The 72,089-nt window shown below is 31.4% G+C and overlaps 3 protein-coding genes across 4 annotated transcripts in view; 2 read left to right on the top strand and 1 right to left on the bottom strand.

Moving 5' to 3' along the window:
- Positions 1–14,447: 14,447 nt before the first annotated feature.
- On the top strand, positions 14,448–32,299 carry LOC107438852 (aurora kinase C). Its single transcript, XM_016051247.4, has 7 exons — positions 14,448–14,600; positions 15,953–16,011; positions 18,541–18,652; positions 21,135–21,214; positions 23,150–23,288; positions 28,464–28,844; positions 32,096–32,299. Exons 1-7 carry the CDS (start codon positions 14,565–14,567, stop codon positions 32,192–32,194), a joined length of 906 nt encoding a protein of 301 aa, XP_015906733.2. The 5' UTR covers positions 14,448–14,564; the 3' UTR covers positions 32,195–32,299.
- A 9,847-nt stretch (positions 32,300–42,146) lies between these two features.
- LOC147812075 (uncharacterized) lies at positions 42,147–47,312 on the bottom strand. The gene is made up of 4 exons (XM_087162320.1): positions 47,058–47,312; positions 43,613–46,226; positions 43,523–43,563; positions 42,147–43,448 (listed from the first exon to the last, which is right to left on the bottom strand). The coding sequence occupies exons 1-4, from the start codon at positions 47,310–47,312 to the stop codon at positions 42,147–42,149; spliced, it is 4,212 nt and encodes a 1,403-aa protein (XP_087018446.1).
- A 15,538-nt stretch (positions 47,313–62,850) lies between these two features.
- Positions 62,851–72,089, top strand: part of LOC107438843 (protein arginine N-methyltransferase 1) — a 16,486-nt gene continuing 7,247 nt past the window's right edge. Inside the window, exons 1-5 of one of the 2 annotated variants that reach the window (XM_016051231.4) lie at positions 62,851–62,983; positions 64,697–64,721; positions 67,358–67,609; positions 69,625–69,780; positions 71,356–71,419. In XM_016051231.4, coding sequence (XP_015906717.1) covers positions 64,704–64,721; positions 67,358–67,609; positions 69,625–69,780; positions 71,356–71,419 — 490 coding nt within the window. In that variant the 5' untranslated portion in view covers positions 62,851–62,983; positions 64,697–64,703. The remainder of the gene's footprint in view (positions 62,984–64,696; positions 64,722–67,357; positions 67,610–69,624; positions 69,781–71,355; positions 71,420–72,089) is intronic. The other variant, XM_087161818.1, reaches the window with a different exon arrangement.

Genomic DNA, 72,089 nt, shown 5'->3' on the forward strand with positions numbered 1-72,089 from the left:
AACTAAACATTTTTGTAATCGTTTTATAATCTTTTAATTTTAAATAGAATGCTTTGTTCTATTTTCCTGGCGTTTGGACTAATGTTGATTATGGTAGTAAAGATTTTTTGGAGATTTTTCACAGCTTCTTTGAAGGGCAGAAATATGAATAAATTTTCAATAGAATATTATGCATATTTCACTAAAGTATGTTTTGTGTTCAGGCATTTTTAGATTTGACAAATTTACGGGTTTGAAATGTATATAGTAATTTATGTAAAATTTTAAATTTAATTTTACAACTTACAAAAATAAGAATAGAAAAATAGTCAATACGATAAAAGAAAATTAATAAAATATCTACATCTATCTGCAAGTGACGTCGTGTGGTTACCTCAAGCCTGATTGGTAGTGGTTTTGTTTACATTAGCAACTGTTCTTTTCATTCTATTTCGAGTAAACTTACATCGTCAAGTATCAATTCTTTTAAGTGACACATTCTGTAATGCTTCACAAAGATTCTTTCATCACATATTTCGTTCTTCAACAAAGACAACAAACATAACAAAGACAGGCACGAACCCACGCAGAGCATAAACTAATTATGCATGAAATTGCCAGGTACATAAAACAAAAATATATCACGTGTTACAATAAAATACATTAACAAATAGTAAATCTAAGAAAGAATTATATTTAGACAAATTCAGTGTGCGATACGGCTCTGTATTTAATTAACTTCAGGTTAATTTACAATCTAACTTAAGTGGAAAAGCTTAACTCAACTTTGACACGCCATTTTGTTTATTGACGATCAGCTGATGCTGCTTCTTGTACACGTACCCTATTGATATTTCAGTGAAAAAAGCAAACGATTTAAAAAAAAAAAAATACTAAGGTCATTTCGTCTAACGTCAGCATTTTTTCGTTCGTTTAACGACGATTGGCTAAGTGTAACTCATAATTGAACGTAGCCATTTGCAAAAGAAACTTTAAAAAGATAAAAATTCTTTTTATCACCTTTGATGAGTGTTTTGTTTGAATTTAGAAAGTTTAGATCTTGCAATTAGATGTTCCAATTCCATGACTTTCAGAATTTTGTGCTTTCGATGTGACAATTTCGATAGCTAAAAATGATAACTCAACTTAGCTAGTTCCGTTTCATTCTGAATTAATAGTTAATGTTCGATGACGCAAGAAGGAAAGTTAAGACATATAAAAGAGGCGTTTCCTTATTTTGTTTTCTTGAAGATATTGAGATTGATGATTCGGTTTTTAACAACCAGAAGGTTCGGTTTTTATTAAGTCGAAGTCATTTTTAAAAAGTTCTTTCGTTTTTAAATACTTTTTGAATGTTTAATTTTTATTGCCATGTCAATGTTATTTCATTGTTATCGCATTTTTTAGTTTTCCTTTCATTTTTCTCATAATGCACCCTAATCAACAATTTTGGCAAGAGCTGTTTTATATAAGGTTTTTATTTTCTAATTTATATTGTTTGAGTTCGTAAAATAATTAATTTATTTGCACATTCCTTCAATATTTAAGGCTTTCTTTTTTAAATAAATTCATTAATTTTTAAGCTGTAAAGAAATTATAATATATAAAGTTTTTATAATTCAAAATCTTGATTTTTAAATAGCAGTTGTAATTTACGTCCTTTTAAAATTTATTATAATAGTTTGATTTATAATATCAGTAACTTTTATATTAATTTTAAATTATTTAATTTTCATGATAAATATTAGGTGACATAAATTATGCTTATTCTGAGATGGACCTTTTCAGTTTCCTACTATCAAAACACACATGTGGTTCACTAAAACAAGTAATTGATGGTATAAAAGTTAATAACAAAACTAAAAACAGTGCCGTTTATATAGTTTGATATTTACCGTGTTAGTGGCCGTAGCTTTAGTAACCTTGATAGCTTAAAAGTAACCCTGGGTGACGAAACTTCTTAGTTGGGAATGAAATTTAAATAATCGAGGAAGCTGGGGGTAGTTGAGCCCACTGTTCAAAACATTATCCACGTTGTTTAATTTTGTTTATACAAGACAGCTTAACAAGACAGCTTTTAATGTTCTGGTTTTTTTTTTAACATGTAATTTATAGAAAAATATTTAAGAAAGGCCCAACCTACCAAATACTATGAACTATGACAATAATAAAAAATACCCATAGGAAAATTTGTCTTAGACACGCCTAAGGTAATCCATGGTAACCATAGGAACTTAAATGGCGAGATACCTTAAGCCTATGATAGCTATAGAAATTCGTATGGTATTTTTAGGGCAAGACACCATACACCTATGGTTATCATAGATATTTGTATGGCGTTATATGCCGGGACACCATAGCTTTATGGTACGATTAAAGGTTAATACCAGAGATATATGGCATACTAATAGAACCACACTGCATCATTCATACGGGAGAATGGACATGGTTGGTGAAGGAAGTGAGAATAAGCGACCCATATCAATTTCGCGCTAGTTAAACTAATCCATCGAAAACAATGGTATCTTTATAATTTTTTAATATTTTAATCCTTGGATCTGTAAACATAAATTATTATTTAAAATTTGCATCTTTTTACAGGCGATTTATGAGAAAGTAAAGTCTAGAAGATTTTAATAATTACTATTTTTTAAAAAAAAAAAGTTTGGTATTCTTTTTAATTTCCATTCTGAACTATAATGTTTATTGATGTCTTAGTTTAGTACTTGTTAAACTTCAGCTATAAATACGTTTAGTAACATTTAAAATGATTAAAAATAACAAAGCTTAATTTTAGAGGTTAAACTCTATACGTTAATTCTTAAAATGTATTCAAGTTAGCGCAAAATGCTTTAAAACTTACGTCTGCCACCAGGGCAGTCTTTAATAGCAAACAGAACCACTGAACACAGAAAGATTTTGGGCCCTTATAACATGTCATGAACCGTGATGGCTCAGGGGATAAAGCTTTCGCCTTCCAATGAGGTGAACCGGGTTCGAACCCCAGCGATGACTGGTCGATACGAAGTCTCACCCGGCTTTCACCGATCACAGTGCTGACGTGAAATATCCTCAGTGGTAGGCGGATCATGGGTTAGAGTCTCTATGCCATCAGGCTAACCGTGTGAGGTTTTTGTAATCGTCCTCTTCGTGTAACGCAAATGCGAGTTAGTTCCATTATAAAGTCCTCCACGAGGGCAAAATTCTTCCAGTGCTTGATCCAGGAGTTCCCTTGTCTTCTGCATTGGGTTCAAAATTACAAGGATACGGAGTTGAACATTGGTAGTCATAAACCCAAAAATTGGGTCGGCTGTTCAACAACGGTTTTAAAATAGGATAAATTAAAACTCATAAGTTAGTGAATATTGAGAATAGATGATATAAAATCATTCAATGCTTTTTTTGATGAAATATTTTAGTACTAAAAGCCTGAATATTTTTGTTAAGTTAAAAATTAAAAGAAATTAAATTTAGTTAATTAAATTATAATAAAACTAGTTTGCTTTATGTATTTTTTAATAAGAATTGCATGAATACGTCAACAAAATCAAGGTTGCAATTAAATCAATAACTGTAGGCCGAATATTCGGTAATCGACCAAAATACTGTCCTCCAGATAACATCATTACCAGATTACGACTGAAATGCGACAGTCTTGGAAACTCATATGTGAAGTCAAATGTGACTTCTCAAATGAGTGTTGATGCGTAGGTTTAAACTTCGCCACGTTGAACGTCGACGCGTGATTCTAAAAAAGTTATTGTGTCCGCCTTTGGTGACGCCATCAAGAGACCACATTGAGACATTCAGCTGAGTCCGACTCATCATCTATTTTTGCTCCAAAGAGCTAACATAAGCACAATACTAGCATAACGTTAACTTGCGAACTTTTTTGCTCCGATATTGCTTAATAGGTCAGCTCTAATAGAATAGGAGCCTTAGCTGTAACAATGACATCACCATGTGACGAAAGCGTACATATACATGTCTCCCCTTGGTCACAGTTGGACGAAACTGTAACATATATAAGCCTCAACAGAGTCACTAATGGACGAAGATGTGACTTTTTCACGTCTCAACAGAGTCACGATTTGACGAAAATTGTGACATTTACGAGAATTGTGAAATTACGGCCATTTACTTATTAAATATGTCTCAATAGGGTCACCGGGTAATTAATCAAAGACATAAATATGTCATATTCTTGCCACACGGTGAAGTCACTGCGACAGTTATATGTCTCATTGTGGTATCATGTTGACGTCTGGGTGATGCAAAAATGTGACGTAAGACAAAGCCCACACATCGACGTCGCAGAAATCACACGTGAGTCTCCGTGTCTGTGGGGAGAGTAGTTTTCGGCAATGTCAACCTTCATCTACGAAAAGGTACCCCGACATAGAATGGAGTTAACATGTTTTATATACTAGTGAATTGGAATTGTATTTTTGTATTGGTAGACACACTACAGTACTCCCCTACCAGAATTATATCAGTGATAGAATTCGATGAACGGACACCACTAGTTGATTCATTGCTGTTTTGTGAGAAGCTGGGAGAGCTGTATTAAGATCACGGTCGTGGTTGCTCTTGTGTTGCCATTAGCAGTCGAGTGTATACAGGCCGACGTTGTGTGTGATCGAGACCGTGTAGCAACATCGCGAGAAGGTGCATAATGTCGGAGTCACAAGTACCAAAGTCAACTGCTCAATGCGGACTATCCATCGAATTAGGCGTGTTCAAATCGAAGTGTGAGTTTCTGTCAAGGTAGACGTGTTCACATCACGTCCGGGTCACCAATGTGGGGAGAGGTTTTTTTTTGACAATGTCAACCTTCATCTATGAAAAGGTACCCCGAGTTAACATGTCTTATATTCTAGTGAATTGGAATTGTATTTTTTTTAGTGGTTGACGCACTACAGTGACTGCCGCATTTTTGTTGCAATCTGGTAACGGTGCTATTGGATAGCGCTTTAAAAAAATTCCTTTTCCTCGGAACCCTTGTGAACCTTAGGGTTCCAAAGGAACACCTTTTAGTAATCAGCGCTGTTTTTCAAAGAAATAATAGAATTCACAGAAATTCCTTTAAAAAAATTAATGAAAAAAATCACATTTCTGGAAGTAAACGAAGAATTAGAAGAATACAGGGACCAAAGGTCTCTAATGGTCTTCCAATTGCTAACTTTCCGCCCGGTCGCTTCTTTATTCCTTCAAACAAGAAATGCCTCCAAAGGTAGGAGGTAAAATATTGTGACAACCGGTTGTTTTTCTCTCACCTCCCTACTCCCCCTTCTAGAGTGGAGAGAGGGGGGTGAATCTTGATTTATTGTGCCCCCCTATCCCTTTCACTTGATTTATGGGGGATGGGGTGGAGGGAGGCTCAACTTTGATTAAGTTTAGGGGTTGAAAAGTGTTATTGCTACTGTTCCGGAAAAGTGTTTGTTCACTGTTCCATCCTCAACTATAAAACACTTCTTTTTTTTTTTTTTTCCTCGAGCAAACTGGAGTGGAGTTGAGGGGGGAGAAACAATACGCTTTGGCATGCATCTAATTTTATTTTTTTACCTAAGCAGTCCCACGTTTGAGATTCCTATTAAGTAATATAGGAGAGAAGATTTAAAAAAAACCTAAATTCGAATTGATTGTCGGGAATTGGAGACTGCATCAAACCAAACGCAATCAGAAATATCGTTGGTTCAAAACTGAGCCACGATGTTCAGCAAATAGTGATTAAGGAAGTATCTCAAGAATATATATATATATATATATATATATATATATATATATATATATATATATATATATATATATATATATATATATATATATATATATATATATAAACACAAATTAACATGAAAAACATAAATAAAATAAAAAACTAAATGGTAGAGAAACAAGAATGGTAAAAGCAAATAGTCGTTGTCAAGACACATCTATTGCTATAAATGCGATATTTCTGAATAAAGAATAATTATCCTAAGATAAAAATTATTCTTTATATGTGTCGATATCGCAAAAAACCTTATGTTGTAAAAAATCATGAAATAAAAGAAAAAGGTAAAAGGAAATCAAACTTACCGGCGTGAATTAAAACGCGGTTTAGGTTTAAAAGTACAATAATAAAACAGTTAACAAAAATCGCGAAGATGTAAAATTATACATTGATACAATATATATATATATATATATATATATATATATATATATATATATATATATATATGCAACAAAATAAATAAATGCAAAAAAACACGAAGAAAATTAAGAAAAACATTAAGTTTCATTTATTGCGCATAAGCTGCAAGTGAACAGAACTCATTAGATAAGTTCAAAATGACGATAAAACAAAGGAAAATTACAGACATATGAAAAAAGGGGGGGAAGAAAAATAATAATTTAAAAAAATAACAAACAACTGGGAAAAGAAAGGGATAAATTTTTTTTAAAAAATCCGGAAAATAAAAGATATAATCTTTTCATCAGCCCACACGATTATATCCGCAGAAAAAGAGTGCTTTCTGATATTGTATCAATGTAGCCAAAGCAAAATATATTAATACAATAGTGTGAGGAGCACTCAAAATTACAGCAAATAAAATAGAACACGATAAGTAAAAATAACGCGCAAAAACAGAAAATAAAATAAAAGAAAACGAAAAAGAAAAAAACAGAATTAAACATAATCTATAAAGCGAGTAGCAAATTTAAATGTACTTACATGAACGGGAAATTTTTCAAGAATGATTTCGTAGCAAGATTGCCATATATATATATATATATATATATATATATATATATATATATATATATATATATATATATATATATATATATATATATATATATATATACACCGATACTTGATTCAGGAGTTCCCTTGTCTTCTGGATTGGGTTCACAACTACAAGGCTATGGAGTTGAACATTAGTTGTCGTAAACTGAAAGAATTGGGTCGGCTGTTCAACGGCGTTTATGAAATAAAGTAAAATAAAAATCACATAGGTGTCAGTAAAATTATTTTTACGATAAATAAGAAACATTCATTTAGAGCGCATTTCTATACAATATTTTTTTTTTAAATGAAAATAGTTCATCACACACCACAGAGGGAATATTGCGATGAATTCTAACTAACTTATAAAAACAGAAGCGAATAAAAATTAAACATTATGAAATTATTTAGAGTACAATTAATGCAAATCTTCTTACAAGAACATAATTATCTTTATTTACTTTTTATAGCAGTTAATTTCTGATTCCAAGGAATGTTCAGCAGCGTGCGAGTGACACAAACTTTCATCTTCTCGTGCTCGATTGAAAACAATATTTGTCTGTCAGCACACGGATCCGAAACAGAAACTGAAATTCGAGAAGAAAAATTCATAAAAGGAGATAATGCATCTGAATTTGGGGTAAGCTTCCACAATTATTGGTGCTTAGATTTAAATTCACACTTTAAAGTATGTATGAAAGCACGAATCGTTATCAACTTGAAATAAAGTACGCATTCACACAATTTTTGGAGTTTTTTATCGCCATATTACAAATAAGCTCAGCCTACGATTGCACCTCAATATTTAGAAATATATATTCTCTTTCGTGGGTGTAAAGGTGATGCGTTTATATTTTTATAAAATAAAAATATAAAGAATTTTGTTCGTCACTATATATATACGTAATTTAAACAGATATAGAGGGGAGGGATAGTCTAGTTGGCAGGACACTGAACTCTCGTTTGGGAGTTCGAATCCAGCCGGCCGAAGACTCCCCGTGTAGTAAATGGTGACTGGTGCGCTCTAAATCTGTCAGATCACAAAGTCCCCCATGTTCCCATAACAAATTATACCTCTGGTCTAATTAAAGGTTACTGAATTGAAGATTGATCGTTCTCTTTTTCGGGTCAACGTTACGATAAGTGGGTGAATGAATGGGTCCACTCTATTAACGAATGTGTCGTATATCTGTGCAAGAAATCGAATTCTTGGTCATAGATGGCGCCACTGGAAAATAAGAACAATCGCACCCCCTCTGCCTTAATGGCCGATGACAACAACAGATATATAAAAAGTCAGATAAGATAATGGTCATATTTTAAGATTTTTTATAAACTATTTGTCTTGATCCACGATGGCTCAGGGGATAGAGCGTTCGCCTTCCAATGAGGTGAACCGGGTTCGAATCCCCAGCGATAGCTGGACGAAACGAATCCGCATTCAGCTTGCACCAGCCACAGTGCTGACGTGAAATATCCTCAGCGGTAAACGGATCATGGGTTGGAGTCCCTTTACAGTCAGGCTAACCGTGGGTGGTTCTCGTGGTCTTCCTCTCCATGTAAAGCAAATGCGGTTCAGTTCCATCAAAAAGTCCTCCACGAAGGTAAATTTCTTTCAATACTTGATCCAGGAGTTTCATTGCCTTCTGGATTGGGTTTAAAATTACAAGGCTACGGAGTTGAACATTAATAGTCGTAAACCCAAAAAATTGGGCCGACTGTTCAACGACGGTTATAAAATAAAATAAAACTATTTGTCTTAAAAAAATTTTCTTTAGTTTACTGGTGCAAAAAAAAAATATTCAGCAGTTATCTTTTTGTATTATTTATTTCGTATTATCTATACATATTTAGAATTAAATAAGTGACATTGTGTACTTTTTAAAAAATCAAAAAAAAAAAAAAAAAAAAAACAGCCCACCTATGACGACACTATTTTTCTCCTTAATTCAAATAAGCTCAGTTGGAGAAGTGAACTGTCATATTCCATTCCCAGTTCAATATCTCAAAATGTTGATGATAAGAGAGGGAGAAACAATTGAGATTCAAAAAAATGGAGGATTTCATATTGTCACTTCGATTACTCCCACCTTTTTTAAAGAAACCGCTTCTCCGTGCAACACTCTGTCCTCATCGTCACCTAAAAAAGAATTTATCCAATGGAGGGAGAATTCTCTGTTATTTAAAATATTTTTACAAGTGGGCTGTCAACGATGCTTCGGAAAATTCTTAAATTTAGATTTTTTTGAGGTTAAACAGACCATGTAGCAAACTTTACCATAGCCACCGAAAAATAAGATCGTTGAGATCATCGAAGTCTTTTAATGACGTCACTTACAGTTGTTCTGATTTGCCGCCAATTTTAAATATTTGTCATGGAACAACAGATCAGAATCGTTTGACCGTTGATTATACGATTTTTTTCCATGGTATTATTTAACCGTTTTTAATAATGACCTATGACTTTATTGCACCTAGATTTAAAGGTTATTATAAAAATATCAGTTTACAAATTCTCAAAAACAAGAAACTGAAAGAATGACTATATTAAATTAAAATCAGAACAGCTAAACTCAGAACAGAATTAAACAACAAAACAGCTTTATTTGACAATTGATTATACGATTTTTTTTATTGTATTATTTAACCGTTTTGTAATCATGACCTACGCCTGTGCTGTATCCAGATTTAAAGGTTAATATCAAAATATCAGTTTACAAATTCTCCAAAAACAAGGAACTGAAAGAATGACTATATTCAATTAGTCGTGATTACGAATGGATATGTTCAATTAAAATCAGAAAAGCTAAACTCAGAACAGAATTAAACAACAGATCAGCTTCGTTTGACCGTTGATTATACGATTTTTTCTATGGTATTACTTAATCGTTATTTAATCATGACCTATGCCTGTGCTGTATTGAGATTTAAGGGTTATTCTAAAAATATCAGTTTATAAATTTTCCCAAAACAAGGACCTGAAAGAATGGCTATATTCAATTACAGACAGATTGGATATATTCAATTAAAACAGCTGATTGTCGAGTAAGTGTTGTTTATCTTTTATTTTTTAGTAATTATTGCTTTTTTTTTTTTTTTTTTTTTTTTTGCTGACTTAAATATTAGCTTCCAAATTTACACCATGAAAGAAGTCATGTTTAAGAATAACAATGGTCCAGGCTATGTTTCAATGCTAACAAACAAATAACAATGTTTCAATATTGGTTACTGTTTGTTAGCAAATATTACAAAGTAAAATTAACAATAAACATTCGTACTTTCTCAAAACTTTAGGCCTTGAAATAAAATGTATTTAAACATCATTTCTCTTGCATAAATTTTGATAAATTCAGACCAAATATGAATTTAAAATGTAATTAAAGAGCTCAAATTTGTATTATTTTGAAAACAAGTAAAAGAAACAACATAATTTTATTTCTGAAATAAATAAAAAAAATTTATAACGGTGTTGATTGGCACTTGAAGCTTATTTATCCTCAACCTACTTTAGCCTACTTTTGCATGATTTAAATTTCATAAATGTTTACACTTCAAACCTATACATGCAAACTACAATACCTATACATACAAACCTTCCCCATACATATACCTGAAAGGACTTTTTCAAACCTATTTTAAAATAGCTGATATTATTAATTATGAATATACCAATAAAATTTTTAAAAAAAATATTTATCTCTTTTCTTACATTATATGATTTATTTTTCTTAGTCTCGTAATTGTTTCCTTACTCAAATCTATCATTTCTTATTTTCTAATATATGAATAAATCCAATATTTAATTTTATTTTAGAAAATTATAAGCCATGCATTTAATAGAGGTTCATTCATTCGAGATTAAAAATAGTTCTGATGAATCATGACTTAAAATTGAAAGAAAAACTATTTTTATTAAATCATTTTTTATTAGGGAATGCAAATAATATTGCGCCATAAGAACATCAAATAGTCCTACATGATCATTTTATTTAATTATTACATGATAAATAACAATGATTTATTTTTCAAAAAAAATTCGCCGATTAAAAATATTAAAGTCCTAGTAAATTAGATAAAACAAAATATTTTACTTCGCTCAAACTATTTGGACTATTCAATATTGTTTTCTATTCAAACAAATCTGATTGGCCCTAGCACTTCCGAGGAAGACGTCACAAACGTACTGAGAGGCCTTGACTCTCGGTGGCTATGGTACAGTGGGCAAAAAAAAAAAAAAAATATCACCCTGAATAACTTTTGTTCTGATGATAGGATTTTCACGTACTAAGTGTCAATCTTAATGGTTCCTGGAGGTGACCTCAAATATACTTATTGTTTAGTACTAACTATTAAGTTACGAAATCGAATACAAAACCGTATTTTCTCTGAATAAATATATATATATATATATGGTCCCAAAAGTTTGGTCCCCTTAATGTTGATTTCACTTTCTGCGTTTTTAGTCATATTTTTAAAACTAATTAAGCAATTAAAAAAAAAATAGCACCCACTCATAAAACTCATTTACCCAAAGATAATTTCATGCAAAAAATTATTTTTAATAATCATTTATTATTTAAGTTATTTGAGGATGAAAAAATTTTGAGTTATGCGGTATGAATTTTTTTTTCACCATATTAATCTACAGATTTTTCTATTGAAAAATCTAATATTTCAATTGTTTTCATTAAATAGAAAATGAGAAAAATTAAAATTAATTAATCTCAAAAAAATAATTTTGGCCACCATGAGGAAATATTTAAAGGGGGGGGGATTAATATTAAAATATGGTTAACTTACCAAGAACTTGACTTTCGCGCGTAGTGTAAAATTTCAATCATATTTTTTTTTTTTTTTTTTGCTAATAACCGATTGTTAATCTTTTTTTTTATTATAAAATGTGATGTTTCATTTTTGGTCTTCTAAGTAGTTATTCTCAATTTAGTGAAGAAATTTGAACAAAACATTTTATTGAATAAAAAACATTTTATTCAACGAATGTCGAGTTTTATAAAAGCATGCTTCTGATAGAATATGATTGTACATCAGATTTTGCTTATATTTAATGTGATTATATTTTATTTTTTAGTTTGTTTTTTCAATACTTGATACAATTTCAATAATACATACTTACTTATAAATACATACCTATGCATATATTTGTAATAATATATTTATCAATTTCTTCAATATGTTTTAAATAATTATTAATACGAATACTTAGCCCATATTTTTAAGCATCTTAAAATTTCTCAACTTCTTATATATCGTCTTAATCTTAAAATAAATTTTTTAATCACCCCTCCTCGCGTGTTTTGCAGAACTATTTTACCAACCATTTAATTAAATTTTAACATTTTTAAAAGTCTTATTCTTTACGCTACCACGTATATTATTTTTTGATTAATGTACAAATAAAACTTTTTTTATAACTTTAATTTAGGTTTTCCTTTAAAGTAAAGTTCCTTTTTTTAATTATTGTCAAGTTTTTATTATTAGAAAACTTAGAATTATTGTCCGCTAGCTGAGAATAAAATCTTGTTCAGAAATTAAAAGCATTCTGCCGTTTAAAATTATTTGATGCGAAACACCTGATTATTTATTATGTACACCATTTCTTCGAAAAATGAAGATAAATTATTGATTGTCTTCTTTTTCTTCTTCTTTCTTTTTTTCTTCTTTTTTCTCGGGACTTTAACATAACTTATTTAAAATAGCGTTGATGTTTTTAAGTCACTAGAAAGAGTATAAAGACACTGAACATAAAAAGCTGTCGAATACGTAGCCAAAATTTTTAAGCGTCTAAAAATATCTCAGTATCAAAAATGTCGTCCTAACATCTTAATTGTGAAATTAAATTTTTTTTTACCTGCCAGCTTGTGATTCTCACAACCAATTATTTCACTATATCTTTTTTCTCATTCTTCATGCTACCACGTGGATTTTTTCCCGGGTAATATACCAAACTTTTTCGTTTAATTTTTATTAGTACCTAAAGTTTTTCTTTAAATTAACACTCGTTGTAAGTAATTGCTAAGTTTTTTTTTTTTTTTTGAGTTTTTGAACTATAGTCAGTTAGCTAATAAGATTTTAAAAACATTTCCTGTGTTAAAATTACTCAGTGCAAAACTTCTGACTGATCGCAGTAAATAAGTGAACCCTTTCCTCTAAGATTAAACAAACAAATTATTTATTTATTTACTTTATTGTTTCTTATTTGTTTGGTTTGTGAAAAGTAAATACATATTAATGCAACTCAAAAACTACAACTGTTTGCTTTGTTTTTTAAATGAAAAAATTCGAGTCGCAATTTTATTTACCTTACATATACATTTTGACGTTACATATACATTACATATTTAAGTTTATTGTGCCACCATTTCAATTTCTCAAGAATGCTCGCGAACTCTATTTAAAAAGAGAGTATCGTATCAGATATATGTAAGAAAACAAAGAAATCATAGTTGGTGTATTTGGTGATAAATGTAGCTTATCGTAATTGAAGAGCATGCTGTGCGACATTTTATTTAAGGTGAATTTGCAAAAGTTTCAGAATGGATCGAAACATCGGGAATCTATTTGCAAATCATCTTTATCCAAAGGAAGAAAAAAATGTAACCTAAATATTTAGCAGAATGAAGCGATTTTTTTAAACAATGAATCATACAATACGCAACATATTATTTCAATATGTTATTCTTAAACATAACATATTTCAATGTTTTTAAAATGTCATTTGACATTCAGCAATTCCTTGAGTTATAGAAAAAAGAAAAATCGTAAACTATATAAAACCATGGGCATGTACATTAGAATTACTATAAAATTAAAAATTTACTTTTCAGGCACTTTTTTTTTTTTTTGTTTCTTTAAACTTTCTTGCCTAAAAGACTCGATTAAAGCTGCAAAAATGATTATCCCTAAAATTTTGTATACGGTTAAAATAAGTTACGTAAATTTGATTTCAGTATGAAATCCTTGTATAAATAAAGTAAAAACAGCATAAAAAAACCCAAATAATGTCAGATAAAAAGTTCATGCATTCAAATTCTAAAAGCTTAGAAAATCACAAATATAATTTTTAAATTGATTCAAATTTTCTTTTCAAAAGAGATTAAAAAGAAAAAAAGCTTGGCTTTTTGGATAGAAATCAGAATAAAAATTGTCTATTGCCTAGAAAATTCGAGATATTTTCTATTTACTATTATTAATTAAATTTCCCCGAGGAATCTCAGAACATTATTTCAATTTTTTTTATAGTCTGAACTTGGTTCCTTAACAATGGAGCAAAATTAAGTATTCCTCTCTTGAGTTAGTCTATGGGTCACCTTAAAATATTCATTTGTGACGGCGACTTTACTTGGCTGTTTTCTGGGACTATCGCCAAATATATAAATCTTCATTGCGACCCAATTTTTTCGAAATTTTGTCTACTCTCCCTACTTGAAAGGTCAGGATTCCAAATATGTAAAAAAAGCACATGTTTATTCAAAGAAAGTACGTCTTTGTGTCTGATTTCGTGACTTAATTAATTGTTAGTGCTAATTAATTAGCACACTTGAGGTCAACCGATCGGTAGTACAAAAGTTATACAGGGTGAAATCTTTTTTTTTTTTTGCCCCCTCTTCATATGATCGCATGTGCGAGTCGCTTGCAGTGTGAATGCTCCCTTAGTTAATCCAACTCAACGAGAGGAATCAGCACACCATTTAAAGGGCAGAAATAAGAACGGAAAAAAATTAATTGTTAACCGCGCTAATACTGGTGAAGTTTTGAATTCGAATTCTCTGAATAATAAACACAAATTAAGATGAATGTCGTCAAAAGCAAAGACATTCTTGGAATTGTAAGTTGTTGTTCCTCTTAATTTTTCAGTCTTGTATTAATACCATTGAGTGACATTGCAACAATTAACTGTTTAAAAATTATTTTATTATTTGACATTTCTTTGTTGGAAATGTGGGATGGAATCGTGATCTTTAGCAATATAATTAACAAGTCTTGGCAGCTTTTGGCCAGCGACTCGCAACAATTGTGAATAAATATAATGTTCTAGCTAACCTCTACTTATATATATATATATATATATATATATATATATTGTAAGTTGAAAATCCATTTGGCTGCTATATTTAGTGCAACATATACAGATTAAGATACAGAAGAAACCTGTGGGAAGATTTCCATAATGAAATTTATGGCTAAATAATCGCAAAGTATTTTTAACTTCTGAATAAATAAATAAAAACATCACAAGGGATCAAATTAGAAGAGTATAACTTGTGGTAACTCCAAGACAAACTTTTACATTTAAAAAATAAATTGAAAGTTTAAAATCAATTTCAATCAACTGTTGTCAGGATATCGCCAGAAAAGTTTCTTCCTCTTAAGTTGGTAGGAGCCTATTTCTTTTAAGATGGTATTTACCACGATTTCTTCTTTGGAATTAAGAGATTTGTCTCTTTGGTAAATTATTAAAATTGTTTTGTCTGTACTTCGAAATGGAATTCTAATGTGATACTTTGTCTTTATATTTTTATGTAGTTAAGAGAAAACATTGTTGGTTCTTTAATACACATTAATATATATGCAAATCTGCTAATATTTCCGTATTTATGCTCTTGTTTTCCGCCATTTTCCATTCTGTGCCAAGAATGAAATCTTCCACATTTTTATAAATCCCAGTGTTCTCCGTTACTGTTTATAGAAAGGTGGCCCACCCCACCTGCTCTTTGATCTTATAAATGTGCCCTATATGTAAAAATAAGCTTCCATCCTTTAAAAAAACTGCTTTTTTATTTATTTTTTCAGGAAAAGGTTGTTTTTTTTACCATCTGTTTTATTCATTTTATTTAGTTACTGATAATTATTTAATTTTAAATTTCATTCCTTAATTTTAGTAAGTTTTTTTTAATGTTGAATATTTGCGAGTAAACACTAATTGTTATGCATTCTCTAATTTTTTCGTCTTTCACTTTAACTTTTTTGAATATATTCTACCTAAATCTGTAAAATTTAATGAAACCTTATTTAGTGAAATCTTTTATTTTGAATTTAACTCCAGGTACATTTTTTAACGTATGATTACCATAAGATATGTTTTCTAATATATCTCGCATATTACTCAAGTTTAGTTTTCTTATATATGTGTAATAGAAATGATTTTAATGTTTACAATTTTGTATTTATTATCTGTAGAGCAATGAAGAAACTCTTCAAAATAGCCGCAAAGTAGGGGCTAAGAAAAAGATACCAATGTAAGTAGCAAGTTTCAGAATTTGTAATTTCACTAAATAACTTATGTTTATTAAACTATACTGATATTGAAAAAGATTATTTCCCTATTAAATTCGAGTGTAATTAAACATCTAGTGAGATTTGGTAACTGACAAGTGTAATAAATATTTTTAATTTCTGGCAGTAAGAATAATTTTTATGTGTTAAAAACAATTGTATTTATTGCAGAAATCCCTAACAGATATCGTTTTTAATAATGTAATCCAGTGTTTCCCAAAGTTTGGTACGCGTACCACCTGTGTTACGGGCACAGTTTAGAGGAGGTGCGCGCTCTTATGCGAAATATCTTGCAACTAAAGAAAATTTAAAAATATTTATTTAAAAGCAAAGCTAGCCATGAAAATTTACGATCACGTATTTTTCTATTGCCTTTTTTTGCTGAGTTAATAATTAGTGGTGTCAACAGCCAGTTGTGATTTTTGACTTTTGTGCAGTTTTTTTAAAGTAAAATATACACTCATTTATTTATTAGTGGTACACAGCATTACGAAAAGTTTAGAAAGGGTACACAAAAGTCATAAGTTTGGGAAACACTGACGTAATCAAATCACACAAAACTTATGTCTAATTTGGGAGATCTCAATATTTTCTTTTACTTGTTCTTTTCTTATTGATTATTTTCCTCACGACATTAGACATGTTTGATGAAATACTTGCGAGTCCGCATGTGTGTCTAATGAGCTGGGTTCAGCGAGATTATTACACTCTCGTGTGCATCTCTGCTGGATTTTACAAGATATTCTCAATTTCGGGCTTCATTTTCCACCCTCTGATATCGAATCAAAAAATCTTTTTATGTTGGCTAATATAATTGAGGAAAGAGTTTAGTCAGAAACTAGTTATTTTATCATGATCATGCAAAGTCTTTGAAAATTGTTTTGCATTTTGTTAGTGTATATAGTACTTAAAAATATTTTTTGAATGCTAAAAAGGTGCTTATATTTTGATGGAAGATTTGGCTGCACACTCTGTTTATTTGTTGGAAATATTACTTTTAGGAGAATTACTATTTTTGTCATTCTCTTCCACCTTCATTGTTATTTGGTACAGGTACATCAAAAATAAAATACTGCACTCGACATTTTATTCCTGTTGCATCTTTCAGTGAAGGAATTAAATCAAGCATCAACTTACTCTTTGAGGTGTTTATTTTCATGAATAATTTATTCTACTTTACAGCCACAATAAAAAACTAAGTTAGCTACATCTGAAAAAAATTTTAAACAAATTGTCAATAAAAAAAGGGGCAGAAAAAACCATTAAACAATATCATATCAGATGATAATGAAGAAATAAAATCCTTTTGTTTAAGCAGTGTTTTCATCATAGAAAAAAAATGGGTGAGAATTTCTCACCCTTTCTCAAAAGCAGGATGATATTTCGAAAAGTTAAGTGAGATTTCTAAAAACTAAAAAAACACTAAAACTCTTTAAAAAAAAATTATTTCTTTGATTATAATAAATTTTTAACGTCTTCTATTTTTTAAAGCATTGAATATTTTTGTTGCATCATCATAGAAGTTTTTGCCTTTACAAGGTATTTGTCCATCTTACATAAGTGCATAAAATATTTGAACGTCTTACATGAAGAAACCTTACCTACGGTGAACATGTGATTGTAGGGAAATGTGCTCTGAAAGGGGTTCCGTGGTTGTGTTCTGTTGTTCGAAAAGGTTCTAAACAATACTGGTAAATAGGGAAGCTAGATAATGGGGCAGATGATGAAAATAATGAAAGATCTAGGAAGAAAAGTGAAACGGTTTTTTTTCTAAATGGCGTAATTCGAAGATTTTTCCAAAATGCAAGAAATTCGCGAATTTTGAAATTGATTTATAGAATGCGCGAATTTCTCGCGGTAATCATTTTTTAATGCGAGAAAAGAAAAAAATATGTGAGATTCTCGCGTTCTCGCGCTGTAGTGAAAACACTGGTTTAAGTATAGATTGAAAAAAGAAGTTTAGGAATGAATTTTATTGTGCTTAAATTTATCCTACTTAAAAATTCCTCATAGGAAATACATTACCATACAACTTGACAAGCATTTAATTAAAAAATGAACAGAAATTATTATGTAGGTATGTTTTCGTGCACATAATTTGAGAGCATTTCCAGGAATTAAAAAATGGTAAGGATAGTCTGTTTAATTGCCATGTGACAACCGCTAGTAAAGATAGTAAGGTAAGGATAGTCTGTCCAATGACAAAGAGAGTTAGTGGCAGATGATGGTAATTTTTTTGTTGGCTGTTTTATTTACTAATTGCCACTTGGCGACCATTAGTTAGTCTTGCCCTTTCACTGCTATATATTGTTTTCATCTCTATTAGACTGGGTTTTTTTTTTGTTTGTTTGTTTTTTCACCATCTGGTACTCTTGCTATAAATTCAGTTCTTGATAATAACCTAAACTTACTTTTGCCAAATATTAATTTATTTCTTTATATCTGCTAAAGCTTAATGTTTTTCTTCATTAAACTTTGCTATCTTGTTTCAGGAAAATATTTACTATAAATGATTTTGATATTGGACGACCTCTTGGAAAAGGAAAATTTGGAAATGTTTATCTTGCTAGAGAAAGGAAAACTCATTTTATTGTAGCGCTGAAGGTAAAACAGTTCAAATGAAGTATATTTTGATCAAGAGTGTTAAATGCTCCATTATATAGTTATTTCATTGTTTTCAAAATTTCTTGTTTACATACCTGCCAAGTCTCCTGTTTTTTTAATGAAGACTCATGTATTATGACTATGTCCTGTTATATTCTCAAATTTCTCTGTAATTGTGTAAGAAATTTGACGATAAAATATCTGCTGAGAGCAAAAATACTTCTCTTGTTCTTCAACAGATGGTGCTATTGCCAGTAGTGCAGTATGTTGAGTGTTAACAGTTTGAGTAATTATAATTTATGGTTTAAAAAAATCTTTAGATTAAGATTTATACACATTTTTTACTTTGCTAATTGTAAGAGCTTATATAATTTCCAATTTTGAATTTCTCTTTTTGACTTGCATGATTATGCATAATGTATCAAAACTTTACTTGTAACTAACAAAATGTCACTGGTAAAATCTCTGTTATTTTATTTCTCTAATGTTGGCAGATATGTGTTAATGAGAGGTTTAAATTTAGAAGAATATAGTTAACGTAAATACTGAGGCAAGACTTAATTGTCATGATTTTCGAAATAATGGAAAATTTATACTATTTTTTAATTTAATGCCTTGATGTTTTTTTTTTCCCTTCCCTGATCAAAACTTTACAATCTTGGTAACAGGAAAACATGATCTGTACTTTTTCTATTTTTGATAAAGTTTTCAATGCATACATAATTCTGTTTAAAAAGTATCTTCCAATATCTATGTCCAATATGTATATGACTTTAAAACCAGAACTGCTTCTGCAAGCACTAGGGTACTCCCTAAGCAACAATTTTATCTTTACTTCAGTTTGGCTCAATGTGAGTCCTATGTCAACACGCACCATGGGACCAATATTGGGGTGTCTAGATTTTTTTAATATTGATCCTATATAGTGTCAATATCTGCCAATATGAAGCTTATATTGGTTGAAAAATGAATGTAAAATATCAGGTGAATCTGACAATTATATATATTTTTATATTGTATAACCGTTGTTAAACAACTGACCCCATTTTTGGGTTTGCAACTTCTAATGTTCAAGTCCGTAACCTTGTAGTTTTGAACCAAATCCAAAAGATAAGGGAACTCCTAGATCAAGTATTAGGAGAAATTTGCCTTTGTGGAGGACTTTTTGATTTAACTAACCCTCATTTGCGTTACATGGAGAGGAAGACCACAAGAACCTCCCACGGTTAGCCTAATGGCAAGGAGACTCTAACCCGTGATCCATCTACCACTGAGGATATTTGATGTGCAAGGCGGATGCAGAATTCGTATTGACTGGGAATTGAACCTGGTTTGCGTCATTGGAAAGCGAACGCTTTATCCCCTGAGCCATCATGGCTCTGATAATTATATATAGGGCCTATATGGGTTGTAAAGTGGCTGTAGAATATCAGGTGAATTGCGCAATTCTATATATGACCAATATCAGAAAAATAGCGTCCGTTTACGTTTTCTTCTGAAACAAGATAATGTACTTATCTGGTATCCAGTAGGGCTAACATTCTTTTCTCTGTAGGTTGCGTTCATTATCTTTAGCTTTGAAAGATGATTAAACTATTTTTAAATGACATCAAAACATATTTTGCAGTAATGCTCTATGTATTTAAAATAATAAAAAAAAGAAATGTGTTTATATGTAAAATTGGTTAAAAAGTAAAATTTTATAAAGGATCCAAATAAATGAAATTTGGCTCAAATTGATTAGTTTTTTACGTTTCAACCTATGACTTTTTGACAATTTATTACAATAAATGCAAAATTATGTTTATACCTTTATTTCTTATTTTCATCTTTTTAAAAAATTGTGACCACTCAGTGGGTATCTATGGGATATTTAACGAAGATATTTCAGCTATACTAAATTATTTCATTTACTGTACCATTATTTAAGTATGTTCAGCTGTTCTTTTTTTGCTCTAAGTTTTTCCCACAGTTAAAAGTAGTAGAGTTAGCTCAATGACGTCTGGTGGCTGAGTGGTAGCGCTTCACACGTCACTGGTCCTGGGTTCAATCCTTGGGCCGGGCAAGGTTGACTCAGCCTTTCATCCCTTCAGTGGGTCAATAAATGAGTACCAAGCATGCTTGGGAACTAAACACTGGGGGTTTCACGTTCGGTTGACCACCTAAACGGAACATCTGCATCCCAGAGCCCAAGGTCAAGAAAACTGAGATGGGCACAGTAGGCCTTGACCCTCTTTGGGCTGTGGAGTTAGCCCAATATAGCTCATACAAGAACTCAGTAATTCCTTCATCTTAATATACTGTGTATAACACATACAGGGAAAATACAGGGAGTTTTTTTTCTTCCAAATTTGAGTGGCGATCATTTTATTATTAAATATATTTTAGTGTACAAATCTTTTTATTGGTTAACTGCTTTTTATAAATTTTTGATTTCTTACTGATTTGAACTTTTATTATATCGTTCTGTAATTTATTATAGATTCTGTCCAAAGCACAAATTCTGAGGAATGGTGTGGAACATCAAATAAGAAGAGAGATAGAAATCCAAACCAACTTACGGTAGCTACAATTTTTTTTTTTCTAAACAAGTGTATAGAAAAATGTTTTCCCCACCAATCCTGTGCAAACCTTTTCATCCCTGTAGTAGACATTGTCATAGAACATCACAAAGTTCTTGCAGAAAGAACTTTCCTTTAGGAAGTAAATAAAAAAAATTTCCATGAAATTATGTTTAAAAGATGCCTTTTTCACACATCATAGGAGAAAAAAAATTTCGTGATTTTTCTATTCTTATTTGAGAAAAATGAAATATAAAAAATAATGAAGTAAAAAAAATTTTCGCCGGAAGTGTACGAAAGATTTTTTTAACTTTAAAATTATATTCAAAAGATGCCTTTTTAGCATATCACAGGTGAAAGAAATTTTCGTGATTTTTGTATTTGGGAATAATCAAAAATAATGGAGTAAAACAAATTTAGTTTCCTTTTCTACCGAGATTTTCATAAGATTTTTTTCTCCAGAATTATTATATAACATAGTATATTATGTAACAAAGCCTTTTACTTTATTTTTCAAAAAATTCTTTACACACATGTCGGAGGGAAAACCAAGCTCCTGATTCTTCAATTCTTATTATAAGAATAAAAAAATTTGATGGTGACCGTTTTTAGCAAGAATTTCAATTCGTAAATATAAGGGGAAAAAAGGAAATCATAAAAGTTTAAAAGATTGTTCCATTCTAGAAATGCTCTTTCATTCATACTTTTCTTTTATAATAACACCATATTTTGCATTTTAATAAAATTTGACTATGTTGCAAATTCAGATTTGTAGCAAAATAATTTCCTACTTATATATATATATATATTTTTAAATTACACTCATGAAAATTTTAAATTATGCATTAAAGTTTTCACTTTTTTACTCACAACTTGTGCCGATTCCATCATAAATGTATGTAGTGCTTTGATAAAAAATATTTCTCCAATTATTGCTACAAACTTATGCTTTGTTTTTTCGAAATCCTGATGTCTTTTGTTGCTCAGTCATTATTTATATTCTCGTAAATTTATTGGTGAGTTTTTAATTTAATTTGATATTATTTTTGATAAAAATAAAATGAGCCATGAATTGAAAAAAATAAATTATTATTAACTCAATGCTGAATGTTATGAAGTAAATGTAGTTATTTTATGACTCAACCTATGTTATATATTTATTTCATGCATCCATATATAGTGAAAATGTGTGGCTCCTTTTAGAAAAAGTGGTTAAAAGAATTTAAGTGGCTAATTTATATTCAGGGTGTGTAGCATTTTTAAAAAGTACTTAAAGGTGCTTATTTTCGATTTTTAAAAGCCCTTAAAGGTGCTTTTTTTATTGGATGTTTTTAAAAAATGCTCAATTTTCCCTTTTCGAAAATTAGATTTTTTTCTTTTCTGTGTGAATTTTCACCATGTGATATGCAAAAGTGAGCTTTTCACATTGTTTTATTCAACGTTTTCACAATTCATTCAACGACAATCTATTTCCGCTTACCGTCGGTCCATAGCATATGAAAGCGCCAATCATGTTTGAAATACTTGCAAGTCCGCATGTGCAACTACTGATATGGGTTCGGTGCAATTATTGCACTCTCATGTGTAACTCTGCTGCATTTTGCCAGATATTCTCATTTTCAGGCTTCATTTCCCACCTTCTGAAATCGAACCGAAATATCTCGATCTTTTTATGGTGGTTAATATAATCAAGAGAAAATTCCTTTGTCAGAAACTAGTTATTTTATCATGATCATGTAAAGTCTCTAAAAATTACTTTGCATTTTGTTACTGTATATGGTTTTTAAAAATATTTTTGAGTACCTAAAAAGTACTTAACAGGTGCTTATTTTTTGTTGAAAGATTTGACTCCACTCCTTGATAATGCTATAGCAAGTAACTGCAGTTATTTTCTTTCTCAACCTAAGATATATTAATTTTATTAAACCTGTTTCAGACATCCAAATATTTTGAGAATGTATGGTTACTTTTATGATGAAACTAAGATCTACTATATTCTTGAATTTGCTGCTCGTGGAGAGCTTTATAAAGCTTTGCAAAAGCAGAAAAGATTCGATGAAGCTACATCAGCAACAGTGAGTTACATTTTTTTTTAATTAGTGAATTGTCTTATTGTGGATATTTTAAATGTATTTAGATTTACTTTTCTTTTGATTTAAATTTTTATTCTTTATGTTCAATTGATTCAAAATTGTTTGCTTTTTTCTCTGAGTGTTTTCCTACAATGCAAATTAGTTTCACTCTGAAGTATTTAAATGGTACTAACTTTTCAAGTTTTTAGCATTCAGAGGTCTAATTAATGGCAGAATTCAGATCAAATTTCTTTAGTGTTTTTGTTTTTAAAAGATAGTTTTGATATATTTTATGTGATTTTTAAAAAAAATTAACAAGCGTTTAATATATTAATCATACATATTCCTAGTAAAAGACAAAGGAGAAATGTAAAAATTCAAATGTATTGACCCTTTGGCGCAGATAGGACGCTGTTATCCCTTATATATATTTTTTTTCTGACGTTCTAATTGCAAGTGAAATTATAATTTGTTATTTTTTATTTATAAAAAACAGTAATAATTACTAAAAAAATCTGTAAGATTATCAAAAACATAAAATCCAAAAAAAATTGTAAAAATATAATAGCAAAAATATAAAATCCAAAAAAATAGTTTGAATTTTTTTTTTTTCATTCATATTCAGAAATTTAGCAATAATTTGATTTTCTAAATTAAATGAAATTTTGATAATGAATTTCTGTTTCTAATAAGTGCAGATTTGATAGCAGAAAACCACTGCAGCCTTTTGCAGAAAAGGATACAGTGTCAGGGTTGCTATTACGCAGGAAAAACTTGGAAAATACAGGGAATTTAAAAATAACAGGGAAAATGCCTTAATTCTTTCTTTACGAACTGGGAAAATACACAGAATTTTGTTTGCTATTTTCATCTTTACTTATACTTTGATGTTATTTGTAAATTAAAATTCAATCAAAGTAATTATGTCTACTTCTTTGCAGATAAATTATTAAATATTTAATCAGCTTTTGTTTAACATATATCTCAACTGTTTAAAATTTAGAGGCAAGTTTTACTGTTATCAAGCATATAAAAGCTTATTAAATTTATATTATTAATCTTATATAATTAAGATTCTTTAGCTATATATATAGATAATATCCTTTCTGAACAGTCTTGGCTATTTTTCCAAAAAATTTTCCGATAATCATGTTTATTATTCAATCAAATTAAGAAAAAATTCTTGCAAACAATTTTCGGTCTTAGTTCTAATCGATCACTTTCACTCATAGATGAGAGTTTTTTCCCTCAATTTTATATTTGTTCTAAGCAACAAAAATGGTCCCTTCTTAGGGTGACATTCCTTAAATTCGAAATTTTTGACCGCATTTCTCGTATAATACATAATCTTTTTCTTTTTTTCAAGCAACTAAAATTTAGAATATGAATTTTAACAAAGTTTGAATGAAAAGTTTCTGAAGCAAAATTAATAATCTAACAGAATAAAAAAAGATATGAATCAGCAGAAAAAGTTTTATTTAGCATCTTTAGTACATAGTTAAGCCAGGATAGCCTGGTTGGCAGGGTGCTGGACTTGTGTTTGTGAGAACGGAAGTTCGCATACAGCCTGCGGAGGACTCCCCGTGTAGTAAATAGTGACTGGTGCACATTAATTCTGTAGAGTCATCAAGTCATCCATGTTCGCTTAACAAATTATACTTGTGGGGGTACTGATTTGAAGATTCTCTGGTTCATGTCAAAATTATGACCTGTGGATGAATGGGTCCACCCTGTAAATAGGTGTGGCATAAGTTGAATTCTTGGTTATAGATGGCGCCACTAGAAAACAAGAACAATTGATTCCCTTGCCATAATAGCCTAACAACAACAGTACAAAGTTGATCCCTCTTTATAATAATTATATCCAAAGTTTCCTCTGTGGTTATTAGATATCCAGATTTATTTTCTTAAGGTGAATGTTTGTTATTTTTCAGTTTTGTAAAAATGATATTAAAAATTTATTATTTAAAAAAAATTCCATAAGTTCATAATGAAAAAAAAATTATACTTTGAATCACTATATTAAAATTTTAAGAACAAATCATTGCTTAGCAATGGAATTATAAGCTAGTTAAGTTCTGTATGTGTTATATCAAGTTGATTTATACAGTACAGAACCCGTTATCCGGAAATCGTAAAACCAAAAAACCGGAACGAAATTCAATACATTTTCCCGCCATTTTTTAAAAACAAAAAATTTTTTCCTCTTAAGATTTTAGGATTTTTCTTTCTTTTTTGAAAGATGTTTACCTTACCATCATTTTGGAAATAATCATTAGTGTATTACTCCATCGATTTTTCTTCTTTTTAAGATTATTTCCAAAAAAAAATTTTTTTTTTTGTTGGGTTTAACAATAAAAAAAAACGGCTTTCTGTAGCGATTCAGAAAACCAGAAAAATCAGTTATCCGTAATAGTGATGGTCCCGATCGTTCTTGATAATCGGTTCCCTACTGTATAATATTTTATTTCTCATTAGTGCATAATGAAAAGAAAAGAAAGGCATGAAGGGGTACACACATTTCATTTGATCATTCAATAAATGCTGGGGCAGGATTGATACAGTTGCAGTTGCTTTGCAAATTGATGGTCCTGTAGATCAGGGGTTTCCAACTTACATGAGGCCAGTCGCAGTTAGGCCGCAACTTAATCAAGATTTTATATAGGACTCTTTTATGTTTGAAGGAACATTAAATATTACTGTCAGATTTTTATCAAGTTGTACAAAACAAAAGTATTGAATGACAAATTGAAATAAGAAGTAGATTTTTAAAAATATTTAATTGCATATTAAAAAATTCTGACTTCAATAACTTTAATGTGCACCTATGTATTAAACAATTAATGTGCAACAGATATCTAATTGTTAAGATTATAAAACTTTAAAAAGGTTGGTATTAAAACTTACATAGTAGCACACAAAATGTTCAATGAGAGAATTGACATTTGTCTGCTGCAACCACCAAAGAATAGATAATCTACATTTAAAATTTATTTTTGTCCAAAATGAGTGGTTTCAAAACGTTAAATCGAGAATTCCTTCGAGAAAATTTCTGATACACACATGCTAAATTATATTCACAAAATACAAAAAAAACGAAATAAAAGAGAGCAACATAAACGATTATTTTTGTATTTGAATAAATATTTTCTTGGATGCGAAACCTGAGAAATAAGACTTCGCGGGCCAGATGCGGCCCGCAGGCTGCCAGTTAGTAACCAATGATAACCATAGATCATTGATTTAGTGTTCGAAAATTTTGTAAAAGTGAAATAAAAATTTCAGTTTTATTTATTATCTTTATTCATTTATATGCAATGAATTTAGCTTTAATGTCCTTGAAATCTTATTGCAGGAAGCAACATATTGATAATTATTGCAAAAAAAAAAAAAAAAAAAATCAGAAAGGGTAATTTTTATTCTGAACTGGATAAAGAAAAGCTTTTTTTGTTTCCCTTTTTTTTTATTTTGTTCGATTGTGAATTTTCTTTTATGTATTCTTCATTCACATAAATGTTAAGAGTCATAATCTAAATTTTGATTTAAAAATTTTTAAAAAAATCTTTAAATATTTTACTCGCAATGCCCTTAAGAATTTTGATTTTATAAGGTAAGATATTCCAAAGCGCGTAGCGTTTTTAAAAAGTGCTTAAAGGTGCTTATTTTCAGTTTTTAAAAGCCCTTAAAGGTGCTTTTTTCATTGGGTGTTTTTAAAAAGCTCTTGATTTTCCCTTTTTCAAAATGAGATTTTTCCTTTACCATGTTGATTTTCGCTAAAAAATTATGCAAAAAGACACAGTTTACATTGTTCTATTCAACATTTTCATAATTAATTCACCCCCTATCTTTTTTGGCATATTCTCTGTCCGTAGAGTAAAAAAACGCCATTCGTTTTACATGATTCAAAATTTCATGATTTTTGACAATTTTCAAAAACAATGACAAAAGTTTTTTTTTTGTTTTTGTTTCTTTTTTTGAGTTCTTGAAAAGTTCTTAAAAGGTGCTTATTTTTTGTCGAATAATTTGGCTACGCACCCTGTACTCATGGGGGTTACTTTTGTTACTTAGAACAAACAATGTTGAGAAAAAAACTTGCATTCCATACTTTATTAACATACAAATTAAAAAAGAGAATCTGAAAATCAGGGTTTTAGGTAAATTATGTTTATTTGGAAGGTGGGTCATGGTGTAAAAACTCTTATATTCATTTATATTCTCAGTTGAGAATAAATTGTTGAAGGGGGATGTAAAAACTGACCTAAGTCTAGGAAGTCTTAAATTGGGTAATTGAGGAAGATAGGCAAAAAATTAAAAATGAAAGAGACCTGGTTAAAATTATGATTTTGGGGAAGGTTTAATAATAATTATGGTTATTGGAGGAGTTTTCATCTAAGTGGATAGAAAAATTTTTTGTTTATATATTAATCGTTTGCACAATAGAATTTTTTATAAATTTCATAACTTCTACAAATTATTCTTTATCTGATGAAGTAGTGAGAGAGACATATTAATAATACTTTAGTCTTTATTCCCATACTCATAATTCTCCGAATTATTATTCTACAGCAGTGTTTCCCAAAATGTGGTACGCGTACCCCCCGGGGGTTTACATATTTTTTTTTATTGGTTATTTATTGCAGAGTTAACAGTTAATAATTAATGGTGTCGATAAGCAGTTGTGATTGGTAACTTTTGTGCAATTTTTTTTTATCACAGCAGCTGTTATCAAAGCAGAAACAATATTCTCACTGATGCAAATAAACTTATTAACAAAACTTTGTAAAATAAGCATATTTTTAAAAAAATACATTAATTTTTTTATTAGTGGTACACAAAAGTCATAAGTTTGGGAAACACTGCCCTACCGACAAATTACAGGTATAAAATTGGCAATAAATTTTCTATCTCAAAACTTAAAAAATTAAATGCTGAAAAACTATTTTTTTTGAGAGAAAAGCGTATTTCCCCCCAAAAAAATTTGGTCACTAAATGCGGATTTGTGTTCAGCAGCCGTCAATTTTTTCCTGATAACATCTATTTTTTTAAAAATTTGATTGTCTAAATTATAATACTTGCAGATAATCATAATACAAAAAATGGAGTTAAACTTTTTTTTGAAACTTATGTGAGCTACTACTCTTGATTATATGATGACTTAATAAAATGTACCATTTTCAGTACATGGCTCAAATAGCCAAAGCCTTTATGTATCTACACTCTAAGAAAGTGATACATCGTGACATCAAGCCAGAGAATCTGCTGTTGGACCTCGTAGGCGATGTAAAAATTGCTGATTTTGGATGGTCTGTTCATGCTCTTTCTAATAAGAGGAAAACCATGTGTGGCACCCTCGATTACCTTCCTCCAGAGATGTTGGAGCACAAAACCTATGATTCGTCCGTCGATTTGTGGTGCCTGGGAGTTTTGTGCTATGAGTTTTTAGTGGGCCACCCCCCATTTGAATCAAAGACGTCTCAGGAAACTTATGCAAAAATACGAAAAGTTGATGTTATTTATCCAAAGTATGTTTCTGCATCTGCTAGGGACTTCATCAGCAAAGTAAGTCTATTGCCTTATTTTAATGTTGTATTTTTTCAGCTTATGAACTTGCTTTTTATATAAACAGTTGAACCTCAGTTCATTGTATTGTTCCCGCATCGTTTGATTTAATGTATGTATTGACTTGTTTTAATGGTTCAGTCGCCTGGTTGACTCACTTCGAATCCTACCGGTTGTAGACTCCTCGTGTAATAAATGGTGGCTGGTGCATGTTAAATCTGTCAGATCACAAAGTCCTGCATTCTTCCATAATGAATTATACCTCTGGGGGTACTGGATTGGAGATTGCTCGTTCTCTGATTTTGGTCAAAATTACGATCTGTGGATGAAGGAATGGGTCGGCCCTATAAACGCGCGTGTGGGTGAGGCAGAAGTCGAATTCTTGGCCATAGATGGCACCACTAGAAAACAAGAATGATCACGTCCTCTCTGCCTTAATAGCCTTCGACAACAACAACCGCAATGGTTCAGTCCCAAATGTTAAATTGAGTTATTTTGTTTTCTTAAAACAGTAACTCATGATGCTAATTATTAAGACGTACCTGGCAAACATCCTGTACTCCTGTATTTTAAGACTGTCTCCAGTTTATTCTGAACTTTCTCCGTATTTGTTGAAGGAATTTTTAAGAGAAATTTCGATAATAAATCTGCTGATGGCAAAAAATCTTCTCTTATTCCTCAACAGGTCGTGATATTGCTAGTTCTGATGTTGAGTGTTAATAGTTTTACTCAACATCAGAACTAACAGTAGCACAACCTATTGAGGAATAAGAGAAGTATTTTTGCCATCAGCAGATATTTTATCGCAATTTTTTTTAAAAAATTCCTTCAATAATAGAGGCTAATTAGATAATTGTTTAAAAAAATCTTTTGGTTAAAATGCATGTTTTTTACTTTGCTAAAGGTAAGTCTTTATATTTCCAATTTTGAATTTCTCTTTTTGACTTACATAATTATACATTACATAATTACATAATTATACTTGTAAAATCTCCGTTATTTTATTTCTCAAATGTTAGCAGGTATGTAAAGAAAACGAAGACTAGTTTAAGTTCGGTGAAAAATGCTTCAAGTAGCACGTCAAAGGTTCATGCATTGAAAATTTGTAGGCGATTCTAAAAATTGTTGAGGAAGCTATCCCATCAATTTTGTATTTCTTGTTTTGAGTGTTAGTGATGAAGATGACGTTACCTTAATCAATGCCAAATTCTGCAAAAATCATTGAACAGTGTGCGTAGCATTTTTAAAGAGTGCTTAAAGGTGCTTTTTTTTATTTACGTTTTTTAAAAGCCCTTAAAGGTGCTTTTTTTATTTGGAGTTTGTAAAAAAGTGTTTAATTTTCTATCTTTTAAAGGGGAGATTTTTTTCTTTGCTGTATTGATTGTCGCTCTAAATTACAAAAAATGCATGGTTTTCACAATTTTCTATGCAATATTTATCAGAAACTAGTTATTTTTTCATGATTACGTAAAGTTTTTGAAAATGTTTTCCAATTGTATTGATTTTATGCTTATAAATTTAAACGATAGAAAAAATAATTTTTATTGCTGCACAGATCCTAAGTATGATTTTATTTTTGGAAAGTGATAAAAAATATTTTTGAGTGCTTAAAAAGTACTTAAAAGGTGCTTATTTTTTGTTGAAAAATCTGACTAAGCACCTTGTTGAAGTGTTTGAAACAATGAGTTGATATTCCCCCTTAATTTACAGAAAATGAACAGCAGTCTGTTACACATGTTGACAATTGATTGTTTGGTGCTGATGAGAAAGAAGTGTTCAAAACTAATTTTCCTAATATTTTAAATAAATATATTTATTCATCTTTTGTATAGTAAATATTTTTTTATCTTGTACATAGTTTTTTCAATTTATTATTTTTTTTCTTTCACTCTAAATTTAATAATTGTCGCTTTTTTATTACCCTATACTTACTCAGATTACCCTGATTTTCTTCAAAAAAACAAGATAGAGAGAGTGTTGGATATTTCGGGTATCATTTACAACCTTTCTGCAATTGTGGGTATCATTTACAACCTTTCTGTTCTTTTATCATAACAAACCTTTCTGCCTAAAAGATTCTTTTAGTGTTAATTTTCCGAGGGAACGCCCTTTTTATTGTTGTAATTACTGGAACAGGTATTTCGTCAAAACCTCGAGAAAGAGTCCTAATGACGAAGTGTCGCCGCGATGAATTGTTTTTAAAATTCCGCCTTTGTCTTTTCCTATGTTTATCAAATTGTTCAACAAATAGTTGATCTATAGTTTCACGGATAAAATTTTATGGGCTTATTTTCCAAATACTGAATAAACTTTTAATGACAAATGCTGTTTTTATTACAATTTATTAGTTCCCCTGGCTATAAAATACAAATTAGAATTTTTCACAAAATTTTATTTTTTCTTGTATGGTACTGCAAGTTAATCTTTTCTAAGCTGATTGCTAGTTCGTACATTGTCAGATCTGAAAAGCAATAATTGCCAATTGAGTAAATGATGTCAGGAGTTTGAAGAGAAGGCAGGAGAATTTCTTTTGTGAGAAAAAATGAAGAAAAAAATTGTACACGGCCGATCATGCTCATAGCATGAATGAAATGATGATCAGTAATGGGGAAGAAACAGTTTTCTATATCCATCTAAGTAATATACTCAAATATAATTTTGACCACAGCCTAGTTGGTAGGGCACTGGACCCATGTTCAAGAGGACATAGATTCGATCACTGCTGGTCAGAGACTCCCCATGTAATAAATGTGGACTGATGCGTGTTAAATCTGTCGAATCATGAAGTCCCCTGTGTTTCCATAACATATCATAACTCTTGGGTTCTAATCCAGGAGTTTCCTTGTCTTCTGGATTGGTTCAAAATTACAAGGCTACAGATTGAAACATTGGTAGTCCTAAACCCAAAATTGGGTCGGCTGTTCAACGCCAGTTATACAATTATAAAAAAAAAATAGTCATTCTCAATAAAACATGATTTTATGCACTAATTATCTATTGAAATAAAATTTTACTTTGATACTTTTGAAGATCTCGAAAAGTTTGGAAAAGTCAAGCTAACTGGTATAGTTATTTTAGGACTTAGTCTCAAAATTGATTTACTGTCAAAATGACCACTAAGGGTCAGTCTAATGTTAATATACTTTATCAGAACTTTGATTGTTATGTGCTAGCAAAATAATTTTAAGAATATGATCTGATTTTTCTTCGATATTTATTCTATCGCTTTACTATTTGATTTTACTTCTTAGCTACTTAAACTGGATCCTGTAGAAAGAATGACCTTGAATGAAATTCTAGACCATCCCTGGATTAGAGAGAATGCAAAAAAATCACAAGGTGCTGCGTAATAGAACATTTTGTGGCAAAATTATTTTACCTTTTTTTATCTTCTACTACTGTTGTAAAAATTTTATTCTTTTTGTATTTTAATTTTTAATAAAACTATATAGTGATATTGTTGTTTATAGTTCAATATACTTATTATTATGTTTACACATGGTGCATAGCGTTTTTAAAAAGTGCTTGAAGGTGCTTATTTTCGATTTTTAAAAGCCCTTTAAGCAGCGCTCGAAGAAACACAGAAATTTTACCCGTCCCTGAGGACGGCTTGTCCAACAATGTATGTACCCGCCCTCCTTTGAAACTAACCCGTAGCTTCTAAATAAACAAAAATGTAATTTTCTCTTATTTATTACAAATATTTATATAAATTGCACAATGAATTAGTAGTTACTAGGATTACATTATACAGTAATAAAAGAAATACTGGGTTTTTAAAAGTAACCTAGTATTTCTTTTATGAAATAATTATGACAAAGGTCAAGTTATCTGGAATGTCAATTTACCCGAGGGTTCTGCGTTTTTTAAATGAATCAAATATGGCGTTTGCCAGTTCCACAATCAAGCCAATGATTTACAGAGGTTTCTGCACAGAAATCTGAAAGGAATTTTCCATTTACATAGATGTTCATAATTGCGTTTAACGCTACTTGTTTAAGACCAGTACGTAATGTGTTCTTTTGTAAGTTCATTGCTGAAAAGCCCCTTTCAACCGCTGCAATACTCCCAGACAGAGAAAACATCTATTCTCCCATGCGCAGTATGTTGCTGTATTGAGGGTCATTTTGCTGCATTAGGTCTTTATAAATAGCTTGGGCTCGGAGGGCTGAAGTTTTCTGGTGTTTAACGATGTTATGTATCTTAAATTTTAATGGCACCCATCTTTGAGAAAAATTTTCTTTATTAACTGCTTCAAAAGAGATTAAACGGTAACAAAAATTGAACCGTTGGTCCTTAGCATATGATAATGTTAATCATGTTACATGTTTGATGAAATACTTGGGAATCCGCATGTGCGTCTACTGAGCTAGGTTCGGTGGGATTATTGCTCTCTCAACTCTGCTGCATTTGGCAAGATATTCTTAATTTCAGCCTTCATTTTTCTAACCTCTGAAATCAAAACGAAAAATCTCTCGATCTTTTTATGGCGGCTAATATAATCAAGAAAAGAGTTCTTTCTCAGAAATTAGTTATTTTACTGTGATCGTGTAAATTCTTTGAAAATTATCTTGCATTTTGGTAATGTATGTAGTATACTTAAAAACATTTTTTGAGTGGTTAAAAAGTACTTTAAAGGTACTTATTTTTTGTTAAAAGATTTTGCTACGCACCCTGTTACAATTGTAATGCTAATATCATAATTTTTTTTTTTCTTTTCAAACGAAACAAAAAAAGCTATTTTCAGATTTTATTTTTCGATCTTTTTTAGGGTATATTTTTTAGCGTATATTTTAAAATTTAAGAACAATTAACCAGATTCAAAGTAAATTAATCGTAACATTGTGATATTGTTTTTTTGAAAACTTTCTATTCAACATGCCAGAGTCATGGAGGCTCAGGGGGTAGAGCGTCATAGCATCTTAATGCTCTAGAGTGGATTTTTTTCTCTAAAATTCGAATTTAACGATGCCTTTTTTGCACATCGGAGGGGAAGGAAATGTTCCTGATTTTTTTTTTCCTTATTTGAGAAGAGTGTAAAGTAAAAAATTTCTTTTCTGCAGAAGTGTTCGAAAGTTTTTTTTTCTACATAATTATATTCAAAAGATGCATTTTTTGCGCATCAGAGGGGAAAGAAATGTTAGTGATTTTTCTATTCTTATTTGGAAATAAAAAACAATCAAGTAAAAAATTTTCGTTTTCTTTTCTACCGAGATTTTCAAAATAATTTTTTTTTCTCCAGAATTATTATATAAGAACGTATACTATATAATAGGGGTGGCTAAGCTCCTTCGTAGTCGAGCCATTTTTCAAAATTTGAGCTACAATTAAATACGTATTTAAAAGGTATTAAAAATTCTTTTTCTACATAAGTTATTATATAAGAACGTATACTATATAATAGGGGTGGCTAAGCTCCTTCATAGTCGAGCCATTTTTCAAAATTTGAGCTACAATTAAATACGTATTTAAAAGGTATTAAAAATTCTTTTTCTACATAAGTTATATTCATTGAGAACACGTAAGTAAAAGTACAAAATATGTGTATTGAATTTAAATATCAAAAATTAAACACATTTATTTTACTTCTCTTTATAATTTGGTGAATAATTGGTGACAGCACTTCTCAGTAATTCTTTCAAATGCTGGTTAGTTAATACTGATCGGTGTTTGGATTTACCGAATTTTAAAGTGGAATAAAGTGAGTCACATAAGTACGTTGTTCCGAATATTGAAATAATTCGGCAAGCAGCCTTTTTTAATTTAGAATACTTCGATTCTGGCACAAATTTCCAAAATTCAGTAATCGACGTCGACTTATATTTTAATTGTAGAGCTTGATCTTCTTGTATCTCTAATAATTCTAATTCTCCAGATGCTTTTTGGGTCATAATTGTATTGGAAATGGAAAACTCACCTTGAATTGAACAACGTTGCACTTAGTCTTTCATATTTGTTCTCATTAATTTAAAAGACATTTTAAAACGGAACGATAATAATTTTCTTTTAAATATAGTAGCACAAAAATGAAAAGGGAACTCGGGTACATTTATCGAGAGCCGCAAAAAATCCTTCAAAGAGCCGCATGTGGCTCGCGAGCCGCAGGTTGGCCACCCCTGTTATGTAATATAGGAGGGGTTGTACCGATATAACCATTATTCAGCCAATGTAAACCCTATTTAAAATTGTCAAGTTGACTTGATATTTTACAGACGATACTTAACGAATATAGAATTGTACAATTCACCCGATATTTTAACGACGTTATTCATCGAATCTAGACACTATTTTAAATTTGCGATTATTCCGGTATTTTTCTGGCCGTTAAATGAAATTTAAAGGGTAAAGTAATAAACGCTTTTCTCTAAATTCATTTTTAGCTCTCAAATCTCATGGTCGGATAGCCATCAATATATCTCTAGTGCTACTTTTACAATAAAATCAAAACATGCAGTGTTCTTGGTAAATCTATTTTCTCCAATCAGACCGAGGTGAAAATGTTTTATTTTATAACCACTGTTGAACAGTCGACCAAATTCTGGGATTATGACTACCAATGTTCAACTCCGTAAACTTGTAATTTTGAACATGATCCCTTGTTTTCTGGATTAAGTATTGGGAAAAATTTGCCTTCGTGGAGGACTTTTTGATAAAACTTACTCGCATCTGCGTAGCACGGAGAGGAAAACTACGAAAGCCTTGCATGGTTAGCCTGACGATAAGGGGACTCTAACCCATGATCCCTCTACCACTGAGGATATTTTTTGCCAGCTCGCAACCGGTACGACCTGGAAGACGAGCGCTTTATTCCCTCAGCCACCGCGACTCTACTGTTTGTCTAAGATAGGTACTCTTCGAGCTGTGACGGTGACTATGGTAACGAGGTATGATTATTTCAAATAGGGGTGTGGGGTCCCTCTTTAGAACTGGTTTCAGCGAGTGAAAAGGAGACCTCTTCATCGAAGCTACTCTCCCTAAAATGCCCTCTTGTTTCCATAGCACCAGAGTTAGTGGCGGTCAGAGTACCTATCTTAGACAAACAGTAGGTGAAAATTTTTGTAGTGTTGTTGTTGTTGCACACCCCATTGGCCAGCAGTGCTAGACCAGGTCCATGACGTTATACACCCTCAAAAAATCCAACACCGTCGATGGATCATCTGCTAAATCCTGCTTGGTGAGCCCCAGGCACGCGAGGATGCGGTGAGGCGAAGCCTGGTCTGAAGAACAGTTGGTACAAACTTCAAAATTTAGTTATTATTTCCAGTAATTCGGTAAAGACTGAGGGTTTAATTTGATTGTACATCACGTCTTCTGAACCCCACTCTAAAATATCGCCTATAATTCAGCTTAATCAATCTAATTTTTAACTCTTGCAACATCACGCATAAATTTTGACCAGAAACTTGCCGTTTTGATTAAGTTGAAAATCATTTTCCAGTGCTGCTGTAGAGACAGTGTTTTATCGGTTTGCGCATTGTGTCTTCTAAGCCCGCTGTTAAACGAACCCGATAGCCTAAGTGCAGCTTAGGTAATCTATTTTTTAACATCCTGCAATATCAAAAATAAGAATAAAATTTTAAGATCTTACTCATCGCTTAGTTTTCTACGCCAAATCGCACCGTATTACCCTCAAAATCCGAATAATGAATAAAAGTAATTTTTTCTTTTTTTAAAATGTGTGTTTGACTGTTCTATTAATTAATTTATTTCAAGATATTTGGATCAACTGAGAGTTTTAAGACAAATAACATTTACGCAGTAATTTTCCTATTTCATAATAAATAATTCAAACCAAAAATTTTATTTCAATACTGTATAATTTTACCAAAATTTTATATTAATTATCAAAAGTTTAATAGACTAAAATGTTTCTTTTTAAAAGGTGAATGTTTATATTGTACTTGGACTATTGTGATCAAAAATGTCTTATAAGCAAAAAAGAAAAATCTTTTATGGGTAGGTTAGTTTGTATTGTAAATCACTTAATAAGGAACTAGATATCGAATTTAAGTCTTTCCAGGTTTAATAGATGTACATACAAAACTGGACCTTAAAAACAAGCCTGTAATGGTCTTACATATTTCTAGACAATGGTCTTAGAATGGCTTTCGATATTGGACAGTTTTTCAAAAAGAGAAAAAGAAATTACAAGTTCCTTTCGTTTCATTTTAAAAGAGTAATATTGAGTGTTTCGGTTGGTCAAATTTACTGATTTGTTTTCTTAATCGGAATTTTAATTTTTGAGGGAAGAAATTTAAAAGAATGTTTTTAAATACCAGATTTAAAGAAAGAAAAAAGATTCAATTTTCTTTCTCTTAAACTTGTATTTTTAATAACTTATGCCCCCGCAACAAAAAAAAATTTATACATTATTTCCCAAAACAAAAATAATAATCATAATTGCATAAAAAATCAATTTAATTTACAACGAAATACTAGTAAGGAATATCTCGCGTTCAATCGATATAAAAAGAAATCGGAATTTTTATTTTGGTTTTAAAGGGGGGAAATTTTAATGTTTTAAATATTAGATTTAAAAAAAAAAGAGATTCAATTTTCCCTTTCATAAACTGGTATCTTCGATAACTTTATGTCCCCGAAAAATAAAACAAAATGTGTATAAATTATTTCCTAACAAAAAAATACTAATAATCAAAATTTCATAAAAAAAAAATCAATTTCATTTTTAACGATATATGTACTAGTAAGGAACATCTCGCTTACAATAGAGATTAAAAAAATATTGTTTTTTTTTACAATTCTTTTTTAAAGTAATAATATCCTCAAAATTTTAAGATTATTGTGTGAGCTCTTTAGGCATGTTTCCCCTCATGTCTTGTATGTTATCATCTTGCATTAATTAAGTCAATTTTAAACAATACAATTCGTGAAAATTAGGTATTTAACAATGTTTCTTTAATTCGATCTATAACAATATCATTGTTCACTTAGTGTTACTCATACATTGTTAAAATTTTTTAAAGGAACCAATTAATTGTTGCTTTGTATCAAACTATAGCGTGCATTGTTCTACATCGGAATTTATCATTTCTAAAGTTTGAGTGCTATCTGTAGGTGAATATTTTACAGTTGCTTAAACTATTGTTAGAAAAATGGCTAATGTACTGAGATTTTTGCGAAAGAGGCTGTAAGTATCAGATATTAGTAATATTATGTTATAGTAGCATTAATTTAACTATTTTTTTCCATAAAAGTATTTTTCACCTGGAATAGAAAATCAACGAAAGCTTAAACTCAACCGTAAATAGTTATCCAATAAAATAGCTTAGTGCACTTTTATAAGAACACTTATTTCAATCGTAATATATTTACAAAAATCTATAGTTATCTATATTAACTTTTAAGAATAGTTCACAAAAGTGAGTTTAACTGAGCAAAGTTGTAAATATTAGAAAGCGTATATATATATATATATATATATATATATATATATATATATATATATATATATATATATATATATATATATATATATATATATATATATTGAAGGGTTTACGACTGCCAGTGCTCAACTCCATAGCCTTGAACCCAATCCAGAAACCAAGGAAACTCCTGGATCAAATATTAGGAAAAATTTGCCTCCGTAGAAAACTTTTTAATGGAACTAACCATAACCATCTAGAATATATATATATAGTATCTTTCAATAGTAGCATAAATTTAACGATTTTATTTTCTTAAAAATTATATTCAATTATTGCATTTTAAATTATAAAAAAAAATCATCGCTTGATTAAATTTTAATTTTTAAATCAAACATAAATAGTACTCCATTAAAGTAGTTAAATATGATTTTATAAAAACATTTATTTCATTCCGAATTTTCACAAAAAATTTATCTTCACAATCTAATATCTATGTCCTTAAACATCAACTTAACTTCACAATATTGTTGTAATGCTATCCTACTTCCAATTTTTTGATATTTAATAATCTTGACTTACTAATTTTGTCTTTAAAAATATTTATTACAGAGGTTAGTAATTGCATTTAAAATTCGTTAGGTGTTTTTAAATGATTGTCCCATTTTAATTGGCTGTTTACGCCAACAATTTTTATTTTATTTAAAATACAATATCTTATTCATCACCTGTATTGAAAAATTTCAAAAACTTTTTAATGTTACTAAAATAAGCTACTCTAAGGGGGGGGGGGGAATATCATTCAATGAGTTGTAGTTTTTAAAGTTTGAATTAACATTATCATTGGTTCTAAAATCAGTTGGTTCCGTTATCAAAAGTATTGCGAACTGTCTGTTTTAAAATGTTTTGCAAAGGGTCTGTCTTAACAGGTTCACGCCGGGGTGACCCACCGGTGGGTCACGCTAGATTGTCTCATCTTGGCAGCGCACCGGAGTAAAAACTGGTAACAATAAATTTCATTTTTTAGTTTTTTTCCGGGAATAATAAAAATCCTTAACTACCAATTGTTTTTAAACGATGCAATTCTTATATTGAATTGCTTCTTCGCCCTGACAAATTTCCCTACAGTGAATTGTTATTGTTGAGAATAGATTAACTCCTCCCGAATATTATCTAATATTGAAATAGTTCTTCTACCAGTATTTTCACTTTTCCCGGCGTGAACGTGTTAATAATGAAAACTGTTCCAATTTCATAAGTGAAATAATCTCTAGAATTTTATATTTCATTTTATACCAGCCGTTGTACAGCCGACCCAGTTTTTCGAGTTTACGACTTCTAATATTTCCAGACAAGGACAATCCAGAAGACAAGAGAACTCCTGGTTCAAGTATAAGGAGAAATTTGACTGCGTTACCTGGAAAGGGAATCCATGAAAACCTCCCCCAGTTAGCCTGACGGCTAGGGAACTCTTCCCCATGATTCGTCTACCAATGGCTGGGATTCGAACCCGATTCAGCTCATTGGAAGGCGAACGCTCTATCATCTGAGCCCTCACAGCTCATCTCTAGAATTTATATGAAATCACTTGTCAGTGAAAGGTAAATGTTGTGGTAAATACAGTGTTTGAAAGAGTACTTAAATATGTTTCCATTTTTAGTGCAAAAGTTTTTAAGACGGGAGAGAGTTCGGATGAGAACTATTTTGAAATAAGAGATTGGAACGATGTTCTGAGGGAACAAATGGCATGTGTAGAGTTTGAGTTGAGAGATTGGGAAGAGGTTCTCGAAGAACAAACGATGGCTGAATTGTTGGAGTCTCAGATGACTCCTGAGGATGACAATTTTGATGATGCCCATATGTATGGGAACATTGATAAGCTGGATAACATTGATTCTCTGGAAGAGTTGTTACTCTGGTTGATGAACTGGTAAAGATTCGAAAGAGTCACTTGATGGCACAAAATTATGTCACTTTTGATAAATATGCTCAAAAAAAAGTCTAAAGATGATTGAGATAAGATTAAAATTACTTTTGCTATATTTGTAATAGAAATAGCTCATATATCTGTTTAAATAAATGATTTATTAAGCATTATTTCTCATATCCTTTTTTTCTAATTTCATTTTCATATTTAAAATAAGTATGATAAGAAAAAATTCAATGTTAACCTTAATTCTCTCTCTCTGTATATATATATATATATATATATATATATATATATATATATATATATATATATATATATATATATATATATATATATATATATATGTGTGTGTGTGTGTGTGTTACGGTGAAACACCGAAATCTGGTGAATGTCAACATTCACGTAGTCGCTTGGTGTATGTCCGAAATATTTGCTAAATACCCTTATTTCTGACTCTCACCGGTGAATGTCAATAATCACATAGTCGCTTTGGTGAATGTCCGAAATATTTGTCATATCCAATTTTATATTAATTTATTCGTTAATATTATTATATTTATTTGATATATTTATATGTATTCTATATTTTAATACTAACTGACGATAAATTAGAAGAAACATCAGTGTTTGGAGTATCGGGCAAATATATACCGGGCACTTGACCTTAAAAAAACATCAGTGTAGGGTATACCACGCAAATGTATACCGGGCAGTGGCACTTAACCTTAAAAAAACATCAGTGTAGGGTTAAAATATCGAATAAAAGTAATTATCTCCACGAATAAATTCACATCAAATCGAATGATTTAAATATTTCGGACATTCACCAAAGCATATCTGTGATTTGCGACACACACCGGTGAGGGTCCGAATGTTCAAGAATGTAATGAAATATTCGATCTTTCACTGACGTATTTGGTGTCTGTCTATATTCACCGGTGAAAGTCAACAGCCACCGATTTCGGTCTTTCGCCGTGACATATATATATATATATATATATATATATATATATATATATATATATATATATATATATATATATATATATATATATATATATATACAATCAAACCCCGCTATAGTGAACACGGCTTATAGTGAACTCCCGGATAAAGTGAACGAAATACTCGGTCCGTGCCTTGCTATACACGTATAATGTTATTTTTAGTGGATATAGTGAACCAAAAAAGTGAGGAAGTTGGATATAATGAACTTTTTTCTGTCTTCGACTGATTCCCCCCCCCCATTTTCTTTGTAATAATTTTGAAATTTGTACTTCAAAATAAATACATGTACCGATTTTTAAAACCATCTATAGAAACTACTTTTATGTGCTCGAATGGCAGGTTGGACAGGTTTAAAAAGCGGAATAACAGAAATTCAGGAAAAATTATCTGAGAGTCGGGAAGTGTTTCCATATCTGATGTTGAGGATTGCTCATCAGCTAAAGATTACTAATTTTTATTTGTACGCAAGACGAAGAGTGATGAAAAATAACACATTTTTTGCTACTACATAATATTTTTCAGTCATTTATATGAATATAATGTAATAAAGGGGAGGAGTTTGGGAACCATTAGTGAAATTGCCTGCGTAACGGATATAGTGAACTCCCGGTTATAGTTGTTCGATACCAATTGATTGATTTCTACGCTGGTTCGTTTGTTAACAAATGATTAAAATAGATATGGACTGTATTAAAGATTTTATTATTATTGGTGCTACGAGCACGCTCATGCTATAATAGCAACAACTATTTTTCAACTGATTAGGGTTACAACAAACGGTGGCGAGGATGCTGAGACAAAGATGCCAAGTTGGCGCTATATTTCTGAGATATTGAACATCCACCCGCCGTTGAATTATATTCAATAAACATACAAATTAGCATAACAATGGTACATAAACATATTCCAATATAAAATTTACAAAGATTGAATAAATGCTGTAGGTACACATAATGAGAAAATTAACACACATCTTTTTTAATTGTCCAATGGCAAAATACACAATTTAGTAATGCTACGTTTAACAATTCCCTTGCTCGTTTTAATCTCCGCTACTCTAACCTTTCCATCCGTTCCAGGAAATAGTTTTAAAATTCGTCCCAAGACCCACTGATTTACAGGAAGATTATCCTCCTTTATTAAAACCATCGCATTTAAAATTATGTTTGTTTTCTCTACCTTCCATTTTGTTCTTTGTTGCAAATTGTTCAAATAGTCGCGAGACCACTTAGTCCAAATGTATTGAACAATTTTTGTCAACCTTTGCCATCGAGAAAGTCGGGTTTCCGATTTATCCAACAAACTTGGCTCAGCTATGGCAGTTATAGATCTTCCAACCAAAAAATGCCCTGGTGTCAGAACATCCAGGTCATCAATATCATCTGACAAAGGTGTTAATGGCCGAGAATTTAGGATTCCTTCGACTTGTGCTGTTATTGTAAGGAATTCCTCAAATGTTAATTTTAGATTTCCTGTAGCTCGTTTTAAGTAAAACTTAAAGGATTTGACCCCTGCCTCCCAGAGGCCCCCGAAATTTGGAGCTCTGGGAGGAATAAAATTCCAAACTATCCCTTCAGATGCCAAATAGGAGGCTAGTTTATCGTCAGGAAATCTAGTTAAATTCTGCAATCGCTGCAATTCCCTACTAGCCCCAACAAAGTTTTTTGCATTATCAGATGATATCGTAGCACATTTGCCACGCCTAGCTACAAAACGCTTTAAAGTAGCAAGAAAAGCATCGGTTGTTAAATCGGAAACAACTTCTAAGTGAATCGCCTTCGAGGCTAAACACACAAATATTGCAACATAAATCCGTTGGAAATTCCCTTTTCTCTGGTGTTTATATTTAATTTGGAAAGGGCCGCAATAATCAACACCAGAATGCAAAAAAGGGTAATTAGGGTTTACTCTTTCTCGAGGCAAGGTTCCCATAAGTTGATTTGAAACAAGGGGTTTATGTTTAAAACAAACTATGCATTTATGTACAATTTTCCTAGCTATCGATCGACCACGAAGTTGCCAAAACCTTTCTCTAGTGCAATATAACAACGCTTGAGGTCCTAAATGAAGATTTTTGATATGCAAATGAGTCATTAACAATTTAGTGAAAGGATGGTCTGCAGGAAGTATAGCTGGATGCTTTTGAGAATAATCCAGAGCAGCATTATGCAAACGACCACCGACTCGGACAATTTGATGACCATCAAGGAAAGGATTTAAAGAGTTGAGTTTACTCTTACCTGAAAAAGCCTTGCCCTTGGAAATGGCCTCTATTTCCTCCTTAAAAGCAGATGCTTGTACATTTCTAACTAAAAAGGATTCCGTGTCCTTTAGTTCATTAGAGGATAACTTACCAAATCTTTTGCTACTTGGATTTCTACAGTTGAATATGAATCTGAAAGCATAACTTAAAACATTCAAAATTTTAGTATAATTATTGCTACGATTTAAAATATTGTCAATTAAGTCCAGTTTATAAGAAGTTAAAAGTATTTTGGCAGGGGGTTTGAGTTCCTGTAAAAATTCATTGTCCGAAGAGAGTTTTTCAAATTCTATTGGAACAATATTCAGTTCTTCTTTCAAAAAATCTGGTCCGAACCACCACAGTTCATGGGAAGCAATTTCCGAAGCATTCAGACCACGAGAGAGGACATCTGCAGGATTTTTATCAGATGCAACGTGATTCCAATGACAGTTCTTAGTGAGTTCTTGTATTACTTTAACTCGATTGCTGATAAAAGTCTTGAGTTGATCAGGTGACCGTTGAAGCCATGCCAACACAATTGTAGAATCTGTCCACAACATTATTTGTTGAATGGGCAAGGTTAGAGACTTCAGAACCTTGTTCAAAAGCTGTGCCAATAAAACACTGGCACACAATTCTAAGCGAGGGATCGTGATAGGCTTTACTGGTGAAACGCGGGACTTGCTGCACAAAAGTCTCGTATATGATGTTTCTCCCGAAATTGATTGCATGTACAGAACTGCTCCATACGCAACGGCTGATGCATCGGAGAAGCCGTGAATCAGGATTCCCCTCTTCTCCCCCACGTGACGAGGAATTTGCATGTTTTCAATGGCAGGTAGAGTAGAAACAAAACACTGCCAGTCCTTAGCCATTGAATCTGGAAGCGGTTCATCCCATTCCAATCTGAGTATCCAGAGTTTCTGGAGAAACAATTTAGCCTTGGTTAGTATGGGACCAAGGAATCCAAGGGGGTCGAACAAGCGTGAGATGGTGGATAAGACCTTTCGTTTGGTGTATGAGTCATGCATATTTACATCAACCTTGAAAGTAAAATAATCTAAATTTGGGTTCCGGATAACCCCAAGGGATTTAATGGTATTAGGTGGCTCACAAGAGAAATCATAGGCTTGGTCTTCTAATGGTATGGAATTAGGAAATTTTGGAGTATTAGTGCACCACTTGTGTAAGCTCATACCCGCCTTTTTAAACAGGTCTACTAACTGTTCTTGTAGTAATTGAAATTCTTGAAAGTCTGAACTACCTGACAAAATGTCATCCATATAAGTGTCTCTAATTATTACAGCAGCGGCTAAGGGAAAACTATCACCCTCATCAATGGCTAATTGTTTAATAGTTCTGGTTGCTAAGTAGGGTGCACAAGAAGTTCCGTATGTAACAGTGTTAAGTTTGAAGGTTTGCAGTGGGTCATTCACGCTATTCTTCCATAATATCAACTGTAAATTTCGATGATCAGGGTGAATCAAAATTTGCCTAAACATTTTAGAAATGTCAGTAGTGAACACATATGCATGTTGCCAGAATCGCAAAAGTATTGAAAATAAATTTTGTTGTATAGTACCGCCCTTGTACAAAATATCATTTAAAGAAAGACCGGATGTCGTTTTGGAGGAAGCGTTAAATACCACCCTCAACTTAGTGGTTTTACTATCTGGGCGAAGTACACCATGATGAGGTAAAAAATACGAAGTTGTTTTATCAAGAGGTTCTACAACTAATTGCATATGCTGCAAGTCAGCATATTCCATTAAGAATGATTTGTAAAGTGATTGCAACTCCTCATCTTTTGAGAGTTTTTTCCATAACTGATTTAAACGCATTTCGGCAACGGCTTTAGAATCACCGAGCGAAGAGGGATCCTCCTTCAAAGGCAACTGTACTATGTAACGCCCTTCATGATTTCGATAATGAGTATTGTTGTATTGAGTTTCGCATAACTCAAATTCGACACTATGTTCAACAGAGGGCTCCTCAACAGTTTCTATATTCCAAAATGCTTGTAGCTGTTTATCAAGGCTTTCCGAATTTATATCTGAACTAAGCGTTAATCCACAATATGCTCTATTTGTACTATTATCGGAGCTCCCTACGACTATGTAACCAAAAACAGTTTCTTGAAACAACCAATTACTACATGGCGATCGAAGCTGATTTGGCTTTAAAATTTCAAAAAAGAGCGCGCAACCTATAATTAATTCTACTTCTTTTTGTGTGTTAAAATCTGGATCAGCCAAATTAATATCCGACGGAATTTTTATATTAGATACTTCAACCGGATTAATTATCGTCAAATTTGTAATCGAAGGAACAATTAAAAATTCTAAAGATGCTGAAAAACTCCCACTATTGTTTTTAATTGCAGTGGTTACCTTTTGGTTGATATTTACCGAAATATCGCTCAATCCAGAAACAGAAGCATTTATTTTTTCCTTTTTCAACATTAAGTTATTAGCTAAATTTTGTTTACAGAAAGAAAGATGAGAAGCGGAATCCAAAATCGCTCTGCATGGATAATAGTCTCCCAATTCATTTCTAATATAAACAACTGCAGTAGGCAAGAGAATATTTTGTTTCTTTTTTGATACTAAATAATTAGAAAAAGTGTTCGAATGTTCTTGTGGGAATGAATCATGCACTTGCGAGACAGTTGTTTGATCGGCGCCTGGCATCGTAGAAACTGAGGAGGTAGGAGGCGGGGACGAAATCTCATAAATATGCAGTAATGTATTATGGCGTTTTTTGCAAACGAAGCAAGAATTATTCGATTTACAGTCTTTAACTTTGTGATTATTCTTTAAGCAATTAATACACAAATTTAATCGTTTTATTTCATTAAATCTATCCGAAACCTTCATATTTTGAAAAGTATTGCACTTATAAATCATGTGTGGTAATTTACAGATTACACAAGAGTTAGGATTATTATTCGAATTCAGGAAAGATTTACTCTTATTAACAGCTTGCTTATGCTTATAAATTGAAGAAGAAGCTGTTCGACTAATACTATCAAGAATTTGGCTTCTTTTTTCTAAAAATTCTAAAAAGTTATCCAGTTCTGGTATTTCATTTGATGCGATCGTTTGTTCATATTGTTTTCTAGTTTCTCGATCTACCTTTTTCAAAATGATGTTAAGCAGAAGTATGTCAGATAAATTATTACGATCAAAATTTAGAAGCTTCAAAGCTCTGATATTTTTCTTTAAAATATCTACCATGTTTCTAATATCTCCAGCTGATTCATTTGTAAGTTTTTCAATTTCCAAAATTTGATTTATGTAAGTCTCAGTCAGGAGACGTTTATTCTCAAATCTATTTTCTAATGCTTTTAAAAGTGATTCAAAAGAATCGTCAACAGTTTCCAGACGTTTAGCGTCGCCCAGCAATGACGCTTTCAAATAATGCAGTTTTTGAGAGTCATTTAAATCATTGTTTTTAGTTATAATGTTATCAAATTGCGATTTAAAATTGGGCCATTCGTCAAATTTACCATGAAATACCGGTAGTGGTATCTCGGGTAGTTTAATTTCTAGTTTTGTTTTCGAATCAGCCTGAGATATTTCATTTTCACAATTAATTATTGAAGGTTTAATTATCAAAGAGTTAAGGATATCTTTAATTCTTACCTCCAGAGCTTCGAGTCTGTCTACTGTTCCCTCCAAGTCCGTTTCTACTTCAGTTACCTCAGGGTCAGTTATGTCTTTTAGCCCATAATAATGCTCCTTTAATTCATCAACTTTTTCATACAATTGTTCCACACGCTTCAGCTTGACCTCTAATTCAGTATGTTTATGTTCCTTTGTCTGGTCAATGTATGTTTCTAGCTTTGTTACGGTACCTTTGACGGCACGCTTCGATCTATTTAGTTTTTCTTTTTCCATCTCCGGTTTTTACGGATCACTAATGTTCGATACCAATTGATTGATTTCTACGCTGGTTCGTTTGTTAACAAATGATTAAAATAGATATGGACTGTATTAAAGATTTTATTATTATTGGTGCTACGAGCACGCTCATGCTATAATAGCAACAACTATTTTTCAACTGATTAGGGTTACAACAAACGGTGGCGAGGATGCTGAGACAAAGATGCCAAGTTGGCGCTATATTTCTGAGATATTGAACAATAGTGAACCGAAATTTCGGTCCCTATATATATATATATATATATATATAACATAATTATATCGCAATATTTGAGAGAGAGATTTTGCGGAGTATACTTGATAGTGTAAATGAAAACAATAACTGGAGAAGGAGATTTAACTTTGAACTGATTTTTAAACAACCCGATATTATTAAATACATAAAAATAAAAAGAATGAATTGGATGACCCACGTGATTCGAATGAGTGATGACAATGCAATAAAAAAGATGTTGCTTTTTAAGCCCACTGGAACAAGAAAGTTGGAAAGGCCGCGGTTGAGATGGGCTGACTCGGTGGAGTCTGATTTTCTTGCAATTAACGAAAAGAATTCGATATCGAAGATAAATCGGAAGTCATTGGCCCACATTGAGCTGTCTGGCCAACTATGAGGATATCTATATAAAAATAAAATAACGAAAATATATTCTTCTAAATTTAATTCAAATGCCTTCATTTTTTTTTTAATTTTTCTGCCAGGAACATTATATTGTTTATAGAGTTTGCAACCAAATATTCATATCAATATATAATATATACACAATATATATTTATTATTTACAAATAAAAAAATTATTTAGTAAAAGTATGAAAAACGATTTCGAAAAAGTATGCAAGGAACAAACAAAAAAAACCAGCAGCTGCTGGTAAGCATTTCTTTAATATATTCCAGCCTATTGGATGGGAAATGTCAAGATACATAAAAATATGTAAAAGGGGAAAAAAAACCATGAGAAAACTAAACCCGAAAATGATAAAGAGAATAAAAATAATAAGAGAACAGAAGAAACCTACTTTTAAAAAAATACGCTAAAAAAGTGCATGCATCATTATTTTGACGCTTAAAGTTTTTTTTATCATTTTTAAAATTAATAATTTTAATAAATTTTTTTTAACTCCTGTTTATTATTTCATAACTTATGTACTTATTTTTTTTTCTTGTAATCTCCACCGCATTTATTTCGGTACTTTGGCAAAGGTCAAAACATTCTGGAAGCAATAGCCAACAGCATCAGTGACTGACGATGAGTATCTGTCCTTTTTATGGTGCAGATTCACCGTTTTGTGGTTAAATTTCTAATTATCTTTTAGTGCATAGGTATATTATAGATTGTGTGAATTGTGTATGCTAAGAATTGCAATGTCTCTTCTAATAAACGCAACTTGTTTTTTACCCGCTACATATAAATGCAAACAAGTAAACCTAGACGACCCGTGGTGGCTCAGGGGATAGAGCATTCGTCTCCCAATGAGGTGAACCGGGTTGGAATCCCATCCACGGCTAGTCGATACGAATTCCGCACCCGGCCAGGGCCGCCTCGAAAGAAGGAGTTATAGTCGAGGCGGCCCTGACCCGTCTTGCATAGACCACAGTGCTGACGAAAAGTATCCTCGGTGGCAGACGGATTATCGGTTAGAGTCCTTGCCGTCATAATGACCGTGGGAGGCTTTTTTGGTTTTCTTCTCCATGCATCTTTCCATCAAAACAACATGAACGAAAGCGAATTTATCCCGATATTTGTTCCAGGAGTTTCCTGGTCTTCTGGATTTAGTTCAAAATCACAGGGTTACGGAGTTGAACAATTGCAGCAGTAAACTCTAAATTGGGTCGGCTGCTCAACGATGGTTATAAAATAACAAAAAAAGTTAACCAAGAAGAATTTCATAATGAAGGAGGTAAAAATGATCTTTCACATCTACCATGGAATCGATATTACTCCAAAGACAGATATATACTGTGTACTATGTATAGTATACTGTGTACTGTGTGTCCCGCAGTGGACTGATCGTTAAGACACGGTTCCCAGCAGATCACCGAAGTCATGCATCACTGGCTGCGGTCAGTGTGCGGGTGGGTGACCCACTTGGATCAGTCTGCGTAGGGACCGAGGGTGTGCGGTATTGGTCCTCGTTAAACTGTGCTACCGTAAAGTGCTCGACTTCGCGTGCAGGTCGTTGGGCTACCGAAGCGGGGGTGCCATCCCCTCCGCAGAGGATCAAAATTGTGATGGCATGTCTTCGGATCATCCTCCGGGATGTTTCCCAGACCGTCGCCAATAGCCCATTGTGCAGCTCTAGTGCGACGCAAATTAACAACAACAACTGTGTACTGTGTACAGATAAAGCAAAACAACTTTAATAAAGCACAAGTAAGGCACGTCAAAACGCAAAAATGAGAAGGTGTGTGAGTGTGCAATTTTGTGTTCAAACACTGTGGAAGGTTCTTATTTATAGAATCTAACCTGCAACATGTCATTTCAGTTCTTTTTTTGTGATTCGTTCTCATTGCTTTACTTTATTATCAATACTTATCATGTTACTACAGATTTCTTCTGTTTCATTCACTCATTAAGTTGTTGTTGTTGTTGTTCATTTACGTCGCACTAGAGCTGCACAATGGGCTATTGGCGACGGTCTGGGAAGCATCCCTGAGGATAATCCGAAGACATGCCATCACAATTTTGATCCTCTGCAGAAGGGATGGCACCCCCGCTTCGGTAGCCCGACGACCTGCACGCGAAGTCGAGCACTTTACGATAGAACAGTTTAACGAGGATTCTGATATCTCACACCCTCGGTCCCTACGCAGACTGATCCAAGTGGTCACCCACCCGCACACTGACCGCAGCCAGTGATGCTTGACTTCGGTGATCGGCTGGGAACCGTGTCTTAACGATCAGTACACTGCGGGACTCACATTAAGTTACACAAATAGTTTAATGAATCAGTTCCGCAACACGGAGCTTTTTGATTTTGGCTCTAAATTCCTTCAACTTTTGGAAAGTAAACAATCGTTTGATACAACTATCGTTTGCTTTTCTAATAAGCCTTATTCTTATGTATAAAATATATTTATCTATGTGTCTTATTATATATATATCTTATGCATAAAATTGAAAAATAAAGTAATCATAAATTCTATTTTTTATTTTTCGGATAAGCCTTATTCTTATGCATAGAATATATTACAAAACCCTGGCGCTTTTATTAATAATTTTTTTTTAAATATTATTACAAGACAATCTGAATTGTTGAGCATTTTTATTTAATTCCCTGACATATTCTTAATTTTTCTAGATTGATAAAATTCCCCCACTTTTCCTTGTTCTCTCTAATTTCGTCCCGCAGTGGACTGATCGTTAAGACACGGTTGCCCACCAGACCACCGAAGTCAAGCATCACTGGCTGCGGTCAGTGTGCGGGTGGGTGACCACTTAGATCAGTCTGCGTAGGGACCGAAAGTGTGCGGTATTGGTCCTCGTTAATTGGTCTATCGTAAAGTGCTCGACTTCGCGTGCAGGTCGTTGGGCTACCAAAGCAGGGGAGCCATCCCCTCTGCAGAGGAACAAAATTGTGATGACATGTCTTCGGATCATCCTCAGAGATGTTTCCAGATAACACTTATTTATTCAAGAATAAAATATACAGAGATGTCAACTTGCTCTGGGCAGCAAATATATATTTTAAAGTGGTAGTTTATCAATTGTGATTCTTGGTTTAATAAATTCAATTTAGTAGATTTTTATCCACCACTATTTATAAATAATTCGTAGGCTTATATAATTCACAACTTTATAGTACTTATGTCATGCTATACCTTTTAAAAAGCAAGCAAAAATAGTCAAATATTTGTAAAATTTACTTTGTAGTTATTTACCGTTTTTTAAAAAAAATTATTTTGGCGTGTCCGGAGCACTTGGCATCTCTGAATATAGCCTTTTTCTATGGAACAAAAGAGCAGTATATCAAAATTGTCCATCAAAGGAAAAGACAATGTTATAAAGTGTGTTTTTTTACATAAAAAAAAATTAATTTTTTTTGGTCGGTTTTTTTTCAAAAAATCTGTACTTTAAGGGGTTAAAAGTTTTTAATCTCGAATCCCCCCTTCTTTTTGTTGCATTGTATGAAAACTCGATATTAAGGTATCCTACTAGTTTCGAAAACTTTTTTTTAAAATATTAATATAGAATTGAAAAAAAAAAAACTAGTATATTTGTTTAGCTCTTCAAGCTCTCTTGCCGCAAGCTCTGGGTTCGATCCTCGGGCCGGGCAAGGTTGACTCAACCTTTCATCCCTTCAGTGGGTCGATAAAATAAGTATCAAGCATGCTTGGGGACTAAACGCTGGGGGTTACGCGTTTGGTTGACCACCCAGCCGGGACATTTGCTCCTGCACCCAGAGCCCAATGAACGCAAAAACTGAGATGGGTGCCGTCGGCTTTGGCCTTCAATGGGCTGTCGTGGCACTAAATCAGTTTATTTACTTCATTATGCGTAAAAACTTAGAATATCAACCAAAAAATTATCATTATTACTATTTTCTTTTTTTATATGACCATTTTTTGATAAAAATACAAGGCATTTTTTGCACATACGTTAAACACTGTAAATAAATTTCTATCTCCTAAAACAAAATAATCCTTTGATTATTTTTAGTTAGAAAGCTATGAACTATGTTTTGAACTATTATCTTAAAAGCAAGTGCATACGCTACTGAATCAGGGATCACTGTAGTTAAAAAGAGAAATTTTTAAAAATTTTCGCACTGGTCTTTGCGAAAAAACCTGCATTAAAAACACTCATGAAAAATTGGAAATAATTATTTTAAAACAACATGAGATTATACATGTTTAAGGTGGCGTAAAATGTGAAAAAATCTGCTCTTAAGACATTTAAAGACTTAAAACCACTAGTCCATCCACTGTTATCAACTTGCACAAAAACTGCTATAACTTTGAAAATACTTGTAGTACAAACTAATACAAAATGTAATTAGAAAGCTAAGAGTACAAGAATTCTAAATTTATAATAAAATCTTTTTCAAAAATTTTGTCCAAAATCATGTTTCTGCACTTAATGGATTTTATCTTATTTATTTCAAATTTGAACTATGCCATTTGTATTCAAGACACGTTTCCTTAATAATTATCTTTGTTGAAGGAACATTGTTTAGTTAGTCACTCATTGTTAAGTATATGCTTAGAAAGCTTTTAATTGTTGCAATGTAACAATGGTTAAGCAATTATATACAAACAATTATAACAATTATATGCATTGTTTAACAGTGAAATCCTCACTTCTAAAGTTTATGAGCTATCTGTAGGTGATTATTTTACGGGTGCTTAAACTTGATTAGAAAAATGGCGAAAGTGGTGAGATTTTTGCGAAAAAGGCTGTAAGTATCAGATATTAGTAATATCATCTTATAGTAGCATTCATTTAACTTTTTATTTTCCATAAAAATATATTTCACCTCGAATAGAAAATCAACGCTAGCTTAAACTTCAATTTTAAACTTAACCGCGTAAATAGTAATCCAATAAAATCGCTCAGTGCACTTTTATAAGAACACTTATTTCACTCGTAATATTTACTAAAATCTGTATTTATTTATTAACTTTTATGAATAATGTCAACAAAAGTGAGTTTAACTGAGCAACATCAAAGTTAAAACGACACTTCTGCACTCACTTCTCATTCAAATAACATGAGAAGTGAGTGCAGAAGTGTCGTTTTAACTTCGAACCAGCGATATACATATGCTGATTTATTTATTTATTTTCAGCGCAAAGGTGTTTAAGAAGGAGGGCGAAAGTTCGGATGAGAATTATTTCGAAATAAGAGATTGGAGTGAGGTTCTGAAAGAACAAATGATGGCTGAAAAGCCAATTGGAGAGTCTAAGAAGACTCAAGAAAATGTCCCTGAATGGGACAAAGATCAGCAGTCTGAGATGACTGATGATGATGCAACTCTTGGCGAGTTTGATATGGCCACCAATGACAAGTTTGAGTTGCGTGATTGGAATGAAGTTGTCAAAGAACAAATGGTGGCCGAAATAAGAGTTTCTAAGAAAGCTCATCAGAGTAAAACTCTAGAGGAAGAGATGGTTACCAAAAATAGAGCTCTTATGCATGGGGCGTTTGATGAGTTGGATACTATTGAAACTCTGGAGCAAATGATGCTCTGGTTGATACACTGGTGAGACTTTTAAAAAAAAACTTTCAAAAAACAGTTTGATGAGCTGGATACTACTGATACTCTCAAACAAATGACGCACTGGTGCATACGCAGCTAAAAATTTCGAAAAAGATTCAAAACGGTAGAACTGTTTACTAGAGCTGCAGAAAACAATTGATAAAGAGAATTCTATAACTTTTGATAATTGTGTAAGAAAAGGCGAACTATTAAAATAATGACTGATATATACTATGTTTAAATAAACAGTTAGTTAGATATTATTTCTCATGTATTTTTTTAAAATTTTATTTATAATTTCAAAATACATACAACTCTTTTAAGAAATTGTTATTTCATAATGCTATAAGAGTGATGGCCTTCGGTAAAATCCTACAATAGCTCACATCTTGGCGGCATTTTGAAATCTCGCCAAGTTTACCAAGTCGGCGATCATTACTGGGATTAACATTGCTTTTTGATCATTAAGAAAAAAACATTTTCAACCGGTACCGCACAGAAAGAATTAAAAAATGAAATAACTATAATAAATGAAATGACGGTTTAAAAATGAAATAACAACAATTATTCTTACAGCAAGAAATCAGAAGCATAAATGGCGAAAAAATAAACGCTTTTACCTCCTTTCTAACGAAATCCAACTTTCGCGTAGGTATATATATCAAATAACCAATCAGGTTTAAGAGTTTTGGTGGTGTGATCGGACGTTCAAAATAATCTTCCCGAAATATCATCCGGAAACCTAGTTTGGCGAGATTTGAAAAATCGCCACTGGGTGGGCTATTCTAGGATCCACCCATGGCCTTTTTTATATAGGGAAAAAAATCAGATCTCATTGATCTTGTGGGGAATGCGATTTCGACTATGTTATCAATTAGCATGTTTAATATACTAGTGAACTGATGTTTAATAATCACAGTGGTAGTTACGTCACAAACTAAAAGAGGAACTGGATGAAACGATTCTTCCTCAAGTACAAATATTTGAAATAAAGAAAATAATTCAGTGAAATAAAAATTATGAGTTTGAAGAAGCGAAAATATCATTGACTAGAATTATAGGAGAGAGAGTTTTTTTTTATTTTTTTTTACTTTATAACCGTCGTTGAACAGCTGACTCAATTTTTTGGTTTTACGACTACTGTTCAACTCCGTGGCCTTGTAATTTTGAACTCAATCCAGAAGATAAAGGAAGCCCTGGATTAAGTATTGGGAGAAATTCACCCGCGTGAATGACTTTTTGATGGAACTAACCCGCATTTGTGTTACATGGGGAGGAAAACCACGAAAACTTCCCACAGTTAGCCTGACGGCAAGGAGACTCTAACCCATGATCCGTCTACTACTGAGAATATTTTACTTCAGCACTGTGTTCGTTGCAAGCCGGATTCAAAATTCGTATCGACCCACCATCGCTGGTATTCGAACCCGGTTCACCTCATTGGAAGGCGAACTCTTTATTCCCTGAGCCATCACGACTCAGTGGAGAGAGAGAGAGAAGAAAAAGAAGGGGATGAAGAAGGAGAATAAGACGAAGAAGGAGATGAAGATAAAGAAGACTTATGAACGGCAATGGCGGGAAGAACTTGAGCGATAGTAACGAGGACAGCGAGACGAAAATGAACGCTTAGAAAGAAAGAAATCAAAAAAGACAACATGTTTCAGAATTCCGAAAACTCGAATTAGAATTTAATACTCATATTTATGTTCATCAGTGTCGAGATAGACTGGTATCACTGGCAACAACTCATAAAATGCAGCTATTACCATGCAACTCCTCAAGTTCAAGAGCATAAAGATGAAATGACATTATATACCTTATCAATTTTGAGAGTCGAGCAAAATAGCAGAAATTTCAAAGGAGGAATGTGTGGCTTGTCTATACCGGTGTTATCTCTCGATTATCTCTATATATCAAGTATCTCTATAACTACAGGACCGATTTTAATGAAATTTGATATGTACATACATTGATGCAATACAAAACAAATAACGATTCAACAATTGTAATACGCACGCATGATCGTGAGTAACACTCGTTTGAGTCTGAATGTATGAAATTGTCACAGGAAATGATAAACTGCCTTACTTTAAGTATGAAATTACGCTGCATGACCTGCATATCCGTAAGAGGGGACCATACTCCCTATTAACCCTTTTTTTTTTTCTGTTTTTTTTTTTTTTTTTTGTTTATTCTGCAATCGTTGTTTCATACCTTCATACTCCAACGAGTGATACGCACGATCATGTGCGTGTATTATAATTGTTGAATGGTTATTTGCTTTGTATTGTATCAATGTATGTAGGGAAGAGTGAGGTCAATTGTAAAATTTTTTACTTAACTATTTTTAACTAACAAAAAATCCAATATATTATTAGTATTAATTGACAGACGAGTAAAGTAGACTATCCTCTACTAGAAAAAAAAATAAATACCTGATTTTAAATATTATTATATTAGTTATTAACAATTTTTGACAGTCGTGCACTTGTTACAATTGTCCCCACTTACGGGGTCAATTGTAACAGTTCATAAATTCAACTAAAACATAGTTAATTATACATATTATCATAGTTGTGATATATTTTTTTATTGATCAAAATAGTAGTGATATTTTAGGAGTAAAAATAATAATGAGCAGAAACCTAAAGGGTTAAACTTTTAACTTTAAGGGGTTAAAAATTTTAATTTATGCTGTGAAAGGTGACAAATAAAATAATGCACATGCAACATAATATAAATGATACAGGAAACTATTGGTGGTTCTTAAAGAGTTAAGTAATGGTTTGTAAACATATGATTATTTATTTTCAGCTGTTGCAATCGTCCCTTTACTTATTGTTACAATTGTCCCCAAGACGCCATTTCAGCTTCATTTGTAAAAAACAATGCTAGTTAATTAGCAAAACTAATCTTTTTTTTATTGAAAGGTTAATTAAGGTGTCCACTTACATATTCGGTTACCAATTTTTATTTGTTTAAACAAAATTACTTTGTTACAATATAATATTCTAATACCAAAAAAAGTACTTGCGTGGCGTGAAAATATCTTTTGTGATGTAACTCTTTCAAAAGTACATAAAAATGGTTGCCATCAGGGGTGTACATGTAGATTTATTAAATACACCTTGTGCGCCACCTAGGAACCAAATCTAGAACCCAACACTCGAAATTTTTGCTCTGTTACAATCGTACCCTGTTACAATTGACCCCACTCTCCCCTACATATCAAATTTCATTAAAATCGGTCCAGTAGTTATAGAGCAGGGGTTTCCAACTTATATGAGACCGGGGGCCACAATTAAAAATACAAATCAAATGGCGGGCCGCAACTTTATCAAAATTTTATGTAGTACTCTTTTATGTTTGAAGGAACATTAAATATTACTGCCAGATTTTTACCAAGTTGTACAAAACAAAAGTATTGAATTACAAATTAAAATAGGAAGTAGATTTTTAAAAATATTTAATTGTTATTAATAATATTTTTAAAAATATTAAATAGTAAAAATTCGGGCTACAATAACTTTAATGTGCACCTATGTATTGAACAATTAATGTGCAACAGATATCTAATTGTTAAGACATAAAACTTTAAAAAGGTTGGTATTAAAAGTAGCACACAAAATGTTTAATGAGAAAATTGAGGTTTGTCTGCTACAACCACCAGAGAATAGATATTTACATTTTAAATTGAAAATTTACAATTGTGTGTCTAAATGTTTTCGTCCAAAATGAGTGGTTTCAAAAAGTTAAATCGGAGAATTTCTTCGAGAGAATTTCTGATACGCACATGTTAAATTATATTCACAAAATACAAAAAAATTAAATGAAAAAGAGCAACATACACGATTATTTTTGTATTTGAATAAATATTTTCTTGGATGCAAAACCTGAGAAATTTTTTTTTGACCGTTGGTATGTTAAATTTCACAGAAATGAAGAAATTAGGTTTTTATTAACGAGAAAAGTATTTTAAACCCATATAGATCTTTTACGAAAATTGTCCGCAAAAAAGTGACAGCTAATATATTTTAGTTCGCGGGCCACAAAAAAAGGCTTCACGGGCCGGATGCGGCACCCGGGCCGCCAGTTGAAAACCCCTGTTATAGAGGTAATCGACCAAATCTACAAATTCTCTTAATTTCCAACACCAGTGTAATACTGTTTGCTTTTTTTTTTTTATCTCTCCTTGCAGGCAATTTATCGCTATTTGCTATCACGCAGGGAAGGCGTAGGAAAATCGATGAAATGGTTGGTCTAAATCGAAAAGTAATGCCCTGTCAAAAACGGGGTTCACAAAATACCATATGCGTAATATTACGCCAAAAACAGATAAGAGGTAATCAACTATAAAGAACATAAATCTGAAAGGTATTTGCCATTACAATTAAAAAATCTAAAAATGTTCCAAAAATTTACATTTTTATTATTGCTGGAAGTTGCTTTTCTCGATTACTTTACGTTATCAAATTAAGCAAAAGAAGAAAAAAAAACACTATTAATATCCAAATAATTGTTAACTTATTTTGGTTAAATGGTTCAATTTATTTATTTATTTTTTCACCTGCACTTACGGATGACTTAACGTAATTAGTACTTGTAATACTTGTTTCCATAAAGCGAGTATTTAGAGCTTCATTCTTTAGTGTCACGACAGCCCAGGATGGGCCGTTCTCTTCTTCAGAGTTTGATTCTAAGTGACCCAATCTTTGACGCTGTCTGACCATCCAGTTATTTTTAATGTTTTTCTATCACAATTGAGATTGTCCAAGCACCTGCGAGTTTTAGTACAAGGGGCTAGACTTGCCCCTTACAACCGCTGTGCAAATTTTAGGAAAAATGGTTCTTAAATTATTAGGGAGACAAACTTTGCATTTTATTTTTATAGATTTGAAAAAAATATTTATGTTTTGGTAGTATTATCATGATCCCATAACGTTAATTTCCTTTGCTAACACACACAAAATAATAATAATATATTTATTTATTTATTTTAGTTCTTACTTCATCATTGCTTTGTTTTATTACTTCCGAAATTCAAACCTTTCATAAAAAACCTTTCTTTAGAGGCTAAATTTTAGATTCAGAATTATTCCCATCTCCAAGTTGGTCCCAAAAGAGAAATTTATACAAACGATATTTTATTCGAATGCCCCCCGGGTATAAAATAGAACTTTTTCACCAGTTGAAATTTAGGTATAAGTACTGATATACAATATCGATGCATTCGTAATGATGTTTCGTAAGTGGCTTCAGGTTCGAGGAATGAATTAATTGAAATAGTTCGCGTTGTAATTTAGATGAAAAATTGCTTAAGTGATAATAAAAGTCTCGTCATTTTAAATAATACTAAAAATCTCGAAATTTTCAAAAACTTTGAATCTCGAATCTTTTGAATCTTAAATTGTATGAAAACTCGATATTAAGGAATCCGACTAGCTTCGGCAACTTTTTTTAAAATATTAATATAGAATTTTTTAAAAATAAAAGTATATTTGTTTAGTGCTTCACGCTCTCCTGTCGCAGGTCCTGGGTTCGACCCACGAGCCGGGTAAGGTTGACTCAATCTTTCATCCCTTCAGTGGGTCGATAAAATAAGTTCCAAGCATGCTTGGGAACTAAACACTGGGGGTTCCGCGTTCGGTTGACCACCCAACCGGAACATCTGCTCGTGCAGCCCAGAACCCAAGGTCGGAAAAACTGAGATGCGCACGGTAGGCCTTGGCCCTCTATGAGCGGTCGCGTCACTGAGTTTAGTTTATTTGCTTTATTATGTGTAGAAGCTTATAAAACTAGCAGCAAAAAAATTTCATTGTTATTATTTTCTTTTTATACGATCATTTTTCGGTAAAAAATAAGTTTTTTTTTAGGCCGTTAACAACTATGTTTTGAACTATTATCTTACAAGCAAGTGCATACAGACCCTGGCCAATTTATTAGACGCACTATAAGATTCTATGTAAAATCTTAATTATCAGGTGATACTATACTGCTTTATTTCTTTTACATGAGTGAAGCCGGTTTGCACTTGCTTACATTCGTGTATCATTTGGTTAAATTGAGCGATATATAATATAAATTCGACGATTGGATAAATTAAACGATATATTATATAAATATAGAATATTTATTATATCAGGTATTATATTAGTATATTATAATAATTAGATCAAATTATTAGCAGTGCTGTAGTTTTTTAATAATTACATGTTTTGCACTAGTTCATACCCAATACTTTTATATTTAAGCATATATGTAATGGGTTTTTATTCAGGAGATGTTTCAACTGCTTCCTATTTATACTTATTTTTAATGTATTGCATTACAATGTCAACCTATTGATACACGAACGTAAACAAGTGCAAACCGGTTTCAATCGTGTAAAAACAAATAAAGCTGTACAGTATCACCTGATAATTAAGATTTTACATGGAATCTTATAGTGCGTTACATGGAATCTTATAGTATTCTATATTACATTTAAAAATGTAAATACTTTCAAATAATTTTTTATAATCATAAACATGGTTCATTTGAAAAACCAAGGACTGAAGGCACAAAAATCCCACAGTGTGTACTCTACTCAATGCCATTATTTCAAAGGAAGTGTGTATACCTTGTTTATGTAGAAAATTTCTTTTAATAGGGTGCAGTAGGAATGTATACAGGAGCATGGCATACTGTCGTTTGATAGTTTTTGTTATGATAATCATAAATTAAGCATTTTTTATTAATGCAAAATTTCTTAAATTTTTTCTAATATTCATCTATATAATATAATTTAAATATAATGAAATTTAAATGGGCAAAAAATTAATAAATGTATGTGTATGCATAAGGTAACAACTCTTTATTATAATGAACTTTAAATTATGTTACAAAATAAACAAATAAATAAAAAGAGTGAAACCACTGTAACCAGGTTCTAGTTAAAATTAGTTGCAGTTAAAATAAATTGCAAAAGTTCAACATGCTATTTTCAGAAGAAAAAAAAAAGAAAGATCTTATTTATAAAATTTGTAAATTTTAGTTCTCTTAAATTGCAAAATGTGCCATCACAATACTGCTTTTTGAATAAATAAAATACTCAAAAGTAAAGCTATATTTTTAATTAAATTATCCGTACTCAAAACTCTAGTTGAAGCTTTTGAAAAAAAAATGCTTGCAAATTTTAAAATTCTTTTGAGAAATTCCAGTTACAGCCAACACTTAATACACAAAAAGTGAATTTAACACTTTAATCGTTATATATATTTTTTTAAAAATTATTAATAATAGGTCATTAATTAACAGGATCATCTATTTTATTTGATAATAATAATTTCCAAATAATGCAAGATTGAAATTGATTTTTTAGGTACGTACTCACATTAAATACAATTTTTTAAACTTCCGATTCTTGAGAAAACAAAAAAATATTGAGCTCTTATAGCTTAGAAAATATAACGATTTTGATAGAAATATTTTAGTAGCGTATAAATATTAGTAAAACTAACTAGCAGATAATTTTATTTTGAGACATTTGCCAGAAATTTCATCAGAGTATGTAGATTAAATTATTCTTATGTTTCTAAAGTTTTAACATAAGAAATACGATGTTTTAACACCTTTACATCTAGATTTCCAACGATTTTTCTTTGGTTCAACTTTCAAGTTTATTTCGAATTTAAATGTGAAGAAACAACATAAATGAAAGCTACGTGATATCAATGTAAACATTAAAATTGCTGATGCTAGTCGCTAAATCCTGAATAACTCTCTTTCAAGCGCGTTCGTAAACAACTGAAAAAACAAAATATTCTGATTTTCGATGCTGGAAAAATTATTAATTAGTGACTTTTCTCCCGAACAGTTAAACAAATTAAATACTGAATAAAATGTTTTAAAACTGCTATTGGAATAAAGCTAACAATCTGTATTAATACCTAAAACAAAAAGAATTTGCAATTAATGAGAATATAAATAAGTATTTTATGCTTTTTTTCGCAAATTGTTCTCACTAGCGGTAAATTCACATTTCTCGTAGCCTTGTAGCGCCATCTAATTTCCAGAACCAGAACTACAAAATCAAATGTAACAAAACTTTTATATGCTTTTAAAAATAATTCACAACCTAATTTTCCAAAAATAAACATTTTAGGTTCTGGCTAACAAGATTCTTAAATGTCGTGAAAAATTTCGAGACCCTTAGTACGCTATTTAATCTGTGTAACTGTTCGGCGGTTTTTAACATTACAGGTATACGGCTTTAGGACCACCTTAAGGATTAATGTAGTTAAAAAAGTAAAATTTTGAAAATTTCCTCTCTTGTCTGCGAAAAAACATGCATGAAAAAATGAAATTTTACTTTTTTCCTCTTAGTCTGTAGTTCAAAACATACGTTCGTCGATCATAAACACTCATGAAGAATTGCAGACAATTATTTTAAAACAATATCAGATATCGTGTTTAAAGTGGTGTAAAATCTGAAAAACAAATCTGATTTTAAGAATAAACGCATTTATAGACTTAAAATCACTTATCTATCTACTGTTTTATCACCTTATACAAAAACTGCTATAACTTTGTAAATACTTGTAGTACAAACAAAAGTAAAGTATATTTAAAAAGCTAAGAGTACAAGGACTCTAAATTTACTCATTTTAAATTTTTTTTTTCTTCTCCAAAATCATGCTTTTGCACTAGTTACCTGAATGGATTTTATCTTATAACTTATTTCAAATTTAAGGGGGGACCCCACCCTGAATATTTTAAAAATTCGAAAGAAAATTTTATCGCATTTTTCGAATCTTTGTACCCTTCCTAATCCCTGAGGATGATCCGAAGACATGCCATCAAAATTTTGATCCTCTGCGGAGGGGATGGCACCCCCGCTTCGGTAGCCCGACGACAGGCACGCGAAGTCGAGCACTTTTTGGTAGAACAGTTTAACGTGGGCCAATACCGCACACCCTCGGTCCTTCGCAGGCTGATCCAAGTGGTCACCCACCCGCACACTGACCACAGCCAGTGATGCTTGACTTCGGTGATCTGCTGGGAACCGTGTCTTAACGATCAGTCCCCTGCGGGACGAGAAAGAGTTGAAGAAGATTTGAAATAAGGAATTAAACGTCAATGCCACAAGAAAAACTGCATTTTTGTAAGCATCATGGAAATTTCAAAATATATTTTTGATTATCCAAATGCGAAATATGGATTAAAAGCAGCAGAGAAGGAGACTTTATTCATTTTCAGAACTCTCTTCACCAAACGATTTTTTGATCTCATATGTTGTCTCCTAGGCCGTCACTGCAGTTACTCACATTTAAGATTTTCCCTTTATTCAGATGAAAAGTGGCATCAGTTATTTCAGATTCATTTGAAGTTCTTTGTTTATTTCTCGGCTTTTGTAAATTTTAGCGCTGACACACGTGTTTAAGACGAGTGATGTAAGTATACAATTAATTATTTGTTATATTCTATTATTATAAACTCGCATATTTTTTCCTGTTTCTCCAAAAGTAACTTTATATTGCTCAAATTCGTTTTGTCTTAACTTCGCTTTTTACGTTGAGGGTAATGTTGGAATCAACTCTTAATTTTAAACGTATTTTTATTTTGGGAAGATTGATATCTCCTCTTTTTTTTCAAATAACAGAAATGTTTCTTTTTGTAACTTATTTATAATCGGCATGTGTGCTATTTATATACTGTGTTGCCACCAATGCAAATTTTTCCATATCGCGCGTCTGTGTTACATAACTTTTATATGTTTTGTTATTTAATTAGGTTAACTAGTAAATTATGGATAATAAACTAACAAACAGTATCGCACTTTTATCCTACATAATTGCGATGTGATGGATTACAGTATTAATTATAAGTGGTAGCATTAATGATGTTATTCTGTTGTTCCGCTAGATTTTCTTCCCTACGCAGAATTATTTTTAAATTTTTAGGTCTATTTGCTCCAAAAGCGAGACCCAATTAAAAAAATGAGAATTTAAAGTCTTTATAACTTTCTAAATTTTGTGCGAAATAAAATAAGTTAGCAATTCAATTGATGCTTTAATTTAATTGCCAATTGTTGGGTGGAAGTTTCAAAGATTAGGGAATAGAGAGTTCGCCTTCCAATGAGGTGACCTGGTTGCAAATCCCCAGCGATGGCTAGTTGAAATAAATCCGCATCCGGCTTGCACCGACCACAGTGGTGATGTGAAATATCCTCATTGGTAGAGGGACAATGGGTTTAGAGTCCCTTTGCCATCAAGCTAACCGTGGTTCTAACCGTTCTCGTGGTCTTCCTCTCCATGTAATGCGGGTTAGTTCCATCAAAAAGTCCTCCTCGGAAGCAAATTTCTCCCAATACTTGATTCAGGAGTTCCCTTGTCTTCTGGATTGTATTCAAAATTACGTGGTTACGGAGTTGAGTATTAGTAGTCGTAAACCCAACATTGGGTCGGCTGTTCTACTATTGTTATAAAAATAAAATTATGATGCTATCGAGCTGAGACTAAATTCTGTGGCTATAATTAATGTGCACATTTATATGATAGATACGATAGACAAATTTTTTTTTATGAGACTATGTGTGTCATTGCTTGCACAGTTCTGAAATTTGGCAACAGAGTAGAAAACTATAATGGAACTAACCCTCATTTGTGTTACGTAGAGAGGAAAACCAAGAAATTTTTCTATGGTTAGCCTGACAGCAAGGAGACTAACCCGTGATCCGTCTAGCACTGAAGATGTTTTAAGTCAGTACTGTGGTTGGTGCGAGCCGGGTGCATAATTCATAACTACAAACCATCACTGGGATTTGAAACCGGGTGACCTCATTGGCAGCACTCCATCCCCTGAACTATCATGGCTCCCCGAGAGGTATCAATTTGTTATGAGAACTTGCAAGATCTTATGACCTCGGCAGATACGCCAGTCACTATTTAATGCACAAGAATTCTTTGACCTGTTGTAGTCAAACTCCAATTCTCACAAACAAGATTTCAACTCCCTTTCAATCAGGCTATCCAGGTCCTCATTCCATTTCAACCTGCTTTTGTAAATACGTAGATAAGAAAAAAGTTAATTTTTCAAATTATTTTTCTGCTTATTTGTGACTTTGAAAGTGTTCTAATTATTAATTAATGGAATTTTAATTCTAGATTTAAGATGTCTGAAACTATGGAGGTAAGTGGTTTATTTTTTTATTTTGTTTGTTTGTATTATCTAAATCATAAGTTAAGTGTTGCAGTTTCAGTAGTGGTACAAATTCTAATTGAAAAATTTGACAATGTAACTGTATAATGTCTTTTGAAACTTTGACAAAACTTTTGAAATTCCTACTTGTAATCTATTGAATATAAGAGAATAATGAAGCAAATATAACAGCCTCAAAAAGCTATGTGTTCATCAAAAAGGAAGTATGTTTTGGGATACTTATTTTAGGTTGTTTAAGCTCAAATCAGGTCACTTTGGAACTTTGACTTTATGCAGGGTTGCCACAGGCGACTAAAATGCTACTAATTGCAACTATTTTTGGCATGAGGAGACTACAACAGCTTTTTATGACTGAAAAGGCTTTAAAAAAAAAAAGCAACTATTTTCTGGAAACGGAGACTTTTCTGTACTCTGTATTATGTTTTATTATTTTTTCAAGCATAAATTGGGTGGAAAACCGGCACCCCACAAAATAGTTTCTGAACACACCTAACTTCTTTTTTTTTTTTTTTTTTTAAAATAAAAAAATTTTGAATTGCAAATTTGAGTCTTCACTTTTTAATTTGTTCAATCTGCACAGACTCCATTTTAAGTCTATTTCATTTCTCGATTGTCTTTTCAATAATTATTGCTACGAAATTCTGCTTTTTTTTTTTTAAAGAAAAAAATAATTATTAATACGATATTATGATGCATGAATTTCGAATTTGAGTAATTACTTTTCATATACCGTATATTCCGGCGCATAACGCGCACCCGTAATTTCTAATAACTTTTTTTAAATTTTAAGATATACTCTTCGTATAACGCGCATAAAAATTTGGATTGTACATGTGCAATATCTCGTTTAGTATCTATAGAAAACCAGAAAGCCTTTTAGTGTGGGACATGTTTAGATCCCACCTTACAGATAATGCAAAAAAAATTAATGAAAGAATGTAACACCGATGTGGCAGTTATTACAGGCGGATTGACATCAATAGTTCAGCAATTGGACTTCTGCTTTTAAAGCCAATTGGGCGAAAAAAAACCTTTTTAGAAAGGAGGATATATGCGTCGTGCAAGTTTGGAAACAGTGTGCGAATGGATACTAAAAGCATGGGGTGAAATTAAGCCTGAGATGGTTAGAAAACCATTAAAAAATGCAGCATTTCAAATAATCTGGACGGATCAGAAGATGACTGTTTATTCATGGAAGAGGGTAACACAAATGATGAAGACGAAACAGATTGTGATGACGTGCCTGAAGAAATAACGGAAGACGAATATAATGAACTATTTATGTAATAACGAAAATCAATAAAGTATATAGGTATGTTATTTCTTTAAAATAAAAGTATTTTTCTAAATTTAAATTTTTTTAATCTATAATTTTTTATAGTCGGCGTATACCGCGCACCCGTAAATTCCGATGTTATTTTTTGCATTAAAAGTGCGCGTTATGCGCCGGAATATACGGTATATAAACATTTACGTTTATGTAACAATTATCGTATTTGCCACCAACTTGACTGAATGGGTCATGGTATATGACAATTAAGTCATTAACAAAATTTTAGTCATATTTTTGATGAATTTTTCTTCTTATTTAAGCAACTAATTTCCTAGTTTTTGGCTACTATTTTCATGTTTTAGGCTGCTAAAAGCAACAATTTTGTTCCTTTTTTTTCTGTGGTAACCCTGTTAATGTCATGAAGTCAGATTAGGGTTCAGATTGGAAGATTGATTCTTCAGTTTTGAAATGGTTAATAGCGTTTGATATTTTCTTTTATCATCTATCAGAAAAAGGTTGCCCTTTATATGTTTGCATAATTGTCAATTTTTAGGAAAATTTTTCTATAAAAATTGCAATTTTCAAATTAAAATTGGTGGATTTATATGGCTGACATGTGACTCCATTAAACTAAATTTCATTAAATCAAAGATAAGTCTGTTATTATGAGAGAAAGGGTAATGTACTAACTAGAATAATCGGCAAGTCTTAGGACTAACCTGGAAGAAACTTTTTTTAGAAAATCGCACAAGTGGTCCGATTTGAAAGATATAACATGTAACTAAAAGTCAACCCCAAGCAAACCTATAGATGTTTTTTTTATTTGTTTTTTAAATCAGGGAAATATCTCCAAGACACAGACTAAGAGCTTCTTAAGTCCTAAATAACACAGCTAGAGAGCAAACAACAAAGGAAATATTATTTTACATTATTTAAAAAAAATATGCTAACTTTTTTGGCGAATCTGTTTAAAAAGGATGCTAGTACAATAGAAGTTAATTGTACATCAATAGTACTCAATGTACTATTTTAATGGTTAAAATTTGCAAAATTTAATCACTAATCTATAGACCAGTGACTAAAGGATATTCCTAGTCCACAGTCATTTTCAATGGCTCTTTTGTATTTCGCTATTTTTTTTAAAAAAAGTGGTTTTAAATGAAAAACCCACTGTTCACAATTTTTGTGGTCTTCGGAACATCATTAATTTAAAGTCTTGTAACTCTTAATGTCAGTTCTCATGACTAAACTATTACAATACCATTTAGTATTAAATATATTATGTATAATGCTTTTGTATTTTACATTTATGTAATATAATTACTTCTTAAAGGTGTCAACAGCTAGCTCTAATGGAGAAGTGACAGTTAATGGTGAACTGACTGATAATGGTGAACTGACTGATAATAATGAACTGACTGATAATAATGAACTGACTGATAATAAAGAAGAAAAGTGTGATGGCAAAGCAAAGTTTTGCTTCAGGTGCCAAAAAGAGATGGATGGCTTAACCACTTACAGACCTGAGGAAATGACTTCCAAAGATTATTATTTCGATTCCTATGCACACTTTGGAATACATGAGGTAAGTTTTTGTGTGAGATTCTGCGCCAAGAAATACTTTTACCCTTGTGGTGCTCTCTTGTCAAACAAAAAGCGCATTCCTAACTTAAATTGAAAAAGGGCAATAGCTGGCAAGCTTGACTTGACCAAGTGTCATTAGAAATGGAAACAACATATTCTGTCGAGGGATGGGGTAAAACAGCTAAGTCACCTTCTTCATTAAAGTGATCAGGGAATTTACCAGTTATTTTCATAAACACAAACAATGTAATTGCGTGCAAAGTTGGTTTTACTCAGGTTTTGAGGGAATCTGTTATTTCTGCCCATTTATAAAAGTTCTATTGAATGCATATATCATGATAGTTGTGTTCTTTTTGCTGTTACTTTGTTCAGCAATAAAGGCCGGTAAAAAGAAAAACTTCTTGTTCGTGTGTTTGGTTGGTTTTTTAGTTCCTATACTTCAATTCTTAATGTCCACTTTATTTATTATTTTTTCAAATGTCTTAGACTGCACACTGTCGCAAAAAAAAGTATCAATATTAACAATTTGCTGCTTTTTGCAGTTATAATAATGTAAAAATCGTACTTGTTGAGCTTAATAAAAATTAGTCTTTGGTTACAAATTGTACTTAAGATGGTTTAAATTCAAAATAGTCCAATAATGTATTCTGGACTGTACTGTTAATTTGAAAAGTAATGTCTTTAAATTTATCATCATACTGATTTTTTTCTTCAAAAAACTACTCCTTTTTAACCATAAAATTCACAAATCTTCATTAAGCTTATAGTTTAATTTGAAGTTGTGATGCTTTGTGCTTTTTTGTTCTTAAAAACTAACCAGCTTTTAACTAAAATCTTGTGTAATTCAGTATTGTGTTACTTTTTATTTAAAATCTAAATGAAGTGAAACCTCTCGAGAGCGACCACTCTCTGTTTCATGGTAAAATGGAGGTTGGTCACTCTTAAAGGTTACCACCATCGACTTTTAAAATTGTAATCAAAGGTACATAATTTCTCGCAAATAATTTTATTTTTAGTCAGTTTCATTTTCTTGGTGCGGAAATGCCACTTCAGTTGGCGTCGTGAAAAAAAGGTTCAATCTATTTTGTTTTGTTAAAAAAAAAATTTAAATATTTTTTCTTGTCTACTTGTTTGAAATTTTCTGCATTTGGTGCAGTTTCTATTCAGTCGCTGGGGGAGGTTTTAATGGTCTCTTCCCAAAGGTTTTCTTCAACACTAGGCATGGTGCGTAGCATTTTTAAAAAGTGCTTAAAGGTGCTTATATTCGATTTTCGTTTATTAAAAGCCCTTAAAGGTGCTTTTTTCATCAGGTGTTTTTAAAAAATACTTGATTTTTCCCTTTTTAAAAATAACATTTTCGAATAGGTAGTGTCAATTTTCGCCGTGTATTTTGTAAAATCGAGCTTTTCATATTGTTCTATTAAACTTTTTAATAATTCATTCAACTGAAATCTATTTCATTGTACTGGCGGTCGTTAACGTATGAAAGCCCCAATCATTTTACATGTTAGATGAAATACTTGCGAGTCCACATGTGCGTCTACTGTGCTGAGTTCGGTGAGATTATTGCACTCTCATGTGTAACTCTGCTGCATTTTGCAAGATATTATCCATTTTAGGCTTCATTTTCCACCCTCTGAAATCGAATCGAAAAATCTCTCGGACTTTTTATGGTGGCCAATATAATCAAGAAAAGAGTTCCTTGTCAGAAACTAGTTATTTTATCATGACCATGACAAGTCTTTGAAAATTATTTTGAATTTTGTTAATGTATATAGTGCTTAACAATATTTTTTTTTTAGTGCTTAAAAAGTACTTTAAAGGTGCTTATTGAAAGATTTGGCTACGCACCCTGTCTAGGTAAAAATTCTGTGCCTCCTAAAAGTGATTGTAAGTAGAGGTGGTCTTTCTTAGAGGTTTCGCTGTATATATTAAATTTATACAATTATATATAAATGTATACATTTCTTTAACAATTAATTTGTTTCCATGTTAATTTTCCTTCAAATGTTTCAGGAAATGTTAAAGGATGAAGTTCGAACTTTGACTTATAGAAATGCAATGTTTCATAATAAACACTTGTTTCGTGGGAAAACTGTTTTGGACATAGGATGTGGTACAGGAATTCTGTGTATGTTTGCTGCAAAGGCTGGAGCAACTAAAGTCATAGGGGTAAATTTTTTATTTTTATTCGGTCATAGATTGTAAAGATTTTTTTAAAAAGAAGTTAATTCTTTTGGTTGTAAAGCTTGTTAAATCCATTTTCAGGAATATTAAATTTCTTCTTCAGTGTGAATTCATATTTTTTAAAACAGCCGTTGTCCATAATTTTAAAGTTAATAATTTATAGGGTATCCGCGCACCTGGAAAGTCATTAATTTCAGTATTAAACAAAATTTGTCATGATTTTAACAATTTTTTTGAAAAAATCGTGAAAAGTCATGGATATAGGTAGCCGAAAAATATATTTTTTATAATGGAATTTACCCCTTTTCCCCAATTTCATGGTGTTCCGAATATCTGAATTGGTAACAAAATCCCCACCCACAGTCATATTTGATTAAGATGTAAAATATTTTTATCATGTTCTTTAAAAATAAAGGTGTTCTTTCATAAAATGAAAGAAAAAACATTTCTGGTGCGAATTATCTTTTAAACTTCTGTGATTTCACAACTTTTGTTATTATTTTTTATTTTATTTAATCAATTTAAAATTCTAGCTGAAGCAAGCCTTTCATTGGCAAAATTTTTTTTAATTCCGAAATGAGAACCGAAAAATCAGGAGTATTTCTTTCCTTTCCGATGAACAAGGAAAGTATCTTTAGAATGGACAGGGGAAAAAAAATATTTGCTTTTGTATTTTTTTCAGCTATTTTATTACTTTAACTCTTTCTTTACTGTTTTTTAAATTTAAAATCTATAAATATGAAGATGCAGAGTATAGCAGTTTTGGTTATACCTATCATTTCAATGAATGTTATTATAATGCTTTTTTATAATAACAATGCGTTTGTTGGAATTATGTTTGTAATTATGCTTCGTTATTGTTTTGGAATTATGCTTCGTTAAGTCATGAAAAGTCATGAATTTGAAAATCTAAAAAGTTGCAAATACCTTGAATTTAAAAATAAAAAAAAATCAGTTGGATTTCAGGTGTGTATCGAGCAGATTTTTGAATAAATTGTTTGAATTTTAAATATTACCTATGTACTTTTTAAAGTAATTCAGAGAGATCAGTGTTGGCATCACATGGATTTAAATCACTTTATTTTTCTCATAAAAATCATTATTTAAAGTCCGTACTTTTTATATAGTATAATTAATAAATTCATTCTTTCGGTTATGCTTTTATTTTTAAAAAAAATTATTTTATTTTTAAAAAGTTTGGGTTATGTGTGTAAATTGTTTGGTATCCAAAATAGACTGAGTAAAAATAAGACTAAATGGGGATAAAAGTGACAAGAAAATTTGAAATTACAACATTCCATCTAATTATAATAATTTATAATTTTTCAACGGAAATTTAATGTTGGATAAATTTTGTCAATGGAAAGGCAGGACTCATAATTTTTTTTAATTTTGTAAAAATTGTTTTTTCTTAATTTCCTGTGGTAAATTTTTTTTCTCCAATAATTAATCATTTGTTATAGCTAGTGACATATATTTAAATGTTAGGCATATTTATAAATACGTTTGTAGTAGTATTGTAATTTATTTGTATGAAGCATACATTTGTAATTACTTTAGATTGAATGCTCCGGAATTGTAGAACATGCTGAAAAGATAACCAAAGAAAATGGGTTAGACAACGGTAAGTTTTTTTTAAGTCTTCCGTAAGGAAAAAACCTGTTTTTGTAAAAAATTTTTTTATTTGTTTACATATTTAAAAAAAAAAAATTTCTCCAAAGAGCCATTGATTTTAGAAATCTTGTAAAAAAAAAGAACATATTTTCTACCCGAAAATTAAATTTAGGATTTATCAACTGTTACAAGGTTAGTATTTCAATTGTTTATGATCAGGGGTCTGTCCAGACATTTTGTGAAAGATCCTTTTTTGTAAAATTGTGAAAAAAACTATTCATAATTTGTGAATATGAAATAAGCGTTAAGTCACATTCTTTCAATCAGGGTCCGGCTTTTGTGCAAATTGGGTCCTGTTATTGCAAAAATTGCTAAAAAACCTTTACAAGAAGTTTTTAAATTGTAAATAGATACAAGATTCTGCTCAACAATTGATGCTACTAAATTAGAGATGCAACATACAAATATTTGATTTTTAGCGTATACTGCTCAACACAGAATATTCATTTCGGACGAATAATGGAAACAAAATCACTCACATTTTTAATAATTACAATTGACATATTTTAAATAACACGACTTAGTAATGTATCACTTTTGATGTGTAATGCATTATGCAATTCTTAAACAATTCTAAAATTTATAATATTTTATTTAAAAAATTGCCAGAAATTTTTATT

The sequence above is a fragment of the Parasteatoda tepidariorum genome, chromosome 4, assembly GCF_982258835.1.
Source record: "Parasteatoda tepidariorum strain Cologne lab strain chromosome 4, Ptep-v5.0, whole genome shotgun sequence".
NCBI lineage: Eukaryota > Metazoa > Arthropoda > Arachnida > Araneae > Theridiidae > Parasteatoda > Parasteatoda tepidariorum.

Excerpts from the sequence above, each read along its gene's own strand:
- LOC107438852 (XM_016051247.4), top strand. The coding sequence starts at position 14,565 with ATGAATGTCGTCAAAAGCAAAGACATTCTTGGAATT. Across the intron at positions 16,012-18,540 it reads GCTAAGAAAAAGATACCAAT|GAAAATATTTACTATAAATG; the intron begins GTAAGTAGCAAG and ends ATCTTGTTTCAG. Across the intron at positions 18,653-21,134 it reads ATTTTATTGTAGCGCTGAAG|ATTCTGTCCAAAGCACAAAT; the intron begins GTAAAACAGTTC and ends AATTTATTATAG.
- LOC147812075 (XM_087162320.1), bottom strand. The coding sequence starts at position 47,312 with ATGGAAAAAGAAAAACTAAATAGATCGAAGCGTGCCGTCAAAGGTACC. Across the intron at positions 43,564-43,612 it reads AATTGACAATATTTTAAATC|ATTCATATTCAACTGTAGAA; the intron begins GTAGCAATAATT and ends TTATGCTTTCAG. Across the intron at positions 43,449-43,522 it reads TCCAAGTAGCAAAAGATTTG|GAGGAAATAGAGGCCATTTC; the intron begins GTAAGTTATCCT and ends TCTGCTTTTAAG.